Below are 70,217 nucleotides of genomic sequence, written 5' to 3' on the forward strand. Positions count from 1 at the left end.
CCTCTGTTTTCTTATTTATAAAATGCAAAGGAACCACCTCTCCTACAGGGTTGTTGTAAAGAGAAAATGGAATAATGAAGGCACTCAATAGGCAGTAGCTATTATTATTGTACCTGTTGAATCTATACCAGACTCAAGGGATGAGAACCACCACAGGGCAGTATGATTTTCTCGCCTTTCAATGCGGTGCCATTCTGTTTGGCACAAAGTTATAGACTGGTCATCTGAAGGATGAGCGGCTTTGTGTAACTGCCCACAGTGGTGGGCACTGTTTTACTGGTCCCTAAGACTGTTTAAGGAAAGGCATTATAGTCAACAGTGGAATGCATGCCAATTGCTTTATTTATGATGCCTATTTGGGTGACAAGGCTGGCCAGCACATGGCCCCCCGGGAGAAGCTTGTGGCCTCCTCCACGTCATTACTCCACAATGCGGCGGAAAGACTGCACAGCTGGGGAAGCTGCACCCCAATCGATGGGCTTCCGGTACTCCTTCTTGTCCAGGAGGTACTGCCTGCCGCGGTAGTTGGGTAGCTCGTAGAAAATCCAGACGCCATCCAGCACCTTACTGGAGTGCACCTCTCGCATGTGAAATTGCTCCATGATGGAAGGGCAATCTTCAGTGGTTTCGTACATCTGACCATTAAAATCTCCTTTCTCAAAGATCTGAATCTTATACTGGCCTCCACTAGACTGGAAAAACACAGAAGGAAATAAACTATGATGATTATGGAAATCACCAACACGTCAAGAACTCTGAGAACAGCATGGTTCGGAGCCCACCATCTTGAAAGCCAGGGGGTTTGATCTCCCATCCCGCTGCATACTGACTGAAACAGCTGACCTTCGGTGAGAAAAACTTGATGCCTTGAAGTACTTAGGAGGTAGAGAGAGTGTTCTGGAAATAATTCATGTACTCAGTCTTGTGATGAACTGACCCTAAGTTTTATGCAAGCCTCAGCAGCCAACAGAAGAAAACATGCCATTAAAGGGTAGGAAAATGTTAAGAAAATGCTTCCACATGAATGTTAAAAAGGAAAAAAAAAAAAAAAAAGGAAGGGGGGTAGCAGGAGTGAGAGAGACGGAAAGAGCTGCAGCAGGCGAGCCGGCGAGAGAGCAGGCGGGGTGGCGCGGGCCCCAAGCTCACCAGGTGAACAGCTCGGCAGGAGCTGAGGCGGTCGTTGAGGCCCATCCAGTGCTGGTACTCAGGGTACTCGCCCCGAGGCAGGATGTACATGTAGCCAGCGAAGTTGGGCCTTTCGTACACGGCCCAGGTGCCTCCCTCCACTCGAATGGAGTTGCAGCGACTCAGGTACATGTGGAAATCGGCACAGTCGCAGTCACAGTCATAGTGGCGGCCTTGAAAGTGCTTGTCCTCATAGAAAGTGATCTGAAGTGTGAGGCGAATAAAGAGAGGGACTGGGGAGTTGGGCGGCTTTATTCATAAAAAACTAAAGACCAAGAACATAGTCCCCACTTTGGAAATTCCTTTCTCTTTGATGTTGGGGAGGAAATACAGAGTTCTACCTCACCTCCCAACACCTACCTTCTGGCGGACGACTTTAGCTGTCAACAACAGGAAGGAGAACTTTCTGAAGGCTTAAAACGAAGCAAAATAAAAGAGTGCCCTAAGATAAGCCAGACCCAAGTTCATGGCTTCCCCCTAACTCACGGTACTCATCGCATAAGAAAATAAATTATCCACTTACATATCTCTCTCCCATCAGACTCTTACTAGGCTTTTCCCAGGGGCAAGGACCAAGCCTTATTTAAGCTATGGACCCCTGCACCCAGCACTGGACAAACCCTCAATCAATGTTGCATGAAGATGATAGAGTTCCAAATGCAGACATTCACTTTAGGTGATATGAAGATATACAGAGAAAAGTAAAACAGACCTTAGCTTTAGGGAGCTTATCTCAGATGGATATAGAGCATATGCATGACAATATTTTATGCTCTGTGTTATTAATTTATTGCCAACAGAGTAGTTACAAGGCAACAAAATGGCAAGTCAAGAATATTCTTTGCCTCAAACTCTTTCCCAAGTTTCCCCCACAACCTGTGGGATAAGCCTGAGACCTCTGACGGCACGGCAGTGTGCAGATCCGAGAACTGGGAAATTATAAACCTGGGCTCTTGAGCTGCATCTCTACAGTCAGACTCACCAGCTCAGGCAAGGTGCCTCTCTGGGCTCCTGCTTCCCACTTCTCAGATGAAGGACTACACTAGATTGAAGGCCTGGGTGTAAAAATAAAACGTTCCTGTTTGCAGCAGGAAATAGAGTTCCTAGGCACTCCTGGGGCTTCTTAACGCAGTTTCTGAAAACCACCAGGCCAAATGGACCGTAGAGTTTGCCCCTTCTTGTTCTACAGTTCCACAATCCAAGGTAAATGCTAGTTTACCATCGAAACGGAAAGAACAGGTGTCGAGTCAAGCAATAAATTTCCTAGCGTTATGCTGCCACCTTGTGGCTAATTGGCGTTACCGGGTTAGAAGAAGAAAACCAGGTCAAGCATTTCATAGGAAAGGAGTAGAGCCAGGTAGTCTTGAGAGGATCTTTGAGGTGAAGATTGAAAGATAAGGAGGGGGTTCCCGGGGGAAAAGAAAAAAGGATTGCCCGTTCAAGGAATAAAAGAACATGGCCCACCATAGGGACAAGTAGTTCAAGCTTGGCGCATATAGAGTTTGTGGTGAAGTATCCGGAAATAACGGATGCCATGCTGGAATCCCTTTGCTTGGTGTGCGTGGAAGCAGGTGGTTGCTGTGAGTGTGGTGAGAGGTGGTGCAGGCCAGCCAAATGGCAACTGCTAGCTGATGATACGGAGGGAACAAACAGTCAAATGGAACCGGGGATTTGGTGACTGATGAGATGTAAGGAATGATGGAGAGTCAGAAACCAAGAATGACTTTCAAAAGGCCATAAAACCTCAGTGTTTTCTACCCCAGGAGAGACTTTCTAGATCATAGCCTACTGTTGGGTATTGCCTGCCACCTTAATCTACCCTTCCTGTCTCTCTCCCCTCTTGTTTTCTGTTCCTTATGCGCTTCCCGACCCCTTCTCACCCCTAAATCATCGACTCCATTTCCTTTCGTCCTCTCCCAAATTTCTCTTCCACCTCCATTTCCAACTTCAGCATAGCAGACTTAGAGATACATGGCGTCCCAGTCTACAGATGAAAACAAAATTGCAGCACCCACTAGTCACTAGCTCTGTGACCTTGGATAGGCCACTGAACTACTCTCCAAAGCTCAGGCTCTTCATTTGTAAACCTGGATAACAATATGCACTCCAGAGGGCTGTTCTGAGGAGGGATAATACCAATAAAGCACTTAGTTTAATTGGGTTCATAATTGCCAATAGACTTCTGCTACTGTGGCTACAGATGAAGAAGTTAAATGACTCGCCTAAGGTCAATAGCTAGTTACAAGTTCGTTACAGGCAAGTGAGTGGACTGCTGTGCAAAAGTCCTGGTCAGTGACCTGTGATTCATTTTATCTTCTCTCCTTTTGCTGTCTCCCCCCCACCCCCCGAACCCTGCACAGCTAACTCTGTTTCACAAACACCATTTATTCTCCTAGTAATGGAATGAGATTGATTCTGAGTCTGGGAAGCTTTCCCCAAAGCCTGTGGAAAGATGTTTAGGAAAACTAAGGTAACTTCAGTAAGAATGAATAGATTCTAAACTCCTTAATTTAACCTTAATTTAATTTACTTTTGGTTTTTGGTCAATTAGTCACCAAAAAAAGAAGCTTTGCAAGGGATATGCTATAGGCAATAAAGTTAGTATCTTTTTTACTTGAATGTTTCCCACACTTAGTGCCCTATGCACATTTGCCTGGCTGACATCTGAATCTGAGAAGTGGAAATATACACAACGTTCTCTAAGGTCACCTTGCTGGCCACACTTTCAGCAGACTAGCCAACCATCCCAAGGTTGAAACAAAGTACTGTGTTGCCACGGAGATTGAGCTCCATGAATCAAACTCTCCTTTCAGTGGGAGACCTTCCAAATCTCAGAGCCCAGAGAATGTTGTACTTCTACTCAATTTCCATTTGCAGAAGGACCATGAAATCTACTCTATAGTGAGCTGAGATTCTTGGACAAAAAAATCCGTAGAGAAGGCTAAGAAATAGTCTGGAAATTGCCTAGAAATTATTACAAAATTCCTCTTATTTTCATTTAGTTTTTGAAAAAATAGCCCATTAATCCAATATAGCAGAAAGAAAAATGTTGAGTATTCCAGCCCATTAATCCAATATAGCAGAAAGAAAAATGTTGAGTATTCTGGGTAACAAAACCAAATTTAGTAAAATGCATTGTTTTTGCCAAGCCCATAACTCTGATTAGATTGCTAGTAAGATAGAGGGAAAGGGAGAAGCAATAGAGAAAGAGATTAACTTGCTCTTTTGGTCTAGCAAGCAAGTTAGCTAACCACCGTGAACAACGCAGCTGTAAGAAATAAGAAAGCACATTATTACTGCTCTGGAAATCTTTGAAAGCAGGGGTATTTTCATCTAAGAGGGTTTTCTTTTTTAAGATTTTATTATTTATTTGAGAGAAAGAAAAAGAGAAAGAGAGATCACATAAGCCGGGGCAGGGGGCGGGCAGAGGAAGAGGGACAGGGAGACTCCCCACTAAGCAGGGAGCCCACCATGGGGCTTGATCCCAGGACCCTGGAATCATGACTGGAGCCAAAGGCAGACACTTAACTGGCTGAGCCACCCAGGCGCCCCAAAGAGGGTTCTGTAACAGTCTCAAGGCACATGGATACTCATCTAAGGATTTACAATTCTTTTCAGTGGGATTTTCATGGCATACTTTCAAGAACCTCAGCACTATAGACACTGTCTCATTTTTCTCCTGAAATCTTTTAGATGACGAGTATCATTATTAGTTTTATTTTCCAAGTGGAAAAAAAAAATCAGGCACTACCGATTCTGGAAGAAGTTAACAGGTGCCTCCTGACATGATGTGATGGGAAATACTTGATATTGCCTATGTAACTTTCTGGCCAAAGATGGTTAGTCTGAATCTAAACATGAGGAAACAATCAGACAAATGCAGATTTCAGGACTTTCTACAAGACACCTGGTCTGGCCTTTGAAAAATGTTAATGTCTCAAACAACAACAACAAAAAGGTAGGACGACTGTTCCATATAAAGAGGCTAAAGGAAAAAATGGTTAAAGGAACATGGCAACCAAGGGTAATGCATGATCCTTGACTGGATCCTGTATCAGGGTGAAAGCCAGTCCAGAAGCACATTTGGGGAAGCAATTGGGGGAAATTTGAATATGGTCTGAATATTAGGTATTGTATTTATTGTAAATTTGGGGGACAAGATAATGATAGTATGTTTATTGGAGATACATGCCTAAATACAGCAAAAGAATTGTCTATTTACTGCCAAATGGTTTAGCACAGAGAGACAGAGACCCAATATATAGCAAAATGCTAACAACTGAAGAATATAAGTGAGGGTTATGGAAGTATTTAACATTTCTTTCTTATTAAGATTTAATGGGTTTGAAACTTTCCAAAGTAAAGAATTGGCGGGGGGTGGGGTTGAGGAAATCAGGCATAGATCCCTTCATTCCTAAAGCCCGTGTAAGAGATCAATTTCCAGTCCAACAACTATAAATCAAATATTTGAGAGGCAATTTTCCTAATGTAAGTAAGCACTTTATTTCAGGAAATTGGTAAGAGTAGCTGCTTGAATGAAGTGGATATGTAGGATTTAATTCACTTGATTGATTTTTTAGAACATTACTGGTTGAGGCTAACTTTTACAGAGTATTTTTTTTTTTTAAGATTTTAAGTAATCTCTACACCCAACATGGACCTCATTTAAAACTCTGAGATCAAGAGCTACATGCTCTACTGACTGAACCAACCAGACACCCCTTACAGAGCAGTTTTTAACTAAATACTAAAAGTTTTCTACTCCACATATTATTAGCATGTCCTATTTCTGGGGAAATTGGTTGCTGGAAGGCAGAAATCATCATGATATTTAACTGATATATACCTGCACAGTATTGAACATCGCCCCCCACCCCCAACACAAAGATAAACCCTTAATAAATTGTTGGGGAATTCTGTTAGAGTAAAAAATATAATGAGCATTTCTTCATCTTCTCTCCCCCAATTCCAGCATTCAAAACCACTATCATACTCACCTCCAGGCAAAGAAGCAAAAGCTTTTCTCCACATTCCTTTCAACGTATCTTTAGGTACATTGGAAAAGAGGAAATATTCCGAAAGAAAGGAAACACTGGAAAAGAAAGGTACAAAGGAAAAGAAAGTGGTAGGCTACAGAGTGTGACCGCTTACTTACCTTGGTTCCAGACTTAGACATTTTGGTGCATAGACTGGTTTCCCCAGTGCTGGAATCCGGAATAGCTACAGAGAGTTAGAGGCACAGAGACATTTATACTGGGCTGGTTTCAAATCAAACATTTGCTTAGTCATGAGAATAGGATCCAAAAATTGAGTCAGTCATTTAGAGGCTATTGATGGTTTCTAGAAAAACAATTGGGATTATGAAATAAAGGAAAGCTTCAGTACCCCTTCTAATGCTTACCAAGCCTTGCTGTATTGTAGACTTTGCTGAGTCAAGGCACCAAAACCCAGCCAAAGTTTTCAAAGTTAAAAACAAAAAAGTCCCCCTTACCTGGGCAATTTGGTTTTCTAGCAAGCCACCACCTTGAAATCCTGTGTCTTCTTTTTTCTTCAACAGAGCTTGTGGGAGAGTCAAAAGGCCACCCTCTAATTCTGAACAGAAGTAACATGTTCCAAAGCAACAAAATGTAATGACTACTAAACACAATGCATGATCTTATGTTTGGAAAATGTCACCACAAAGGACATTTCTGGGATGATTAGCAAAAATTTTAATCCAGACTGTATATGGTGCCATTGTGAGATTTCCTGAATTTAGTCAATTTGATAATTTGTACTACAACTACAGAAGAGAATGTCTTTATTTTTAGGAAATACTCTTTAGGAGTAAAGGTTTAAGATGTCTGCAACCTACTCTCAAATTGCTGAGCAAAAATACTACTACTATCCAGAGTGGTAAAGTGAATGTATGGCATGTTAGTAAGTGGTAAAGCTAGACGAGGCATATGTGGGGATTCAGATTCTTGCAACTGTTCTCTACGTTTGAAAAATTTTCAGGACACACACACAAGTTATGATCCACAAGAAAGGGCTCTACAGAATGTAGCCTGAGGGACAGAAAGCTACCGTGAGAATCACGGTCCTGCCAAGGTTGAGCTAAGCTGAGCTTGCCGCCTGGTTGGTGGCATTTTTCTGCCATGATATTCAATGGGAACCTGTTCAGAGGATGTTTCTTGGCACCTATTACATCTGACTTTTGGAATGAGATTACATTTTATGTAAATTTAAAAAAACAAGTCAATCCTCTATTTTCATTTTCCTGGTCAAGTACACTCTTCTTAAAAGTCCATCTTCCTCATGTTTTCACGAATAAAGCCATCCAACAAATGGGATTCTCCCAAGATAAATTATGGTCAATTCAAAAAATGGTAAATGTGTCTTGATAGGAAGATTATTGAGAAACAATGTTATATGCTTATCTTCCTGAATTTGGTAAACAGAAAAGAAAGTATTGAAGTGATACCATTAATTTCATTAACTAATAGCAATTTCCAAAACACACTTCTGTTACTCCAGTGTTTCTTTATTGAAGTCTCTCTTGAATTTCATCTTAAAATAAAAACTGAAAATCTCAATTAGAATTAACACACATTCTGAGAATTTTTCACTTTAGATCAAGCCCTTTTTTAATATAATTACTACTTCAATGACCACTGAGCATACAAAACAATGTTTATCAGCGGATTCATTTAATAATTTAATAATTATTAATAACTTAATAATTCCTTTTCCTTTATCTTAAAGAATACAGCTTTACCAATCAAATGTAAACTTTATTTTGCTATAACATCACGAAGTGACATTGGTAACCGAGAGGGAGAAAACATGACCCCAAAATGTGCTACTTTAGTATGTGAATTATTTTGAGTTAAAGGTGATGAAGACCCTGCAAATTCAAGAAAAACTTCCCTTAACTACCTAAAGTAATTCAGATAGGGGGCCTGGCCCAGAAGGAAAGCTATTACCACAGGGAAGTTTTAATCTGAATGAGCCATCTGTATGACAAGGCAAACATCTAGCTGCCACACATCTGCTCTTCTTAACATACTGTGAATTACTCTCCTCCCCTCTGAAGCCCCGGGCCTATATTCCATTACTTAGGTCAGGGTGGCATACAAGCCAACTGCCTGACTTGTTCCTGGGACTCATATTCTTATGAGGCACCCATAGATATCTAATTAAAATTGTTTGCCTCCTGTTAATCTGTCTTATGTCGATTTAATTAATAGACTAAAGCCTAAAGAACCTAGGATAGAGGAAAAATTCTTCCCTTGCCTCATAAAACCTTTTCTAAAATTAAATCTCTATCTTTTTATCAAAAGGAGAAAATTACGTTTTAGAGTTTGCTTATTGAAAATGTGAAGCAGAAAATGAAAAATAAAGAATTTACACAATTTCATTGCTTCATACTTTTAAGGACTAAAATATCTCTGTATAAAACTATTTCTGCTATATTTATACACCAACAAACTATACTTTCATTCCAATTATTTTTAAAAGGAGTAGCAATTTCCTTTTAAATAGTTTCAAAGAACTATAAAATTCTTATTTAACTATAGAAAGGATGAGACCCTTTCATCATATAAATTAAAATGTGAAATTTACTTGCAAATCTACAATCAGTTACTTCAATATTAACATACAACGAAACTGCCTTCATCAACTTCATTTTGGCAACACAAAGATGAGCTTTCTGATGTTCTATAAACAATGCGTTTGTTTATAGATAGATAGTCAGAAGTTCATCTAAAATTCAACCTAAGCAGTAATATATCAGTATGGAATGGAAATCAAGGAACAGTCTTAAATAGGAAGGAAAAAACTGCAATGTCTCTTAAGCAGCAAGAGCATCTTCCCAATTGAGTTTCAAGACATGTACCATCTTCCATTCACCCTCCTGTTTCCAGGGCCCTGAAAAAAGAGAAAAATATTAGTAACTTAATTTTATTTATTTATTTATTAAAAGATTTTATTTATTTATTTGACAGAGATCACAAGTAGGCAGAGAGGCAGGCAGAGAGAGAGGAGAAAGCAGGCTCTCCACGGAGCAGAGAGCCCGATGCGGGGCTCGATCCCAGGACCCCGGGATCACGACCCGAGCCGAAGGCAGAGGCTTTAACCCACTGAGCCACCCAGGCGCCCCAGTAACTTAATTTTCTATTGCCTTCATGCAAATAGTAAGAAAAAACTTATATTTACAAAATCATCTAAATCAAGGTCAGGTGAGAGTTTCAAGTGCTAAATACATAAGGTTTAAGATTAATTATATTCCTTCTTTCTGAAGGTCACTTTAGTTCATAATAGAAGAAAAGACATGAAAAAGTGGCAGGCTATTCAGGGTTGGCCTCAACTAAAATTTCACCTTCTTATAGTTTTCATTTCCTTTGTATTTTAATCCTCATCAGATTCCTGATTCTTAATCTCAGCATTTACTAAGTATTATGAACTTTTTTTGTGTGTAAAAAGTAATACACAATTTAAAATGCAAACAATCTATAAACAAGAATAAGTTTTTACAGTTTTGGAAAACAGTTCAGCATTTCCTCAAAAAGTTAAACCTATAAACTTGCAATTCTATTCCTAGGTATGTACCCAGAGAATTGAAAACATATGTCTACACAAAAACTTGTACACTAAAGTACATAACAACATTATTCACAATAAAAGTGAAAACAACTGGGGCGCCTGGGTGGCTCAGTCGTTAAGTGTTTGCCTCGGCTCGGGTCATGATCTCAGGGTCCTGGGATCGAGCCCCGCGTCGGGCGCTCTGCTCAGCGGGGAACCTGCTTCTCCCTCTCTCTCTGTGACTGCCTCTCTGCCTACTTGTGATCTCTCTCTCTGTCAAATAAATAAATAAAATCTTAATTAAAAAAAAACAAACCTGTTTAAAAAAAAAAAGTGAAAACAACTGAAAAGGGGAAACAACTCAAATCTCAGATCAACTGATGAATAGATAAAGTGTGATATATCCATACAATGGAATACTACCCAGCCATAAAAAGGAAGGACGTACTGACACATGCTACAACATAGATGACCCTAAGACCATGATGTTAAGCAAAAGAAGCCAGGCACAAAGGCCACATGTCCAAAGATTCCATTTATAGGAAATGTCCAGAGTTGACAAATCAAGAGACAAAAAGTCGATTAGTGGTTGCCAGGGACTAGAGAAAAGAGAAGATACTGGGGGTTGAGAAATGAAGAGTGACTGTCCATGCATATGGGCTTTGTTTTTAGGGTGATGAAAATATTCTGAATTTGTTAGTGGTGAAGGTTGTACAAACTTGTCACTATATTAATAGAAGCCTGAATTTCACAGTATGTAAATTCTGTATCAATAAAAATTAAGAATAAGTTTTCAAACACCCTAGACATCTAGTCTCCTTCCTCAAAGACAAACACTTTCAATGATTTATGTCCTTTTAGAAGTTTTTAAGGCATATAATTAGCATATAGCCATGTGTGATAACCCCTCTTTTTTTTTCAAACAAACAAGGCAGTATTTTACTCCTCCTCTTCTGCCTTCACCCCTCCAAACCCCCAGCTTAGAGATTTACTATCAGCACCTACAGATAGACCTCATTCTTTTTAAAGATGCATTCTTTAACATAGATGAACCAATGCATTAGGCACCAGCCATCTATTGGAAAGCACTTGGGTTGTTTCTAGTCTACAGCTATTTCAAACAATGCTGCAATGAACATATTTTTTAAACAGATCTTTACATACATGGGTGTATCTATAAGATAAATTCTAAGAAGTGAAATTGCTAAGTCAAAGAATGTATGCATTTACAATTTTTATTTTGTCAAACTATCCTCCAAAATGTTGTACAAATGTACACTTTTTCCAGTGGTAAACAAAATACCTTACCGGTGTTATATACCAGGTTTTGATCCTTGCCAATCTGATAGAAGAAAAATAGTATCTTACATTAATTGTAAGTAAAGATATCTTTGTGTTTGTATTTGTCTGTGAACTATTTGAAATCCTTTGTCTGTTTTCCTATTGTTAGTCTTTAAAAAGGCTTCAAAATAGAAAAGTAAACTAATTTCTGTATTAAAAAAGAGAATATTTTTTATTTGGATTAAAGGACTTCTAATGAATTTGTCTGTATCCATGCTCTCTTCTATTGGATCTGTGATCTTCTAGAGTTCAGTATTCAAATCTTCATTTGGATTAATTCTGGTAATTTATTAATGTTATGTGTAATTAACAAATATCAGTTAATTGATTTGTGTGTGGGTGATGGGAAAGATGAGAGATGTGTTAGAAAGGGGTAATACAACTGAAAGCTATGTATGGGGAAAGTGGTATCTTTGGACAGTACAATCTGTACTAGGTAAGAAGCAAAGAAGACAAAACTTGGCCGTTAATATTTGCCCATTATTCCACAAGCTCCACCTATGGAATAGTTTGGTTGGTCTTCACTATAAGATGTGGTAAAAATGGGTATGTAAAAGTCTGTATATGCTAGTGGGCCTGGCAGAGAAAAAGAGGCAGTGGCCAGTAATATCATATTCTGCAGCATGCTTGTAAGATTTTCCCAAGATAATTTGTTCTAAGTGATCTACATTATAAATGCCCACCAGTGTTTCCACGTAGGAGTCTTATCCTGCTGCTTGTTTGGAGCCGGCAGCAGGGGGTACAAGACTGTCCAGCTGTTGGCGATGTCCCGTGTTAATCAACCACTCATAAAACTTATTCTCCACAAGTACCTGGAACTGCTTCCTTTGATCCCTAAAAGTGCCATCAAGAGCAAAAAGAATGTAAGAACACTAATTCATGTTCATTTTACTCCAGGTGATTATAAAGTACTTTAATGGGATAGACATTAAAATTATTTCTAGATCTCCATTTATTCCCTCAAGATAACTGCTCTGTTCAGTTCTTGACATTGTAACACTGCCACCCCTCCCACCCCGAAGGAAAAAAAAGATTGGTCAGATGCACCATAAAAGTATTCTGTCCAGTCCTCAGCTCCTATCCAAACACTGCTAATTCTTCCAGGTCCAATACAAATTCTACTTCCTCTATAAATCATCCCTGACCACCCACACTGATGTTTTCTGAACCTCTATTAACCATATAGCATGTCCCTGGGTTCTAGAGTTCAAAGACCAGTACCCTTGAGATAAAATATTATGGTGAATGTAATAAACCACAACCATCTACTTTCATAAGCATGTAATCTAGAAATAAGATATTTTAGCACCCCAAGTTTAGGAAGGATATGATTTCAGAATAAAAAACAACATTTTAAGCGGACTAAATTTAGCTTTGTTTTACAACACTATACTTATTTTTCACATTTTACCAGGGATTAGGGAAAACTTGGACAAGAACTAGCATTAGTCCATGGAGCAGCATTAGGAATCCGCCCTCGGAGAGTCTGTCTGTGGTATGGAGGAGTCAGGAAATCTGTATTTTGAACAAGCCTCTGGGAAGACTGATGCACAACCGAAGTTGAGAACCAATGATACAGGTTAGAGAATTAAAAACTAAAACCAATTCATGTAAGTATCGGATCATGTGGCATGTTCTATATATGATCTTTCATACATGTAAGTTATCTATCAACTAAAGCTTCCAAAAAGAAGGGAGTCTAATTCTTGAATATCTACTTGCTCCCATCCCCCAACCAAACAGCCTGGAATACTGACCTTAACAAAAGACACATTACATCTTTTTTATTACTTTAGTATAGCTGTACACATGTACAGATTAATTTGTTTTCTCATGGAGTTTTACATATGACAAATTCTTCTCTAGAAAACACTCACTTTGTCAAACGAGCCTCCTTCACAGTTTTCTGCCAGATTTGTATCTTCTGTTCTCTTTGACCCAGTGCTTTCTGATATGCAGATGGAAGACCCCCAGGTATCTCTGTTGTGTCCCCTTCCATTTCAAAGGGGATAATAAATACATAGAATTCACAAGGTGGTAAGAGTCGGAAGACACTTGTGTCGCAGTGCTCTCTGCACACAATCATTGGATTATCCCAATAGTTAGGCACCGTAGCGAGGCCAGTCCTGGCCATGTGATCCTCCAGCATTGGATAATGGGTATGAAAAGGGGCAAAAGTTACTGCCTGGTTTCCAGAGAGAATAAGGGGGTGTGTAGGCGTCAGAATGTGAAAGATGCAGCCTGTTGTAGAAGAGATGGACAAACGATGGCAAACAGCAATGACTTTAACGTTGTCACAGCTGTGGAGGTGAAGAGCAGTCTGTACAGGGCCCAAGACGAAGGTGCTATTCCTGCATTTCTCGATGGTCACAGATCTGAAAAATGAAAAAATGAGGTAAATTCCTCTGAATGAGAGTAAGATTAAAAGAACAGCTGACTACAAAATTATTCTCTGATGGCAAAAAAGGATCAATCCCAGTTCAAAGAAAAGATCAAAATATCAGAACCATGCTTACCGTAAGGGAGAGAGCAGATATATAAAAGATTCGTTGCAACGATGAATTTTCACATGTGCCCCCACCAGAGTATCTGAGCTCTTGGCCAAGGTCTGCTTGTAAACCTGGCTCATCACCACCATGCGGTGCATCCGAGGGGCCACGTGTGTATTACAAGCAATCTTAGCTCTTTTGGTCGTCCCTTCAACTATTTAAGAAAAATAGAAATAAATGAAGTAAGTTTCAAGCCAAGAGAAATGAACAACCATATGAGATTACATATGCCTATGTGTGTTAAGTGTCTAAAATCAGACACAAGTAAGCTTTGGAAAAATGTTCGATCTGGACATTGGGTAAAGAGGTATTTGCTATACTGTTCTCTGTGTTTTCCTGTATGTTTGCAATATTTCATAATTTTTTGTGATAAAAATTGTTTAAAACTTCTAGCCCATTAAGATTGCCTATAGATCTAAGGTTTTTTTTTTCATGTGTATCTTTCAAGTAATGTGCCTAAGGTCATGTGGCTAGAGCTGGCCCAACTCAACAACTCAAGTATCTTCTCCAAGTTGCTTTAATTTATCATACCAATCCATAAATAATCTCTTTAAATCACCACAATACTAATTTCAACCCCCTCCTAAGCTACTTACCACATCATTCCATGAATTCTATTTGGATTCAGGCCTTTGATCCCTACATCATTAGTAACTGAGAGCACATACTCCTTTCATACACAGTGCCTTGCACAAACTGACACTCAAAAACTCTGTGCAGGGGTTGCCCTCCGTTATGTGATTGGCTTTTCAGACAGTACCTCTCTGAAAGCCAGCAGGACACCCCATAAAGAATACTAGTCAAATATGAAGAGGTCACATAAGTATGCTATTACTGTAAAAAAAAAATAACCAATTCTTAATGCTTCCTTTTATTAAATAAGTAATACATGGCTTTTGTAAATAATTTTTAAATACTAGTGGTAAAAGAAGATACAAATTATTTGTGATCTTATTATCTACATCTGCTAACATTTTGGTATAATCCTAAAAGGTTAGATATCCTCTTCTTACTATTAAGGACTACTGTAACAACATTTAAAAACTTGCCTGAGCCTATATTCTTTTGTCACCATCAAGAATTATGTAGTATCCTATATATTTATGGGACCCTTAGATATCTGGAAGTCTGTGACCTCATACTCAAGCAATAGGTTGTTTGGATATAGAATTCTTGGATCACAATCTTTTTGCTTTAGAGTCTGTAGACATTGTTCAATCATTTTGTTTTTTAGCATTATAAAAATTTGATACAAAACTGATTTTTGTAAATTACATGGAACATATTTTTTTCTTTATCCCTGAAATTCAGAGATTGTGGAACTATAGTTCATGTTTTTTTCCTTTTTTCATTAATTTTGCCTGGCATTTGTCTCAGTGTAGGCATCTACTCCTCTTTAAACTTATACCTGGGCCCCCAGAAGTCATACAGCCCCTGAACCTATTCTGTTAGCCATCGCCGGACTGTCAGGAATAGTTATCTGATGCAACCAAGGCCAGATTTTCTCTACTTTAACTTGACATTTCCAATTTAGAAAAGTCTCATCTGTTTGTGTCTGTTTACCTTAAAAGGACCCCATTTTTACAACAACTCTCTGAGGTTTTAACTGTGGAATGGTCAAATTCAGCTGTGGTGTGGAGAAAACAGGAAGGCCCTCAACAAAGGAGCACATGAGAAGGCGAGGGAGAAAGGATCAAAATAGAGCAAAGCAGAGCAAAGAGACAAATGACTGAAGCTGGAGTTCCGTTAACTGTGACCAGAATGACCCGGACTCTGAAATCAACTCTCTCAGACTTCTGCTGCCTTGACAAAAAAAGTCATAGACAAAACAGAGCAGTTTCCTTTTTCTCTCTTATAATAGCAATATTTTGTAGGTCTATAGAAGATGTATGATTATTAATACACCAGAGAATATTAGGTTCCTTAACTTGTCATTCAATTTAATATATATTAAAATACTAAAAAAATACCTTGGTGAGCCCAAGCCAATTTCTTTCCAGACTTAAGGCAAGCAGATGTACCAAATGGATTCCCAGTCAAACAGGCTCTCAACCAGGCTTCCAGCTTGTAGAAAGAAAAGGTCTTAGAGATCCGTGAGAAGCCGCTTTCTGCATGCAGTGGTTGCCACAGAGCAAGTTCGTGAAGTGGGTATATCTTCCTGGCTCTACTCACTGTACCTTCAATAAGAAAGCTGAGGGCCACAACAGCTTCACGAGAGACTAGACTATTATGGGTTGAATGAAATGATGCAGTGAGTTGTTCTGGATCTAAAAGTAGCTCAAGGAGATCTGACAGATGATCACAGACAAATGCTTGGTGACTGTAATCATTCCAGTTCTAAAAAATATCAAAATAAAGCACTCTTAACAGAACAGATTTTATAAGACCTGAAAATTGTATATTTTAGTTATTTTGTATTTCTACTTTGCCTCATCTCCTAAAAAAGCATTTAAGGCAACAATATAAAACTTATAATGATTTTTTGATATTATGTGATAGGCATAAACAGAATCTCTCCCTTCCTTAGCTAGTTCAAAAGTAATATTATAGCTAAACCTTAGTGTGTGCCAACCACAAAGTGTTGTACAAACTTCAACATATTTAATAATCCTAGCAACCATCCTGCAATAGATGCCGTTACCATGCCCATTTTACAAATGAGGAAGTGGAGATACAGAAAGGTTAAGAAACCTGCCCAAGGTCACATGGCTAGTAAATAAGTTACAGATCTAACATAAAAATAGCCACCTTGGACATTCATTCGATGAAACACGGGCTTTATTTACCTTTTCTTATTATAGGAGGAGTTTCAAATTCCACTGGTTGAAACAATGCAACTACCCTTACAGTAGCTAGATTTAAGAGAAGTTACCACTTTTGGAATAAGCTTTGAGTTGGCAGATGTCTCAGTGACTTGGCTCATTCATTTGACATGTATTTCTTGAATATCTCTTATGTGGTATGAGCAGTGTTAAGTGATAAATTATGCAAACTGAATAGGACATAGTTCTTGTCCTCAAGAACTCAGAGCCTATGTGGTGAAAAGACAATACAAGCAACTATTATACAATGAGATAAGAATTACAGCAGAGATCTATAAAGACATGCTATGAGCCTGAGAGGAATAAAGAACCCCTCTTGGGGAAAAAAATCATCACAGAGTGCTGTTTGGACAGATTCTTGATTAATGCTGGTAGTTATGCCAACAGACAAGGAAAAAAGGCATTCTAGGCCTAAGGAATAGCATATGCAAAGATCCACAGCAGTAACATTACCTGCTGTGTTCAGAAAATTGGTAGTAGGGACCAATCATGAAAGGCCTATCTAAAACACTAAAGCATCTGGGCTTTATCTTGTGTGCCAGGGACTTTAAAACTGTTTTCTAAATAGCTAACCCTATTTCTTTTTAATACACTCTCATTGGGACACCACAGAACATGTCAAAGCAAAGTGGCCACTCTTCACCTGTCTTACTGCATGCCTCTCACCTACAGCAGGCTCTGAGGTGGCTCCGTGGAGCACGGGATGAAAACAACAGTGACAATGATAATTACTGATGGGAGTTTTGACAAAAACCAACAGAATCCTTTTGCATTTAGAAAGTCCTGTGTAGTAGGTGGAGGGTAGACTAAAAGCTGGGTAACCAGGTAGGACCTAATTATAGAAATCAAGGCCTCCCCCAAATGTCAGTATGACCTATATAAGAGGAAGAAAAGAGACAGAACTTATTTTTAAAGATTTTATTTTTAAAGTAAACTCTACACCCAATGTGGGGCTTGAACTCACAACCCTGAGCTCAAGAGTTGCACACATCCCTCCCACTGAGCCAGCCACCCAAAGAGGGGCAGATTTTTAAATCAGAGTTATTTTGAGGCAGAATAAGAAAGACTTGACAGAAAACTAGGTATGCGTGCTAAGAGAATGAGCATTGGTAGCTGGAGGTAACTTTCTCTGGCTTCAGGAATATAAGTCAATTCGAGTAAAGGGAGATTTTACTGTAGGGACACACAGTCATCTCCCAAACTGAAGTATAGGTAGGTCTCATCAGAAGTGCAACTGGAAGGCCATCGTGAGCCTCCTGGTTCTCTCTCGCCAGCATCTCTACATGTCTGTTTCACTCTTGTCTTTTTCTCTGACTACCTCAGAGTTTCTAATCCCTCATAATTCCAGGTCACCCGTGAATATGGTGGCTATTCTGGTACCAATGCTACCTGTGCTCCCAGCTCAAGCACCCAGCACAAACTGGTAATTTCTTCAGTTTCTGGGGGCACTGATTGGGCCAGGTCATCCATTCAAAGCAGACCAATTTCAAATACATACCTATGAATGTGTCCATATCTGGTCTAAATCAGTTGTTCGGAGAGGTCATGCTATAGCACAAACTAAGAGTCACCATTTGCTGATGCTTACTGTGCAACAAGTCTCACGCTAATGTATTCTAGATTCCCACAACCACTCAGAATTAGGCATTACCATCCCCATTTACAAAAGAGAAGCCAAGGCCTAGGAAAGTGAACCAACTTGCCTAAAATCATGTGATATTGAATGTAAGAGCCAATTTGAATGCAGACTACCTCAGTTCAAAACCCCATCTCTACATGGTGCCCATTCATGTGGAAAGACAGACAATGACTGGCCTCGCTAATACACCTGGACTTGAACACTCTTAATTTCAGGTATAGACAGAACACCTACATGAGGAGGGAAATCTAGGATGAAGACAAACTCAGGAGTCATTGAGATATGTGAAGTCATGAGAAGAGAAGAATTATGTTTAAAGAATATGTCTAGCGAGAAGATAAAATTGCCCCAGGCAGAATCCTGGGGGAATAGTGACCTGTAGGGGCCAGTGGCGAGCTCATGAAGAAGAGTGAGAAGGAAAAATGAGAAGCACAACCAGAAGGAATCTTATCATGCAACATACAGGTGGACAGGTTTAGTTGACAAAGGAGATTATAAAAGTACCAAATATCAGAAAAGTTTTTGTTGTTGCTGTTTGCCTCAGAACATTTTTAAAGAACTTGTGCATGGCAGTCATACCGAGATCTATGTTTTGCTTAAGGTTTTTTAGAATACTCTGACATAAACAGGTAAAAACATTTTAGTTTTCTTTAGAAAAAGAGAAAAGAAATGACACAATTTCTAAAACTCACAATGTGAGGCAGTTAAGTTTAACTTCTAGGTTGTCACATCATATGACATAAATATGTCATCATATGACACAAGCATGCTGAGCTTAAGTATATGAAAGCACATCACTTAAACATATAAGAAGGTATTTTTGTAGAAATTTTTTCAGTAGATTTCAACAGACTTTGTAAATACTACATCTTCTCATTTATCCTAACTTAGTCAAATCAGTAGATTCAAATTCATTAACATTTGCAAAAATGAGAATGCTAATGAGAGTACAGTGAATAATCTGTCCCCAAATCATGTGATTTTTGTGTCACTGAAGGAATGAATGGAAAGTACTTCTCTACTTGGACGAAGATTGCAAATGTTTATTTTGTTTTATAATAGGCAAAAGAAACGAAAAAGCCAAACAAAATACACCAACAAAGGACTGGCTTACATAAGTAATGCCAACATGATTTTTAATGAAGGCAAATCATCTCCTTCATAAATTATCCCTTTCAAAGAAGACCAAGATTTAAACAGTACCTTATTATGGCAACTGGATTTTTCAGTCAAGTCAGGAGACTGAGATCTGTTTCTGGGACTAGGCCACTCTTCCCCAATCAAAGATGTCCTCAGGGAGACCTTGTTTAACTGTTGTATGTATAAGAAGAGCAGAAACTGTAGGGTGTTCACTGAAAGCTGGCCAAAAAGAAAAGAGATGATGAATACATGTCCTAAACCATATCAGTTCCTAGTCTACAACTAACTAAATACAGGAAAACAAATTCACAACAGTTTGCAAATCCTAAAAAGAAAACTGTAGGAAGTGGCTGGCATTTGATATGTACGTTTCTGATACCCAGATATAGGAGTTTCAAAAATGAATTAAACTAGAGTCACTTACCTTCTCGGAAAGCTATGCAGCTTCTATGGCCATAGTTATTCTTTCCCCAGAATCGATGAAGAGGAGAGGATGAAGTACATATTTTTTTAAAAGTACAGTATTTCAGAAGTTTAAAATTACAGTTAAAAAAAAAAAAAGACAAACTTTAGTCATCTGAATAAATAAATGGAAGAAGGGAAGAAGGAAATTTCGAAAAAATATGCAGTTTAGTCTAACCTAAGACTCACAGACTTTTCAAAAAAGTTTAGGATATTAATGCAAGATCTCAAATTGTATGTAATCTTTGAAATTATGAATTACAAATTATGAAATTGCATTTTGTGGGGGAGGAGGACTCAGGTTTGCATCAAGTTTTTTTTTTTTTTTTGAAAATTTTATTTATTTGACAGAGAGAGAGATCACAAGTAGGCAGAGAGGCCGGCAGAGAGAGAGGGGGAAGCAGGCTCCCTGCTGAGCAGAGAGCCTGATGTGGGACTCGATCCCAGGACCCAGAGATCATGACCTGAGCCGAAAGCAGAGGCTTAACCCACTGAGCCACCCAGGTGCCCCTTGCATCAAGTTCTTAAGAGTGTTTGACTTAAAAAAAAATACTATTGGTATGAGAGGTGTTTATAAGTCATTTCTTATTTGAAGAAAGGCATTGAAGCTCAGGATTTGAAGCTCATGATTACCCTCATATATCCATTCCCATACACATACAGGAGACACAAAAAATGCAATACATCTGATACTATAGCTCTATTCATTCTGCTTCCCAATCTGGCTAAAACCCACTATAACTAAGGAATTGAAAAACACGAATTCTCAGGACCACCTAGACCTGTTTGATCAACTGTCAATCAGAACCCCATAAATCTACATATTTTTTAAAATGCTACTTTCTTAATTAAATTTTTTGAGATAATTGTAGATTCACACGCAGTTGTAAGAACTAATAGAGAAATCCCATGTACACTGTATCCAGTTTCCCATCTTGCAAAGTTATAATACAGTAGCACAATCAGGGTGTTGACATTGATGCAGCCAAGTTACAGAACATTTCCATCTACACAAGGATCTCTCATGTTGCCCTTTTATAGCCACACCTACTTCCTACTTCCCTCCCACCCTCACTCCTTCCTTAATCCCTGACAATCACTTACCCGTTCTCTAGCTCTATAATTTTGTCATTTCAAGAGTGTTATATAAATGGAATTATACAGTATGTAACCTTCTGGAATTGGCTTTTTTTCACTCAGTAAAATTCCTTGATTTTATACCTACTTCCATTTAACAACTATGTTATATTATCATTATTCATATACTTTCCTCTTCATGAGACTTTAAGATTCTCATCTTTTTCACTTTTACATTCCTAGTACACAGCATAGAATCTAGCAAATAATAAGCACTCAAAAAATCTGTGGAGCTTCTTGAAGGTTTGATTAATCTCTGAATCCAGCATCTAGTACTGTACCTCACACATAGCAGGCACTCAACATTGAATTAATGAATAACTATAATGTCCTTCCTCTCGTGGCAAACTTTTCCATTTCCAAACCTTATTTAGATACTACCCCATGTGGCAGAAAGTGGCTAGATAATAACGAAATACCTTTTTTTTCTTCCTGGGCCCATATTTAGATGGCATTTCTCAGCCTCCCTTGAAGTTAGACATGGTATAACTGGGCTACAGTCAATGGAATGTGGGCGGATTAACAAACGCCACTTTCAAGTCTCCCAAAAATGCTCCACGAAGAAATGGAAGTGAAGAACTCTGAGGCCCTAGTGGGCACGGCTGGGGAAAACTGTATTATAATTATTATAATTATGCAATTATTCACTTTCACATCCTCTAGAAGGCTTATACAGCCTGATCCATGGCCATGGGATTTCCCTACCTCCTGTGAAGTAGTTTAGCTGCCCATCTTCCTGATTTTAGACACAGACTTTAGCCAATGGAATGAAACTAGTTATAGTTTATGTCCCATCAGAGAAAAAGTTTTAAGAGGAATCATGAGTCTTCTGCTCTGCTGCTCTTCTCTTCTGTCACAGAATAGGCATTAACTATACAGAATATGTTTCTTCAGCCTGGGTTCCCAAATGAGTAGACACACAAAGCCGAGCCATAACCATTAGCCCTAGCTAAAGTGCAGGCTGCGTGTAAAATAAGCAAGAAACAAACCTTTGTTACTGTAGGCCATTAGAATGTCATTTTTGTTTGTTTTTAACTGCAGCAAAGCTAATAACATTGTGGCTCCAGAAGATAGAAGATGACTAGATCCCTGAGTCATTGCTTGGACAACAGCAGCCTAGAGACTCATCCAACCAGATGCCCTGTGTTACACTGCTGCATGAATGAGAAAAAACTGTTACTGTGCTAAGCCACTGAAATGGCAGGATTGCCTGTTACTATAATGAGCCTACTCTGATTAATATACTTTCTCTGTGAAGTCTTTCCCCATCACCAGAACTAACCATTCTCCTCCTTATCCTATTTCTGTACTCTATGGACACTCTGACTATTACACACTCCACACTATCAAATAACACTTTGTTTACACACCAGCTTCCCCTACTAGTCTAAGAGCTTGATGAGGGCAGAGATGCTGTTCCAGTCATCTTTGAATCCCAGCACATAGGAGATGCTCACTGAAAATTAGTCAGGTTCTCTAACGGTGACATATCAATGATTCATAGCCACTCACTCACCTTAAAATATTTTTAAAGTCAGTGAAAGGATTTCCCTCAATTACAGGGTTTTTGTAACATTAGTGCTTTGGAAGTAGGTGAGTAGTGATTGCTAAAGGCTAATTCACTAAATACTGCCCAACTGAAACAGTTAAAAAAAAAAATGGCACTTTGGGATCACAATAGCCATTAACCTAAAACCACACACTGCACAGCTAGTACAAAAATTAAAGATAGTTTACTTCTCAAAATAATTAAACACACATACACATACATATAAATCCATACCTTATTTCTTTGTTTTTCAGTTTCATCCTCAGACATACAGTTGGACAGAATCTCAGACCATTCCAGGCGCTCCTCTGGTGTCTTTACTGCAAGACTATCAAATATTTCGAAGTAAAGCCAGGCCAAATCCTTAGCCAACTGCAGCTTCCCACATGCAATGTGCCTCCATGTGGACCAGTATAGGCGTGGGTAAGCTCCTTCTGTGGCCCGGGTTCGCACATAGGTGGATATCTTCCTGAGATAGTGAAGACTGAATTTGGATGGAGGGGGAACCTGCAAGGCACCCACTATAAAGGGTTCTGCTTTCACCCACAGGTGAACTCCGGACTGATCCATATTATCTCGAAGGACATCTGTGTGATAAGGCTTCTTGGCATACCTAGGAAACAAAAGTTTTTCACACACTGATTTGAAACAAAACTCATTTATACATTTTCTTTTTGTTGTTGTTGTTTTTTCCACATACACATTTTCTTTAAAATGATCCCCTTCCTTCACTGTTTAAAGATGCATTTGTCAATTTAAAAAGATCTGGGGGATCTGGGTGGCTCAGAGTGTTAAGCCTTTGCTTTCAGCTCAGGTCATGATCTCAAGGTTCTGGGATCGAGCCCCGCATTGGACTCTCTGGTCAGCAGGGAGACTGTTCCCTCCTCTCTCTCTGCCTGCCTGCTTGTGATCTCTCTCTCTCTCTCTGTCAAATAAATAAATAAAATCTTTACCAAAAAAAAGAAGAAGAAGAAGTTTCAGTTTATCAACCAAGTGCAGAATAAATTTTTGGACAGATGTTACTACAACCGATTTGAGTAAGAAAACTCCTGTGATAAAACAAACTTATCTCACTTGAATGGTTTGAAGTGGTTGTTTTAGGGAGAGTGTAAAAATGCATGAAGTAGGAGTTGGAATCCTGCTCAGGAAAGGAAGAAAAGAAGAAATGGGAGAGTCATCTCTTCACAGGAAATCTTTGCCTACCCTGAGGGGCAATGCTAGTCAAAATAAGGGGAATAAAATTTCAGAGTCAAATCACTTACACATAGAAGATGGTGGGTTAAAGATGTGGACCTGTTAGCTGACATATAGTTCAATATGAAGCACTAACATGATGTGGCAGATGAATGCTCCCACAAACGCCAGCTGCATAAAGAGATATCTTTATTCTCTGTAACAGTGAAGCTGCTCTGGCATATTCATTGTGCTTAGTTCAGGTGCAGTGCTTTCAGATTTTGTTTGTTGTTTCTTTGTTATAACAACAATACATAATTTTTATGGAATACTTATGATAATTATATCTAAAAACAGAAGGGGGGAAATCATCCACTGTTCCGCCATCAAAGGGAAACTAGTTAATATTCTGTTGTACTTCCTTTCCATCTCTTTTTCTACACAAATTGGATGTTAGTTTTTGAATTTTCAAACTCGTGATAATAGCATATATACAATTCTGTTATTTTAAAAGCTTCACAGCACTCTACATAAAGGTACCCTAGTTTATTCACTTGTTCTCCTATTTTTGGACACTAAGTAGGTTTAAAACAAGATAGGCAAGATACTAATCATTGTTGAAGTGGGGTAATGAGCACATGGTGGCTTTCTACTTCCATATATGTTAAAATTTTCCACTGTAGAAAATTTAAATGTAGGTGAAGGGTGATGAGGATTAAGAAGTATAAAATTCCAGTTATAAAACAATTAAGTCACAGGGAAGAAAACTTCAGTATAGCGAATATAGCCAATAATATTGTAGTAATTTTGTATGCTAACAGATGGCAACTACACTTACTGTGTGTGTTGTTTTGTTTGGTTTAAGTAGGCTCCACACCCAGTGTGAAGCCCAACAAAGAGCCTGAACTCACAACTGAGATCAAGACCTGAACTGAGGGGCGCCTGGGTGGCTCAGTGGGTTAAGCTGCTGCCTTCGGCTCGGGTCATGATCCCAGAGTCCTGGAATTGAGTCTCGCATCGGGCTCTCTGCTCAGCGGGGAGCCTGCTTCTCCCCCTCTCCCTCTCTCTCTGCCTGCCTCTCTGCCTACTTGTGATCTCTATCTGTCAAATAAATAAATAAATAAAATCTTAAAAAAAAAAAAAAAAAAGAAAAAAGACCTGAACTGAGTCGGAGTCCAAGGCTTAACCAACTGCTCCACCCAGGTGCCCCAGTGGTATTTTGTAATGTATGTAATTGTCAAATTACTATGTTATATAACTGAAACTAATATAATGTATATCAACTATACTTCAATTTAAATAATAAAACAAAATTTAAATGCTTCACAATTATAAATAATGCTATAATTACCATCTTTCTGCAAATTTTCTGCCCTATGATTATTTCCAAGAAAATTTTCAGATATGCATTGGTTAAATGAAGTAAGTTACATTTCTAAAGTTCTTGGCATATTTCTATTGCTTTCCAAGATGACTGTATCAAACTGCACCATCACTTGACCAAGGTACCATCAAGTACCACTTGACCACTGAGCACTCCTCGGCATTAAGTAACATCACTTTAAAAACCTTCTTTATATGACTGATGGAAAGTGCTTTATTGTTATTATTATACTTTCCATTTCATTCCAAGAACGTCATGCTTCTTTGGGAATTACCTGGTCAAAAAATAACTGACATCAACTGGATGCTTACTATGTTCAAGGTAGCACGCTAAATACTTTTCGTCCTTCCCCTCCTTTTGCCCTCTCAACCACCTAGAGATAATATGATTGTCCCCACTTCCAGATAAGCACACTGGGGCTTGAAGAAGTTAAGGGACTTACCCGAAGTCACATACTTAGGTTGGCACCACCCTGGATTAGAACTCGTCTGTCTGACTTGAGAACCGTGTTACTTACAAACGTACTTTAGGAACCCAGTTTTGGAAAAATCTCCAGAAAATGGGAATGGATCCAGAAGAAGATTACCAGAACGAGTGGCTTTGGAACTGAGGCCACATAGGGCCACATCGGTAAAAGAACGTGAGGGCATGAAACGCAAAAGAAGGGTGTGAGAGGGTAAACGGTAACTGTCCCCGCACACGGGAATGGCTTAGCGCTGCTCTGAGAAAAAGAGATGAAAGTTACGTGAGGAAGATCTTAGTTCGCCCAAAATAAAAGAGGCTGCGAGATTCTGAACTCCTGTTCCTGAAGTGCGCAGCCCAAAGCCAGATCCTGGGGAATGAATTCTGAAACTCGAGAGGGCTAAATTCCTAAACATGGGCTCTTTCCCTCTCAAAAGCAGCCCCTGGGAGCGCTGGGGTGGGGTTTTTCAGGCGGTGAGATGGGCGTCAGACCCACAGCCGTCCTCCCGGGGCTTCGCCGCCACCTCCGACGCTGTCCCGCTCCGGGCCCCGCGAGCTGCCCGGCCGGACTCTGGGAACCGGGAAGCCCCAGCCGGCAAACTCCGTAGCGAACCCGAGACCTGACGATCCAAAGGGTAGCCTCCCCGGCCCGCCCTCCGTCCCAGGTGCCGGCCCGCGCGCGGTTACCTGCGAAGGCAGGGCCGCTCCGCCGCACCCTCCGCGCGCCGCCGGCCCCGCTGGCCCCGCCCGCCCCTCGCCAGCCGTCTCCCCTACTGCGCAAGCGCCAGGCCAAGCACCACCGAGAACTGGAGGCTGACGTTGCTAGAGCGGCCTCCCGCGTCTCCGGGGGGCTGAGAACTAGCTCTGCTGAGGCCAAGAGTCCTCGGTGCTGGGACCTGGAGCCGGACCCGGCCGCTTCTGGTATCGCGCCTTTCAGTCCAGAGAAGTAGGAAGTTTTCTATTGCTCTGCGCATCTATGGTCAGCCAATAGCTGCTGGTAAGGTCGGCACGCTTTGATCAGTAATGTAATGACAATGACAGTTTACATTTATAGTGTTCACCGCGGGCCGGCCCTGTGTAAAGCACTTTTATTTGTATTACCTCAGTCTTCCCAAGAGCCCTTTAAGTTGAGTACGTTTGTTTTACCGACAGCTAAACTAGGGCGTAGAGAGGTGGAAGTAACACACCCCTAAGGTCACAACGAGAGAGCAGCCAGGATAGAAACCCCGGGCGTTCTGAAGCGAGAGCCCCGGACATTATCAGCTCCTTAACAAAAGAGCCCGCAGGCTAGCTTTCTTAGCTCTCCCGCTACATTACAGCTGTCAGGAAACCTTTTTGGATTCCACCCTGCAGAAGACACCACTCCTTTCTCGAAGCCTCCACTTAATGAATTTTAGCCATTTCCTGGTTTCTTAGTTCGTTTATGGCTTGTATAGGTGTGGGAGGTGCAAAGGTAAATATGACTATAAAACGCAAATTAGTTCCTCTTTTATGTGGCCTCTCTCCTCCGGTAGGCATCTTCCTGAAAGCTGTAGCCTTGTCGTCCCCCTTACCTCTGTATGAGCCAAGGGTAGATAGAGGCTTTGGATTCAAACAGATCTGGGTGAGAATTCAAGCTGCACCACTAAATAGTTCAGTGACCTTGAACAGATTCTGTCCCCTCTCTATGCCTTTGTTTTTTGCAACAGGAATTATTATTGAGCACAACTGTGGGTCTGGCACAGTGCTAGCCACTAGGGTCACAGCAGTGAATAAAACAGATAAGATCCTTGCTTTCTTGGAGTGCATATTTAAAAGGGGGAATAGATAATACATATTAAGGAAAAACTGGACAGTTTCGTAATTTAATAAACGCTATAAGTTTGGGAGGGGGAGGAGGGGACCAAAGCCAAGTTTGATCTGAGGACTGAAGTATAAGAAGCCAGCATAGGAAGATCACAGTTGAAACAACTTTTACTCTGTGGCAGGCTCCGTTCTAAGATACTGTCCTATTCAGGTGTGAACAGTTTAGATTATGCTCTCTTGAAACTGGCATACAGTTGTGTGAGTGTGGGCGGTAGGGATGGAAACAATAGGATAGTGTAAGAATAAGGGACTCAGCAGGGGCCATTTTTCATTGGTCAGGGAAGTCTTCTCTGAAGTAGTGACATTTCAACTGATCTGAGTGTAAAAAGGAGTCACTCATGTTAGAAACTAAGGGAAGAGTGCTTCAGGCAGAGAGAACAGCTAGAACAAAGGCCCTAGGAACGAGTTTGGTGTATTCAAAAAAGAAAAAGAAAACTAGTCTTGCTGGAACATGGTAAGGAGTATACTAGGTGAGGGCACAGATCATAGTGGGCTTTAAATTTTTTTTCCCCCAGCTTTATTAAGACACAGAGTTTTATAAGCCTGCATAAAGAGTTGGGGTGTTAAGTGCAATGAAAAGCCATTCGAGAGTTTTGAGCAGGGGAATGACATGATCTGACATGCTTGCAAAAAATCACGGGGTTGGGGATCAGGAGTTAGTAAGAGATAGTAAAATATTAAGAACGGAAGCAGGGGATCACTTAGGATGTCTTGCTAGGATCATGTGACTTGGCGCAGAGATGTAGTGGAGATGAACAGTAGTGGACAGATTCAGGATATAGTTTAAAGGCAAAGATTTGGATAGAGAATACAGGGGCGGAATCAAAGGAGACACCTAGAAATTTGTCATGAACAAGGAGGTGGGGAGAATCAAAGTGTTCTCCTAAGTGTGATAATAGTTATTCATTGCGGGCTTAGTGTGCCAGACGCTATGCTAGACAGTTTACAGCTTTCCTCCCATTAAAATTTCACAACACTGCCAGTAAAATGTTTCGCTTCAGGTTTGTAAATAAAGCTTAGGCTAGAGTCGGGGGCAAGGGAAGGGGGATGTTCTCACCGCTAAGTGATGGAAGCTGAATCCGAATCCAAACCTGTCTGCGTCCACGGTCTCTTCTCAGTGAAACCGAGGTAATTTTCTTCCCGGCTTGTTCCAAGAGGGTAAAATAAGATCTCAAGCAACGCGTTTGCCCTCACGGTTGTCTTAGAGTAATTGTCTCCGCCCATTTCTCCTGTGTCCCTCCGCTCCCGCATCCAGTGTAAAGTTCAATATGAATGAAATTCCCAGACTTGCAACAAGATAAATCGTCCCTCCCGTAATAGGTCGGTACTGGAAGCGGGGCCTTGTGATTGGTGGAGAGTCCGAGGTGGAGGGCGGGGGGAATTCATGTACCTCGGGTGCCCTGTCTTGGTCCCGGTTCCCCCCTACCGCCTTTTTACGTAATTTTCTACGACTCGCGGCTACCCAGGCGGAGCGGATCCCTGCGGCGGCGCGACTCTCTGACGTTTCCTCCTCTAATTGGCCCAGAACTGCGGCTGCAATTCTGAGGCCTAACTGGCCGCCCGCGCCGCCTCGGAGGTGAAGTGTACTGCGCCGATTGGCTGCGAGGCGCCGGCCGCGTGTGATGTCCCGAGCAGCGATTGGCTCTCGCCTGCTGGGGGCTTCTCTCACGGGGACTCGGGACTCCCGGGAAGTGGACTGGCAGAGGAGGGGGCGAGCTAGCTGTCGCTGCGGACCGAGGAGGAGATCCCGGTGGGAGGCGGCCTCTCAGCGCCGGGTGGGCTGGTGAGCCGACGCGGCGGCGGCGGAGGCTGTGAGGAGCGCGTGGGCTAGGGACCGGCACAGAGGCCGGCACCGAGAAACCATGGCCCCGCAGAACCTGGGCACCTTCTGCCTGTTGCTGCTCTACCTCCTCGGGGCCGTGATCGCCGGGTGAGGAACAGGCACCCGCGGGCACGGGGCCCGTGAGTCTGTCAGTCTTGGCTGGGGATGAGGGAGCATTGCCAGACTGAGGGAGTGGAGAGGGGCGTTGCTGAGGTGAGGCGGTGGGGGCAGAAGAATGGGTCCTGTGGGCCAGGCTCGCGGGGGGTGGAGAGGAGTGCAGTGGGTGGCACGAGTGAGAGGGCCTTAGGTCCAGAGGCCCTTGGAGCTAGATTTGCCCCAAAGAGTGGGATTTGGATGCACAGCCAGACACACCGTGGGGGTGGGGTTGCTGCTGAGCTGTAGAAGAGGGCCCTACAATGTATAGCCTGCAGCCAGCCACTGAGGGGGCTGACATTAAAGTGGGTGGGTTATGATGGGAGGCTGAGTGAGGAAGTAGGAACAGAAAGAGAAACCATGCTGGGACTGAAGGAAATTGGATTGAGGGAGCAAGACAGACTCTTTGGAGAGTTCTTGTACTTTCCCGTTTCTTGAGATAATTCAGCCTAAGCTGTCATCATGCTTCACTGTCTCTTTCTGTGGTATCTTCTTGAGAAGCTTTATGATCTTAGGACGGGGAAAAGCATTTCACCAACAGGTAGTGACCACACATCCCCAACCCACTTATGAATTCTCTGCTTCTTAAGAAACCACCTAAAGTCTTATCTGTAGCATAAAGATAATAAGGTGTCCCCGTATGAAGGGAGTAGGACCACCTGAACTCTTAAGGATCCTTCCAACCCTTTAGATCCATGGTATTAAAGCCTGGTGACCAAGGATACGATATGCCAGGCTCATGTTTTAGAATGTGGGAAATCTTAGCTTCTAACAGTTCGTAAGTTTCTCTAACTGGAGGAGATGCTGGTTAGCAAAACTTTAAACTTTGAAGTGCTTGTTATTTCTTAAAAGTTTTTTTCCGCTGTACATATATACTTACATTCATTGTCATTTTTTTTCTTGTAAAGCATTTTAAATTGCTAAAAAAAATTAGTTTCTTCTAGGTAATGCTCTTTTGTTTTTCTTAGTATGTTTTTGTTAGTACTTCACTTAAAGCAACGCATATCCTAAGACGTTTAAACAAAATGTCAGTATGAATTTGCTAATTCTGTAGCTTTAAATGCCAACCTTTTTTGGGGGTGGGGCGGGGAAGAAGTCTTTTGGAAACTATAATATTGATGTTGAACTATGCCAGCCATCTTCTCCCTGATTTTTCTGGGCTGTTACTTAGCCATTTTTATATTAAGCATCTTCTAAGTAAGCCTCATTCTTTAAAAAGCTCTTTTGTTATTAATTTTAGTGAACCTTTTTATTTATTTAGTGCTTGTCTCAAGAGATCTCTGGGGCGTTTGCAGATTTTTGGGGGGAGGATAAAGCATCTAATTAATTTTCATGGAATCCCTTGGGGGGTGATAATTTTTCAGACTTGTACCTGAAATGATTAAATTACTTTCCAAAATGGGACTAAGAGCTTATGAAATAATTTGTTCAATGTTCTGTCTTGTATCTCCTAGCACCCCAGTGCATTTTATCCCCATTGCGTTTTAAAATCACCATCACTACTACATTAGCATGTCCATTGTGAACAACTTTCCCATCCCCTGTGTTGAGAAATGCATTTTCAGAATAAATTTTGATGTCTAAAGTGACTCTGGCAAAAGGAGTAGGTTTCTGTGATCATGCTTAATTATTCATTTCATTCAACGATTATTTTTTGGGGCGTCTTCTATGGGCTGTAGTCCCTGCTCTGAAAATTTATTATAGTCCGTTCCATCCATTGGCCCTTCTTGCAAAGATTCCTTTTATAATTAATTTGGTTCCAGCATAGTCCCTTGCCAGGAGGTCAGTGAATCTGTACTTTATCTCCCAGCTCATGCCATATGTATATTTGTAGCTGCTGAGACTTTAGGCTCCTGCATATGGGCTTCAGCAGCTGTCTGTAATTAAGACTTGACCAAGACAAACCAGTATAACCACTAGCAATGACTGCGAGATTGATATTTTCTCTCACTTTTAGCAAAATAACACCACAATTCATATATCCAAATGGATATTATTCTTTCTTCAGGGTTCTTACTGGATTTTGGCTTAACCTCTATGGTAACCTCTCAAGTTAATTTCAGTCACTTCATGTTTAACATTCCAAACAAAGCTACTATTAGAACATTTATGTGATGGAATCTTTTTGAATAAAGAAAATCATCTTTTGGTTTTTATTTGACCTATGGAAACAGCCAGAAGTCATTTAAGTCACTAATAGAGGGAAGGGAAGAGGAGAATGTTAATTTGATTATGTGGTTTTTGGTTGAAAAGAACTTGTGGCCATAAGTAAAATAGTTTTCTTGCCTGAAGATAGTTCTAAGAGAAGTGTACGACAGATGTTTTGAATAATTCTAGCCAAGTTCAAAAAGTGCATAGCCTCTGATTATGACTATTTCAATATATAAGACTCATCACAAATTCTGATGTGTTCTCTTTTTAGTCCTGCTTTTTTGTGTGTCACATGTATACCTTCATTTTCATACCTCTTTGTTCATATACAAACCTAAATGTAAAGGAAAAAATTTGACTTTTAAAAATGTAATGTATAACTCTTTAATGATGTACCCTCTCCCCCTCCCTATTCCCCAGGCGAGATTTCTATAAGATCTTAGGGGTACCTCGAAGTGCCTCTATAAAAGACATTAAAAAGGCCTACAGGAAACTAGCCCTACAGCTTCATCCTGACCGGAACCCTGATGATCCTCGAGCTCAGGAGAAATTCCAGGATCTAGGTGCTGCTTATGAGGTGAGTCAGGAAAAAGGATGAAGTATGAATAAAATCTACGGATAGAGAAAAGTCAGCGTAACACAGAGTAACACTCCTTTCTTTCAGGTCACTTCTTTTTAAAAAGAGACAATAGATAAAAATAAAAGTAGTGCTTACTGCTATATTGTATATTAAGGTTAGTATATGCTATTCCCTATTTTTTTTCATACTAGTTTTTGTTTGATTAAGGAGATTCAGGTGAAAAAGATGAAAAAGAAAGAAAGAAAGATTGGTAGGTTAATGAGTAGATTGATCATCATTCAATCAGTTTGGGAGCTAGAGCCAGAAATAGAAACAAAATTTAAATAAGGTTTGTAAATCCACATGTGTACATGGAGCAGACGCATGACATGCAGGGCAGTTATAAGGTAAAACGTGACAGTGGATATTCTGCCTCCATGTTTGGAATCAACAGGGATTGTTGAGTTCTGTGACAAACTGAAGGCTTCTTGCCCATTTTGACAGCTGTTACTCAAACCTAGCCAGTTTTTGCCATGTACAAATGGAAACAGCGTTGCCAGATCATGTAATTTTTTAAGAGAAGTGGAAATCCAGATTTTTCTGTAATTCTTTTGATTGGAAAATGTTGGTAACTGATTCAATTTTAAAATTTCTTTTTTGTGCAGATCAAACAAAACAGCTACAGTTTATAATTTGCAGCCTCTAATCAGGAGATGTAGATGCTTTTATCAGTATCATCTCATTTAATCTGCACTAGGATACCATGAAATATAGCAGAGCTGGGCATATTCTTATTCCCATTTTTTATTCCATTGTTAATTACACCAAGAAATATTTTTTTTGAATGCTTAGTAAGTTACTTATTATTTGGAAAACTGTTGTACACAGATTCTTTCAACACTACGGTGAAAAAATTTTACAAATAAGTTCTAATAATCTTTCATCTATTAGGAGGAAGCTATTTTTCATATGTTGCAATTCACTTTTCCTCTAGAAATAGAATAAGAGATCCGGGTGGGGGAGGGGTTTCAGCCTTATTGAGATATAATTGACAAATAAAATGATAACATGTTTAATGATTTGATATATGTGTACATTGTGAAAGGACTCTTCCCATGTAATTAACTAACACATCCAGCACCTCACTTATTTGTTTCTTTTTATGGTGAGAACATTTAAACTCTGCTTTCTTAGCAGATTTCAGTTTTTACATTACAGTGTTATCACTTTAGTGAGAACACGCCTATTTTCTAAAAGGGCACAGGAAAAAATAATTTAACTCTGAAAGTTATGGAGCTAAAACTTCTGAATTCAAGTTAAATCCCTGGATAGTGAGAAGGCTGGAACAAAATCTGAAAAATATTTTAGTAGTGGGAAAAACCCCAAAGGTAAGGGGTCCCAAAGCCTAGATTAAAGAATCCACTGAACTAAAACAGTGATTTATACCCAGGAGAAACCTAAAGCTAATGGGGCCCCCCTTTCTTTTATTGACACCTTCAGGGCTCCTATAGGACTGGAATTCCTAACCTAGGTCCCACAAATAAATTTGAGAGCGTTGGTGGACTCTCTTAAATTATATGTAACATTTTGGTTCTTGTTGATAATATGGATTCCATATTTTGCACTATTTTCCCATAAATATTTCCCTTTTTTGCTAGGAACCCAGTAATCCAAAATATTTTTTAGGGAAGCTGTTGCTAAGAATTTGTCATGTTCTTTAAAGAGGCTACCATGTTGGGGCATCTGGGTGGCTTAGTTGGTTGAGCATCCGGCTCTTGATTTCAGCTCAGGTCATGATTTCAGGGTCATGGGATCGAGACCTGCATCAGGCTTCGTGCTGAGTGTGGAGCCTGCTTGGGATTCTCTCTCTCCCTCACCCTCTGCCTTTCACCCACCACTCTCATGTTCACTCATTCTCTCTGTGTGTCTCTTAAAAAAACAAAAACCTTAGAGTCCACCATGTTCTTAAGCGACAACCTAAGCAGGCTATATATAAATCATTTATGAGATTGCAGTTTATTTAACTCTAAGAACCTTTCTAGTCACTAGTTCAAATTTTCTTTTTTCTTTGTATCACTCACTTCATTGCCTTTGGTCCTAAGATAAATTAGTGTTCACAAATCAAAATCCCGGTTAAGTTGAAGAGTCTTCAGTGAATACAAATCTGTCTTCTCTACTGAACTGGGATTACTGCTGGCATCTTAATTAGTTGAGACTCTGGGTTGATTGGCCAATCATCTAAGAACCTTTATTTTCTCTTGAAAATAAAATAGTTTCCAAGACCATGGAATAAAATCACTTTCCTTGGGCAGAAAAAAACTGAGGAGGAAGTGAATTATAATAGATAGCTTTAAGGATAGTTTTGTTGGGGGGGGCAGTTACTCCAGAAGTCTCTGCTGTTCATAAAAAGACTGACTCTAAAATAGTCTTTGGGGGTTTTGTTTTTGTGTGTGTGGCTTTTTTTTTTTTTTTAAGATTTTATTTATTTGTCAGAGAGAGAGCATAAGCAGGGGGAACAGCAGAGGCAGAGGGAGAAGCAGGCTCCCTGCTGAGCAAGGAGGCTGATGTGGGACTCAATCCCAGGACTCTGGGATCATGAACCGAAGACAGACGCTTAACCGACTGAGCCATCCAGATGTCCCTGTTCGGGGGTTTTGAAGTGGTATTTCTTATAGACCCAAATGTGGGGTTCATTTCTTTGTTGAGATAAAACCACAGGAGACTTGAAAGTAAAAATATTGGAAGTCCAGATCACATGATAATAAGTTGTCTTTTTTGTTTGTTTGTTTTTTAAGTTTGCCCATTTCTACTTCCCCGAAATAGCTAATTTTTTTAAGGATATTTACTAAAACATTCCTTTCATGTGAACTGTCATAGTACCTTTAGTCAAGTACTCTGGTCACTTCTGAACTAACCCATTTGTCTCTGCTTTGAAGAATGTTTTCTCTTGGGGTGCCTGGTTGGCTTAGTCAGTTAACCGGCTTCCTTCAGCTCAGTTCATGATTGGGATCGAGCCCCGAGTCGGGCTCCCTGATCAGCAGATAACCTGCTTCTACCTCTCCCTCTGCCTGCAACTCCTGCCTACTCATGCTCTCTATCTCTCTGTCAAATAAATAAAATCTTAAAAAAAAAAAAAATGCTCTCTCTCTCAGGATGCCTGGGTGGCTCAGTCAGTTAAGCGTCTGCCTCTGGCTCAGGGCATGATCCCAGGGTCCTGGGATTGAGTCCCATGTTGGGCTCCTTGCTTCGCGAGGAGCCTGCTTCTCTCTCTGCCTGCCGCTCCCCCTGCTTGTGCGCGCTTGTTCTCTCTCTCTCTGACAAATAAATAAATAAAATCTTAAAAAAAAAAAAAAAAGAATGTTCTCTCTCATACACTCAATTTCTTGTAACATGTCAGATAAATTTAGAAAAAGAAAATTTTTGCAGTGGCTTCTTACACATCACTTAGCCCGTAGCCAAAAGTGTGTCCTGTTTATATATGCCAGGCAGGTCTTCCGTTTCTTTTGCTGAGTCAACAAGCCCCATCTACTTCAAGCCTCTCTTTCCCTGAGACAGTGCAAGTATGGGTTTGAAATAACTTTCCCCTTCAATCTGCTGCCTAAATATTTCGGTTCAAAATAACAAAGGAGGTATAAAATTATTTAGTTGTCAAAATTATATGTTTGGGTATACTTCAGATTTCTCTACATAGGTGGGAAGCTTTTACTTTTTTTGGCAAGTTGAAAGCAGATTTTAAAGAGTATGGAAGCTTACTTTGTTTTTATATTCTTCAATATTATAAATGGAATGGGCCCAATCTTTTCAAGCTGTGAAATAATCCTTGAGCAGTCTTCATAGAGCAGTGGTTTCTTTGTTTGTTGTTTTACTCTGTAATTCAGACTCAGAAGTTTACAAACTTAAACATATATGTGGCAGACAGCATTCTTCTACAAAAGGATTTCTACATAACCCCCAAATGGAAAAGGAATAATGGAAATATAGTAGTATAGACCTTTCTGAAGGGCCTATCATTTGATTCCCTTGACCTGTCGGTCTTCTAGTGTGTATGGGGGGGGAGGCACATATATGGTGTGGACATGTAGGCCTGGACAGATTTTAAGGCTGTCCCATTTTGCTGCTGCTATCACTAATGACAATCTGTCATAGTCCTATCCTAATCTATGGTTCAGAGATCTACTGTGTCATAGAGGTGAACAGCACAACCACAGGAATCAAACTGCATGGGAAATAAACCTGAGGAATTCATCTCACCTCTTTTCTGTTGTTGCCCTCCCCTTCACCCCCACATTGCTAATCTCGGATATGATTTTTATGTGACTAGGCCAATTTTGGTAAAGACATGAATTGAGCACTGTGAAGTTCCAAAATGAACAGTGCATCAAAGAATTTAGTCTGCTGAAGAAAATATATACTTGCCTTAATACCATATCGAATGAAAACTGCATTCCACAAAAATCATAGAGACAGTATCAGCCTAAAAATATAGCATAAATACGAATGTACCTTAATCGCATATAACCAACTCATGATCTTTTCCTCCGCTGGCTTTTGTCCCCAGGTTCTGTCAGATAGTGAGAAACGGAAACAATATGATACTTACGGTGAAGAGGGATTAAAAGATGGTCATCAGAGCTCCCATGGAGACATTTTTTCACAGTAAGTAATTTAATTTGCCTATCTGCAAAGTTAGTATCTGAGAGTGGATCACTGGATGATTATTAAAGATTTATCCTTGCTCCCTTGTTCAGAAGCTTTTGATGAAGAATAAAATTCAACTGATTCTTGACCAAGAGGTCAGTCATCCTCCTCCCTGTGGGAATGCACTCTACTATTTTCATAAAACTCCAAAAAAAGTAGCCCCGAAAGTGCTGTCCATCCAGCTCACTGTGTCAATCACATTGACCCTGACAATGTCGGAGGCCCTGTATGTTGGAAACCAGTATGTGTTGTTTCTTCTCTTAGAATCTGCAAACTGTTAATGCACAAAGTTATTCTCATAAGCAGAAAGAGTGAGGGAAATTCCTACTCCCATACCCAGAACTGCCTCTTTTTCATTCTGTCAACAAGAGAGGGGTATCTATGGTAATCAGCATTGGTGGAAGGAATTAGGATAGAGGCTCTTTATCTCCTTTTGCACATCACTTTCTGGGAGTGCTAAATGGCTGGAATAATCCACGCCTTTCTCTCACTCTCTTTGAACCCCTCTTTATTGAATTTCTATATGCCCTGATGATGCCATGTAAGATCTTAATCTGGGGTTTCAAATCAAGTTATAAACAAAAAAAAAGTTTGAGTATGCATTCCTATGGGGAGAGAGTTTATTGCTTTCTTCTTAAAAGGGTTTTGTGAACCCTTTTCCAAAGAAAGTTAAGAATCACTCTTGCATACAGTAGTTTACCCCATTTAGTATTTGAGGGTAACTGTAGATTTTTCAGGACTTGTGAAGGTATGTGAGTGGTATGATTAGGAAATCCTTCTCTTCCCCAGGATTGATTTGGTTGTGTTAGCCTACTAGGAAAGTGTCCTGTTCCCCTTGGCTATTAGAAGTGATACCAGAAAGAGAAAGCTCCCATCTGCGGCAACCACCTCCTCTCCCCAGACCCTGCAAATCCTCCCTGTCTGTTTTTGTTTAAGATTCAGGGAATCTATTCACCAAGATTAGTTGGTGGGTGGGAGCGAGTTACCTAGCTATCATTACTTGCTAATATCTGAGGCTTCTTAACATCAAAAATTAATGTTAAGATTAGAACACCTGTACATTTGAAGGTCATTGTTTGTATTAATTCAAAGCGATGTTTTTGTTACTTAGAAAAATTGATTTAGGTTTTGTAGAGAACAGAACTTCCTTTTTCTTAAGGTCCAGCATTCTACTAAGGCTGATGCTTTTTTAGCTTATTTAATTATGTACCCAAGAGTTTTATATAGAACAATAGCTTCTTTAACTAGAGCTAGTTTCTAAATATACAAAGTGAATGCTAAAAATGTTCAAAATTACCATTAGAGTCAGCATCATCTGAGTTTATAAATACTGTGCCCTTTTTCAGTAAGTCCATTATATCCTGATATTCCTCCATATTAAAACAAATTATTATTTTCGTGATTAACCCAACTTTGAATTCATTGGCACACTGTATTTATGCACTATGCTATATGTCTGGACAATATTTATTAAAAGGAAAATTTTTTTGTGGCAGGGCAATGTAGTTGATATTGTATAAATTAAAAATTGTGTATGATGTATGACTCCAATGTATTAAAAATGTCCGGTTTTATACAATATGTTGGTAGGAGACAATATTGTATCCATGTGAAGAAAAGTAAATAATTGCAGATATGAGCTCTGCTTTCTTTTCCTGATGATTTTACACTTATCCACAGCTTCTTTGGAGATTTTGGTTTCATGTTTGGAGGAACCCCTCGTCAGCAAGACCGAAATATTCCAAGAGGCAGTGATATCATTGTAGATCTAGAAGTCACTTTGGAAGAAGTATATGCAGGAAATTTTGTGGAAGTAAGTTTAAACAATACAGCTATTCATACTAACTCCCAGAACTTGTTCTTTTGACCAAAACCAAGGAATTTCTGAGTACCTTCTCTGTCTTCTGGGAGTTGGGGGAGTGACCAGATGTACCGAGTTGAGTTAATCATAATCGTCGGTTCATGATGCACAGCTCTTGTTTCATGAACTCATCGCCCAGCCCAAGAACTAACTACAAGAAGACCACCACTCATATCTGCCCCGTGCTACCTCCCGCTTCCATCCCTCCGCCTCCCTTTAGAGCTAGCTGCCCTCCTGAGTTTGGTCTTTATCGTTCCCTTGTTACTCTTGTCTGTTTGTTGTATTACATGTGTACGAATACCTGAATAATATGTCATTGTGTTTTCATTGTTTTTGACCTTGTAAAAATGGTATCACACCATACCTTACCTCCTGGGACTGGCTTCTTTCACTGTTATGTTACCAAGGTTGGTGCCTGTTGCTGTCACTGTAATTTTGCTGAACAGAATCTTATTGTGAATTTTATTGTATCAGTAAGCATGTAGGTTATTCCCAGGGTGGTTTTTTTTTTCCACTTCCTGACAGTGCTGTTATGAACTTGTACGTACATCTAAGTACATGTGAGCAAGAATTTCTCTTGGGTGTATATATGGAAGAGTGAAATTGCTGGGGAATCTGAACTAGTGTGATGTGTACAAGATGATTCTGGTTTTTTTTCCTCCATTGATGACTACCAGCACTTCCACCAGCAGTTCATGAGATCCTGTAGATCTTCTGCCCCTCTAAAACGGAATTATTAGACTTTTCAGTTTTTGCCCATCAAGTGGGCAGAGATGTTATATCATTGTTGTCTTGATTTGTATTTTCTTAGTTCATAATTAGGATAAACATCTTCATATGTTAAGTGGCCATATTTGTTTCCTCTCTTGTGAAATGTCTGTTCATATTTTACCCATATTTTTTTTTGCCCTTTTCTTATTGATTTCTAAGAATAGTTTATTCTTACTATTAACCTTTGTTGGCTAGAGGTAGCCAATCAGTTTGTAACTTGTGTTTCCATTATATTGAAGATTTATTTAAAATGAACAGAAGTAATTAATTTTAACTTGGCCAAATTTATCAGTCTTTACTTTTATGGTTAGTTTTTATATCTTGTTTAAGAAATTCTTTCTGGGGGATGCCTGGGTGGCTTAGTTGGTTAAGCAACTGCCTTTGGTTCAGGTCATGATCCTGGAGTCCTGGGATCAAGTCCCAAATCAGGCTCCCTGCTTGGCAGGGAGTCTGCTTCTCCCTCTGGCCCTCCCCCCTCACATGCTCTCTCTCTCTCTCACCCTCATTCTCTCTCTCTCAAATAAATAAATAAAATCTTAAAAAAAAAAAAGAAAGAAATTCTTTTCTGCCCTAAAATCAGAAAACAGGTCACTTATGTTTTCTACTAAAACTTTGGGATCTTTTCATTTGAGGTTGTTCATCCCTTTTTAGTTCTGGAAAATTTATCTCTGTTATTTTTTCAAATACATAATCCTCTTTGTTGGCATTTCTCCTTCTATCTGCTCTTAACTTTCTTTTAAATATAAAAACAAACAAACAAAAAACCCATTCTAGTTCTTTAGCCTTCTCTGCTTCCTTCTAGGAGAGTGCCTTATTTTGGACTTCTGCCTCACTATAGTCTTCAACTATGTCTATCCTAATAATATCCCATTGGCTGTTTTTTTATTTCAGTTCACGTTTTTATACATAACAACTGTACTGAATCCTTACATTATCGCTAATGTCTTTCCTTATCTCCTTAAATACTACCGTGCTTATTGTAAATTCTTGGCCTGTCTTCTCTAATACATTTGCTTAAAATATATGTTTTATCCAGTTTGTTGTCTTTTCTGCAGGTGGGGGGTATATAGTTGGACTCCTCAAGTGTCTAGATTTTTTTTGGCCTTTGAGCTTGCATTTCCCCCATGGGTGTCAGCAAGTCTCTTTCCCTGGTAGAGCATCTTGGGGCAAACCTTTTCGTAGTGGTTTTAACTGTGTTTTATTTGTCTATGTTCTTGAAGGTTTTTTTGGTTTTTTTTGTTTGTTTGTTTTCTTTGGTGTCTGGGGTCTGTTGTTTTGGAAGAGGGGGGCCAAACAGTGCTTGTCCCAAGGCAGTTCAAGAGAGAGATGAGAGCAGAACTTCAACTACTTTTCTCTAGCATCTCCGCAGTGGCCCCCACTGGCTGCTGCCCCAAGCTGTAGCCGCTACACTGTACACATGCCAGTTCCAAACAGCCTTCCATCTCTGGAATTTTCTAAACAATTGTGTGTTATAATTGTTTCCTGAAATCCATGTTTTCTTTTAGTTTTTAGAGGATTTTGGAGGAGATAGCCAGTAGCCCATGCTTACGTACCAGCTTGACAGGAAGCATTCTAATTAGTTGTGCTTTTGCTCTGAGTAGTTGAAAGAAGACTGGATAGTTACAGAGGGTGCACGGGCTTCCAATACAGTGATTCGGTCTGAAAGCAGGGGGAGGGGCACTGAGTATTTGGGACATCTCTCCTTCAAAAGAAAGATAGGTTGTTGAGGTGGGAGAAGGTGGTGAGCCTAATGAGCTCCCTTGTTCCCTCCAGACATGTTGTCTGCAGTTATTACTAATACCCTGTGTATATCACTCTTTGCAGTTAGTGCATCCCTCACAAAAATCCAGTTGTTGTAAAGGATGTCTGTGACCTTGCCATTTAAATGACCCATGGAAAATTCTTTTTCAAGGAAAAATGACCTTGAAGAAAGCATAGTAATTAAAAGCACAGACTTCAGAGCTAGACTGCCTGATTTCAAATACTGGTTCTGCCATATATTAGTTACGTGACCTTGGTCATGTTCCTGAACCTTTCTGTGCCTTCATTACTTCCCTTATACAACGGAGACCATATCAGTATCTACTTCATGAGGTTGATGCAAGGATCAAGTGAGTTCATGTATGTAAAAGTGATCAGAGCATTGTTTGGCACAGAGTAAGTGTCATAGAGTGTCCACTCTAATTACTGTTGTCATTTATTCCACTGACCTAGGTTGTCATGTATTTGTGGGCTGTAAGGGGCTTTCCTCCCGAGCGTCTGTGTCATTCTGCTGTGTGAACATGTGCCTTATGATTAGGTGTCTGACTGATGAAACAGGCAAAACCCGGAATACAGTTCTTCATGGGTTCCCACGTACCTTGAGGGAGCAGTGTGTCTGGTTGCAGGCGGCGACAAAGAGATGATCATTGTGTCCCTCACATGTTCAGTATCTGACGTGAGATAGTAGTGGGCAACCGTCCGAAATTGAGTTGCCTGAAACAAGGAAGTGTTTTCATTAGATTTATCATAGCTAATGTTATGGTGGCAGCCATACTTTTCAAGGCCATGGTTGTTCTCCAGGGGTTGTGCTTTGCACGGCTCAGATTTCTTAAAAGATAGCAATTCTGTGAATGGCTTCAACTCAGTGGTGTTTAGTTGTGCCTTAGAAATGCCGATATCATCCACCTCATTTTTAGGTTCTCTTCTTTCTTAATCCCCTCTCTCTCCTCCAGCTTCAGACGTGGAGTCGTTTAAGTATCCGTTTGCTTCATTCCTGCATGGGATGGGGGCTGATTTGTAACTCTACAAAGGCTTCTGTCAGCATTAGGTCTCCCTGGGGGATAGCTTGCCAGAGAAGGGAACATTCCAGCCCCAGCGCCTGTGCAGCCCGATCAGCTGAGGAAACCAGAGGCTCTTTTATAGGGAGAGAAGCTGATGTTGTTTATGTACTTATTAGGTAGTTCGAAACAAACCTGTGGCAAGGCAGGCTCCGGGCAAACGAAAATGCAACTGCCGGCAAGAGATGCGGACTACCCAGCTGGGCCCAGGGCGTTTCCAGATGACCCAGGAGGTGGTCTGTGATGAGTGCCCTAATGTCAAGTAAGTAAGCACGTCAAGTAAGGTCAAGTGAGCACCTTCTCTGTTCCACCAAGAGACACTCATCCTCTCACTTGTCTCATAAAATGCTCGTGGTCCATACTGAGATTTTTTCCCCCTATCTCCCGACCCCTCCTTTCTCTCTCTTTCTCACGTTCCACCAGAGGATAGAGCAAAGACATGTACATTTTTATTTTTCCCAAAAGTATGTCTCCTCTATCTCCTTCTGTGTTTCTGAATAAGCTGTGCCCTTTATCTCTGAATATACTTAGCAAATGTTAATGTTACATTTTTCCTACTTGGAATAGTAGAGCAGTCATATATATCCAGCTAACACTGCAGATGAGAGAAGTACTGTTTGCTGATTATGTCATAAACATAACTATTTAATTGACTGTATATTATATATATATCAAAACTAGATCAGGTCTTTGTGGGATCAGGAAAAATATCAGATAGGATAAACTTTGCTTCTGATTCCTGTCCTTCCAGATGGAAATTTATGTAAGAGTGAGTAGTTTTCTCTGTTATTGATCACTCAGCTTAAAGTAATCAGTCTACTGCAGGCTTCTTTGGAGGCAACAGCCACAAGATTGTATAGTAAATAGTAGTTTTGCCAAGGCTTTTGGCATGTAGGAGATGTAAATAGATCTCAGATGACTGTGTCAACTAGAGGCATGGAGTAGTCTTTCAAGAAACAACTCTGATAGAACAGAAAAAATTAATTATGTGTATGTGGAGTTTGGTTTGTATTTTCATTTTTTTCTTTTTAAATTCTATTTCAGACTAGTGAATGAAGAACGAACACTGGAGGTAGAAATAGAACCTGGGGTGAGAGATGGCATGGAGTACCCCTTTATTGGAGAAGGTGAAACGCTGATATTGATGTTTTACTGTCATAATTCTGTGTTCTCTGTGTGCTTGTGAATACCAGCCACCCCCATCTCACATCATATCCTAATGGCCACGTAGTAAATGCATGTATCATTTCCAACACTCTCCAGTCAGTTTTAGGGCGCAGAAAGCCTTTCATGGCCTTCCTGGATGTTCACCTTAAACCATAGCACTATAGATTATCTTTAGAATACCACGGCCAAAAATTAACTACCTAGTAACTTTTTATCTAGTAGTCTAAGTTATTTCAAAATTTAGGGCGTTCAGACCCTAATGGATTAATTTTAACTCAGCAGTAAAAGAAGATACGTAGCTCTGGTTGGCATTAATCAAAGGCTCTCAGACCTCCCCTTTGAGGTTTCTGAAAGAAAAGAAGCTTTAAGACTTTAGGTTCAAGAAATCAATGAATCTTTCTTTGTTTAGGAAACAGGTAAAGTTATTTATTGCTGTGCCTGAGATACAGGTGATCTTCATAATAATCCGAAACTTGATATAACCAGTTAGAGACACTGCTCTCACAGATAGACTTGATAGACCACACCTAAGGTAGTGGCTTTAAAAAATTCTCCTAAACTGCAGATTTGCAGCATGCATAATGTGCGACTTAAAAGTGCCATCATCTCTTCGAACTAGGTGAGCCTCACGTGGATGGAGAGCCAGGGGACCTGCGGTTCCGAATCAAAGTTGTGAAGTAAGTAATCGGATTTTGGAGACCTTCTTTTTAGCCCCTGGTTTTCAGATGAGTTGAATTAGGATAGAGACAAATGGGTAGCCACCAGGACACTGTTAGAGTTTACTCTCTGTCCATGCCCTTCATACCCTAAACGATCGTTTGTAACTCTACAACGGTACTGAAAATTTGGGGTTGTGGCTGAGGATTGAGCTGTTAACATATTTACTCAGGACCTACAAAACCAAAAGATGTTGGAAAAACTGTTAAGACAAGTAAGGAGTTGTAAAAGAGAGGCAAACACAAATGGGACTCAAGGAGACCTGAGATTTCAGCTGAGGAAGCATGGCACCATACAAGGATGGAAGACTTGAGATAGAAAGTACCTTCTATTACATAATCTACTGCTTCTCTTTAGCGTGAAGTGCTGCTTATATAAGAATTTTGCCCGGGACTCAAGCTTTCCGGTTTTTTATTTTTCTCCTGTTACCACCTTGAGAAGCAGTGATACCTCTGCTTCTAAGGACTCATTGAAACAAGTTTCCCACGTAAATATGGAGAAATGGGCCCTCACTGCCTAGGACTTTCCCCAGCTTCCTTACCTACTTTATCTTTCTCACATCTTCCCAGAGAAACTTGAACATATGCTATTCCCTGAATAAATATGGTACAAATAAATAATAAAAAAATAAAAATAAATGTGGTACCTTCTTAGGTCCTGGTCTTTGCCAGAATTCCCTCGTACCCCAACTCCCCCACGCCCCTCCCCCATTTCTACCATATCTGCGTCTCTAGAGCTGACCTGGCCTTGAGCCCAGCTCTGGAGACCTTCCCAAACCCATTCCTGATGCCCATCGCCCAGTCCTCACTGCCAGAAGTTGTCTTTCTCTTTTCTATAATCTAATTACTCCTATTTTTACTTATGTGCTCTGCCTTCTCCTGATTTATAAGCTTCTTAAGTTTAGGATTTAATAAATCTTACAGAACTTCATAGTTTCGATTAATACTATACACAAAGGAATATCTAATAAATGTTTATTGTTTGAAAGAGTGGTATTCATCCTTTCCACAAGATTTTTCTGAAACATTTTTTAACGCTTTCCAAAGAAAGATGGAAAGTTTTGATTTTTACCTTGTTCTGTTTTTAGACACCCGATATTCGAAAGGAGAGGAGACGATTTATACACAAATGTGACGATCTCACTAGTGGAGTCTCTGGTGGGCTTTGATATGGATATTACTCACTTGGATGGCCACAAGGTAAACACACCAATTTTCCTGCTTCCTGTCCTTTTAAAACCTTCATATGGGTGGTTTGGGGATTAAATGTTTGATTTCTCTTTTTACTTTGAAAACATAGTTCTTTGGCTTGCAGTGTCCTAGTGATGCTTCCCTTGTCCCTTCATCTTTGATGCTGTGCTGAACTGTGACAGGAGCTCTGGACACCAGTGCTCACTAGAAGCCATGTGTTGTATTTCAAGAGTCCTAGTCCAGTCCCATACCCTTTTGCTTTCTTTCTTTCTTTCTTTTTTAATATTTTATTTATTTATTTGACAGACAGGGATCACAAGTAGGCAGAGAGGCAGGCAGAGTGAGAAGAGGGAAGCAGGCTCACCGCTGAGCAGAGAGGCCGATGTGGGGCTCGATCCCAGGAACCTGGGATTATGACCTGAGCTGAAGGCAGAGGCTTTAACCCACTGAGTCACCCAGGCGCCCCATTTTTTTTTTTTAAATAAAGATTGTATTTATTTATTTGAGAGAGAGGCATAGATTGCGAGAGAGGGCATGAGTGGGGAGGAGAGAGAGAAGCAGGCCTCCTGCTGAGCAGGGAGCCCGACGTGGGAATCCCAGGACCCTGAGATCATGACCTGAGTTGAAGGCAGACGCTCTACAAACTGAGCCACTCAGGTGCCCCCTACCCTTTTGCTTTCTAGGTACATATTTCCCGGGATAAGATCACCAGACCAGGAGCCAAGCTATGGAAGAAAGGAGAAGGGCTCCCCAACTTTGACAACAACAACATCAAGGGCTCTTTGATAATCACTTTTGATGTGGATTTTCCAAAAGAACAGTTAACAGAGGAAGCAAGAGAAGGTGAGCAGTCTAATGAGAGAGAGAACATGTGTGCGCATGTGTATATGTCTGTGGTATGTGACTATGAGAACAGTGGTTAAAGAGGACGGGTAACAAAAACAAAACCCTCCAGAGACATCAGACAGCAAACACAGGACCAGAAAATGAACTTGACTTCCTGTAAAGGAGATATTCAGAATTCTTCTGTCACTATTTTACAAAGAGCTGTATGAGCTGATCTTTGAAACCGAGGACATTGAGTGTGAATGCACGTGAATTGGAGTCATATAAAACAAATTAGCTGGACCAAACCATAAAGGGAAGTATCAGGTAGACATTAGCAGGGCTAGAGGCTCAGAGGGGTGGCGTCAGCAAGGGCTGCTTGAGGCAAGGGGCCTGTTGGTGCATCCTTATTAGGAAGAGGGAGGTGAAAGAGGTCAAAACTGAAAAGAGGACAAGGAAGAAGGAACGGAAGATAACTGAAGAGCTTTACTTTCTTTTTGATGGCCTCTTCTCATTTCTCATTGGATAGGGTTTTGTGGGATATGTGTGTGGTCTGTGTGCCTGAGAGACAGAAAGAGACAAGGGGCAGTCTTGGACATACATGTGCCTGTTGGGGGTTGAGGGGATCCACATACAATAGACTTGAACATGGGTAGTTATTTGTTTAATTCGGATCCACAGTTGTCGTACAGCCTTTTGTGAGCCTTCCCATGAAACCTGCTCTTTAAACTCTACAGAAATCACCTTTTATTGATGGAATCACTTGTTCCCTTTTTTTTCAGGTATCAAACAGCTACTGAACCAAGGATCAGTGCAGAAGGTATACAATGGACTGCAAGGGTATTAAGAGTGAATAAAATTGGACTTTGTTTAAAATAAGTGAATCAGCGATATTTATTATCTACAGGGGGGTTTTTTTGTGTGTGTTTTTGTTCTTATTTTCAATATGCAAGTTTGGCTTAATTTTTTTTTCCTAATGATCGTCATGAGATGAATAAGAGGGCTTAAGAATTTGTCCATTTGTGTTCAGAAAAGGCTGGCCAGCAAAAGGTTTAATAATACCTCTCCCTTTGGGGATTTAATGTCTGGTGCTGCTGCCTGAGTTTCAAGAATTAAAGCCGCAAGAGGACTCCACGAGCAAAAGAAACACAATATAAAGGGTTGGGGTTCATTGTTAGCTATTTCATTCAAAATGATAACTGGAGAAGTCTGTTTTTAAATACATTTTGTTGCTATTTTCTTCTTGACTCGTTTCTTGTTGGTTTAGCTGCCCTGTTGTCCTTCCATCTCCATCTGGTCACTTTCCCTTGATCTGCCAGCGTCCCCCTGGCTTCCTGTGGCTAGTTGAGTTGTCCTCCCATCCAGCAAGATGGACACACAAGTCTGCAAAAGGGTGGTAATGATCCAATCCCCATGCCCAAGTAAACACACACGGTATCTTCTAGAAAGGAACTTGAAGGAACTGAGTAGATTAGAGATTGGGATACTGAGTCAAGATTACACAAAGATCTAACTGTCCCTGAGAAAGTACATTTCCTCTTATTTAATCCGGGAATAATTTAATACAGATGCTTTACTATTCAGAAAGCACTTTTCATATATACAATCTCAGTTGACCTCATGATTAAAAATACTTTGGTTTGTGTTAGGAACTGCAGTACCACTGGTTCTAGAAAATGAATGTGAGGTAGACCTGCAGAATCCTTTTGGCTCCCTGAGTGGCCCCTGATTCAGAAGGCATGTGACTTGAGTCTATCTGACTTTTGAACCTCCTTCACTCTTCTACAGGCCCATCACACTATTCTTCGTATACTTTCGGGCTTCTCACCTTAGCTAGTGAGCAGTGCAATAGTATTGAACAATTTCTGTTGCTGGGTGTGTGCAGCTGCCTTCCTGCCATCTGTGGAGTTCCAGCAGCATTCCCATATCCGTCTGTTCAGGTAGCCAATGCTACTATTTGCCTTTTTATCGCATTTTGCCCCTGATTTACAAAAATGAGTGGAATGGGGGAACAAAAGAAAATTTCATCAATTTAGAACAGTTAAGAGGAAAAGCAGTGGCACACTTTTAACCTCAGTCAGATACTATTTGGACTTGAGTACAGCTGTGTGTTCCCCTACGAAGGAAAGAACATAATTAAAAGGCTTATTTGAAATGCTGGAAATCTATTTTGTACATACTTATTTAGTGGACTTGTATGTTTGATGTTCATTATGTACAGAGTTACCTACTTGAACATTTCTTAGAAATAATTTCCCGTCCATTTCTTAGCCCAAGAGAACTGTTGGTCATTACCTGCCCTTGCTTGTCCCTCACTTTCTAAGATTTTTCCAAGAGTCAGTCACATCCTAAGAGCTAGTGTTACTAGTCTTGGCTAGAATGATCCCATAGAGATAGTGTTTTTGCTATAATAAGAATGTTAAAGGGGCTTTGTCACTCCAGTTAATCCATGGTGCAGACAGCCATGATTTGAGATGTTAAAAAAATATTCTTTTATCATTTGACAGCTTCAGTTCACTTTAAGCTTTATCTGAAGCACATAGTAGCATGGAAAGATTTGTATCAAAATTCCGTAGATTCTTCTCATTATTAAACCACTGGGGCAGAATAGTGGTGGTGGGAAATGATGGGAAGATCTTAAAACCAGGATCCAGAGCCCAAGCTTTTTGCACTGTGGTACACTTGTTTTTCAGAACTTCGTGCCATCCACAATTGGAGTGCTGGTCCTTGGGACAGCTAACTCCCTACCAAGTAGACTAAAGATAAACATCTATCTGGGAACGTGCAGAAAGGGTTCTTGGGCATGGGAGATTGTAGCCATCAGGTGTATGTTCTTTTCAACCAGAAGCTTCTACGTTGTCAAGTGAGGAACCGTGAAAAGTTGCCCTCTTTCTGAGTTGAGTGCTTACTATAGGCCAGGTTGTGTGCAAGTACTTTATATGGATGAGCTCATTTATGTGGAAGGGAAGCTGTTACCCTCAGTGTGAGGCTGAGGAAATTGTTTCATGTCACAGCCTACAGGTGGTGGGAACAGCATTTGAACCCAAGCAGTCTGCTCCAGTATGCAGAGAATTTGATCAAAGGGGATACAAACCCAAACTGTCACAGAATACCACACTGTGGGTTTTTCATTTCTTCGGTGGCCTTTGAAGCACAAACCTTCGGGTGATTCTGAGGCTTCAAGCTTATCGCCATGGCTCACTTTCAAGAGGAACTGGCCAAGCTGAGAAGTAGCTATGGGCTAGTAGCCATGGGTATGTTGTCCCTGGAATTTTGGGGACAGTATATGAATCCAGAATGACCATGGAATTTCAGATGATCTGGCCAAACTCTGGGTACTTCCTAGAGTACACAGATATCTTTTCTTTAACTCTCATTATAGAACCTGAGAGCCCCCTCAGTTATCTGAACACAGGTCCAGGAAGAAGACACCCTGACTGATATGCCCCACCATTACCCGGAAAGCAGTCTGAATCTGCAGGGTTCTCAGCAGTTAGCTCAAATGAGACCCTGCTTAGCCCTACATCTGAGGTTCTTCTTCTTTTTTTTTTTTTTAAGATTTTATTTATTAATTTGAGACAGATAGAAAACACAAGCAGGCAGAGTGGCAGAGGGAGAGGGAGAAGCAGACACCCCGCTGATCTGGGAACCTGAGGTGGGGCTCAATCCCAAGACCCCAGGATCATGACCTGAGCTGAAGGCAGATGCTTAACTGAACGAGACACCCAGATGCCCCCAAGTCTGCAGTTCTGAATCCATGTGTTGAGTGTGTGGTGAGACTGTCTGGATTCAAATTCTGGCTCTGCCAATTAACAGCTCTGTGACCCTGGATAAATATCTTAACCTCTCTGAGCTTCCGTCTCCTCCCCTATCTCATATTCTGACCATTAAACAACACAATGTATTTGAAACTTATCACAGTACCTGATGTATAGCAAGCACTCTTTATTTTTTGAGAGAGAGAGAGGGTAAGCAAGGGGGAGGGAGAGAGGGAGAGAGAATTTTAAGCAGGCTCCATGATCAGATTGGAGCCCAATGTGGGGCTTGATCTCGAGACCCTGAGATCATGACCTCAGCTGAAATCAATCACTTAACTGACTGAGCCACCCAGGAGCCCCACAAATACTCTTTAAATATTAGTCATTGCTATGGACTGAGTGTGCCCCCCTCCAAAACTTCATTGGTTGAAGAGCTAATCCCTAGTATGATGGTATCAGAGGTGTATTTAGAGGGCCCCAGGGAGGTCCTCAGGTCATGAAGGTGGAGATCTCATGAATGGGATTAGTGTCCAGATAAGAAGAGACCTGAGAGAGAGAGATGATCCCTCCACCATGTGAGGACACAACGGGAAGACGGCCATCTTCAAATGAGGAACTGAGCCCTCACCAGCCATGGGACCTCCAGCACCTTGATCTTGGTCTTCCCAACCTCTAAAACTGTGAGAAATAAACGTTCGTTGTTTAAAGTGTCAGTCATGGTAATTTGTTGTAACAGCTTGAGGTAAGAGTTATTATTGTTGTGGGGCACCTGGGTGGCTCAGTGGGTTAAAGCCTCTGCCTTCGGCTCAGGTCATGATCTCAGGGTCCTGGGATCGAGCCCCACATGGGGCTCTCTGCTCCGTGGGGAGCCTGCTTCCTCCTCTCTCTCTGCCTGCCTCTCTGCCTACTTGTGCTGTCTGTCAAATAAATAAATAAAATCTTTAAAAAAAGAGTTATTATTGCTGTTCTATAATAAATGTGACTCAACTATTTTTGAAGCTATTTGCATTTCTGGTAAAGTATCATCTTTTTGAAACACTAACAGGTTGTCTATCCCCACGGTCAAATACTACAAAATACACCTTGACCTGCACGTGTGTGGATTTCTGACTTTGTGACAACCCCCCACCAGCCACACACATAGACACACACACACTTGCTTTGGAAAACAGGTGCATCTGCTGAAGGGTTTCTGCAGAGAACCAATGGAAATTGGCACTACATTCTCAGTCTGCTCCAGGCACAGAAAGAGAAATGTACTAGGAGAGACATAGGCTAAGTAGTGAAAGGTGGAAAAAGGAAGGAACCCCAGAGCCTCACAAGAAATAAAAGCAGCTGTCTCCAGAGCCCACCTGTGACATGTACACATCAGAAGGCCTCAGATTTCATGGGCCTTTGCTCCCACAGCTGTGACAGGAAGACTCACAGTGCATGGTGTGACTCCCATCAGCACGCGGTGTGGGGGTTGCTGGTGGGACCAACTCCTCCCTATTTGCCTGGGACTTGTTTCAGGTTTGGGAGCCGTAAGTCCCCCATCCCAGAAACCACTTAGTCTCAGGCAAACCAGGAGGGTCTGTCACTGAAGGGGCAGCTTGCCCAGAAACCCGTGGAGTTCATGTCATTTATGTCATGGGCCAGCGGAGAGGGACAGCCGATGGGACCGGAGGGGTTAGAGCCTGGCTGAGTCCTAGAATGCTCGCTGGAGGAGGATGCCATGAGACATGTGCACGGAGGCCCAGAGAAGCAGGGCCCAGGGCAGCTAGTACAGGGTGAGTGTGCCCAGGCAGGCCAGTGCCCAAGTGCCACTCCCAGGCCTGTTCAAAGATTGACATGCCTTGAAAACAACATTCCACTTAGGGGACAGGGAGAACGTGACTTCTTTGGAAAAAGATATACATTCACCTGATTTAATACGCTGAAGAAAAAGGAATTATTGCATATACTGACTATATGATTAAATTGTGAACTTCATTATCTTTCATTTCCTAGATTTCCATTTATTTTAATGAAAAACTTTATCCATTTATGCCAGGAATATAGACCTCTTACATGGTGTTAGGCTTAAAGTTCTCTGAAAACATCTTTGAAATTATTTTTTCTGATTGTAAGTTGGTGCAGTTCTCCCACTTTGACTTGTTTTATTCTCGTTTGTCTGTCTGTTCTTTGTTGCGTATGATTATTTGTTTTTTGAGTCTTGAGCCAGGAATCTGCTTAAGACATGCATTAAGGGTTATAATTTTACATAATAAAATACATTAACCGTTTCTGTGAACAGTGGTATTGTGCTTAGAACAGCAAGCACCTGCCGGCTGCCTGGTCTCAGAGGCCCTGTGACAGCCCGAGCTTAGACACAGAGGTTACAAAAACCCTCCCGAGGGGAAAGCCCAGCACCCGCAAGTTTTCCTTATTCCCACTGGAGGGCACTGTCTACCGTGGAGGGGATGGGGCCGTGGTACAGCGGAGGACTACGGAGCCCCGCCCGGAATTTTGGACAGACTGGCTGCCAGGTTTCCAGTGTGTTCTCCGGTCGTTTTAGCTCACCCGTCCCGCCCCGGATGACCCAGGCAGGGGCTCTGTGCGCTCTCGTCAAGCCTGAGACAAGCCCAGTGGTGTCTGGTGGAGAGAAGGAGTGAGCAAAATTACATCTAAGGGGAGAGAGACCTGGACTGTGGAAGACTTCACAGACTTCATTTGGTATAAAACCAAGGAGGACAATTGCAGACTGTGTCCAAAGGAAACAGGAGAGGAAAACAATACTGATTCATTACACAGTTATTAAGCAGCCGCTATATGCATGACGACCTTTGGAGGCCTTGAGGCGCAGGAATGGCTGGGGGCCCACCCCTGGAGGAGGAGCCCAGCCAGTCCAGTGTGGGGGTGCAGGCTCGTTCCCTCTGCAACCTGCCCACTGACCCCTCAGCTCAGACGCCCTGCCAACACAGAGCTTGGGGCGAGCATTGTGTGCCAGTCCACGAGGCCATGGGCACACAAGGAGGCACCTTGGGCCATCCTTGGGCTAGTGTTTGCTGAAGAAGGTTCTGGTTCTGGGGAGGACGGTTCCTAATGACACGCTGAGTCTGCTCCTAGACCATGGCCTTGGTCACCCACTCTCTCCTTCACACGCCTTCTTTGAAAATGGTATCATGTGCCTCTCCTTTGCGTGGCTCAGAGCTAGACCCTGCCACTGCCTGTCAGGGCACAAAAACTCCTACCTGGGGGTTAAGGCTGTTTTCTGCACCCCAGTGGGGAACCGGGTCCCAGGGTGTTGGTGACACCGTCGGTGGGGCAGAGTGGAGGCGGGACGGAGACTCTCAGGCACAGCGGGGTTACACTGCTACTCAGCTATGGGGTTCAAGGTGGCCTGACTGGGACGAGAGGGAAGGCAGCTGACATGTCCTGAAGTGACACTCACATCGCATTTAATGTGCTACGGAGGAAAGAGCAGTCAGGCATAGCAAAGGAAGGGGAGTGCTGATGGAGGTCGGAGCTATGCCCCCCACGGGCTCAAGCCCACCCTGTCTCAGGTTCTCTAGTCAGTAACTCCCTGGCTCCTGTCTTTGAGCTCATGGACAGAAGACATATGAATAACAAACTGACTTTCGACCTACATTTTATTACATCAGAAAGTAAATCAACCTTGAACTGTTAGTCTTGGATTTTATACAAAGAGATAATGCTGCCACCCGCTCTCTGTTGGTTTAAACTGTCCTGAGTAACCATTTCCTATTCCTTTTCCAATGTGATACTCCCACATGTCTTTCGTTAAATGTCCTATTTTCTGTTCACTTCTCAAAACATACTGTTAGTGATCTGGAGTGAGTAGACATTGTTTTCTAACAGTGATCCAATGACACAGGCTGTATGAGCGCAATGCTCTTCTGCAGGGCACCTCTGCCTGTCCCCAGGCTCCTCTGCATGCCACCCCCGACCCCGCCGCCCTGCACCTCCGCCTGCCCCCAGGCCCTGCTGGCCCCTTGTCTGGGCACCCTGACTGCTAGGCACTACCCTCTGCCTGAGCTCTGTTCCTGGAGCATCCAGGCCCCCAGTGAGTTCTGGGGAGACAGTGCAGGGAGTTCTCTTTGCTCTTCTGTGTAACAGGCTGTCAACAGGCATCAAAACAGAAATGCTTGAACTTCCTGAGGTCTTCTGGGGACAGCCCCTCTTCAGTTCCTCCTCATAATAGGGCTCAGATAATGAGTTCAAAGCAGGGCCAGTGACAGACAATATTTTGTTGTTCCCTTTGACCAGGGAGGAGGATTCAGTACCAGGCAGGCCTTTCAGTCCTGGCTCTGTTCCAGGGAGGTGGGCTCCCCCCGGAAGGCCCCTTCTGCAGATGGTGTCCTGGTGTCTGGCTCACCAGTCTTCAGATGTGTGGCAACACAGCCTGGGACGAGACTGAGGCTCTGGGGCCACACAGAACCTGCTAGCTATCTATGGAACTTGGTCCATATTGAATTTAAGAGAGGAAGCTCCAACTTTTAGAAACCATGACATGTTTATATTGGAAAAGAAAAAATAATCAATCAGTCAATCATTCAATAAAAGAAAAATCAAACATGTTGATCCAGTGGCAAACTTTAGTCCATATGCAAATCACACTGGAATACAGCAAAATGTATATTGGCATGTCATTCATGATCTATGTGTTAAAAGAAATAAAATCTGAAATGACAATTTTAGGACAATAAGGTAGAGGAAGAGACAGATGTTTAAAAGAAAATGATGTTTTCCCGTTCGCGTTGTCCCTTATCCATGTCGCCAGCTGCACAAATGCCGACACCTGCATTGTTTCCTGGACCACTCCAGACTTCTGGTTGGGGCAACCTAGTGCTATGGAAGGAAATGGGGGCCGTGGCCATGTGCAGTAGTGGGAAGAGGACAAGACATGCACCCTGGTCCGAATTCCACCTCCACCGTTAGCCTGCTGGGCAAATGTCTGCACAGAATTTGCATTATAAAAGAGAGAGGACAAGTCAGACAATGGGGATTCCAGATTGAATTTTCTCTGGGTGTGTATTTGAGCTATTATTTTCCTTGTTTCAGTATTTTATTTTTTTTCCCAATAGCCATACTTTTCAATTAAGAATTTTTTTTTCAATTAAGAATTTCTATTCGATTATTTGTTATATCTGCCTCTCCCCATCCCTGCCCTTCCCTTGTTTCTGGTTCTTATGAATAACATGGCTAGATTTCATTTACTAGTTGGGCAGCCATCTAGCAGAATGGCATTTGGAGGAAAGACGAAGAAAGACCTTGGGGAAAGGGCTGGCCCCTGAAAGGCCAGCTAAGCATGGCACTGACCCTCAGGGACAGGCACTTGGGTTTACAAGGGGTCCTACCATTCCCTAAACACAGTCCTTCCCTCTCTACCTCCTGACTTGGTCAATATACTTCTTCCAATCAGACAACCATACTCTCATTTCTACCTGTTGGAAACCTGTCCACCCTTCAGGGTCAGACTCAAATGTGTCCTCATCCATGACTTGTTCTTTCTTCTCCCCTGCCCACCCTCAGCTGGGAACGAGACTCCCCTTCTCCTGTGAATGCTGATAGCACTGCGTTTCCCTTACATCCCACTTACCGTTCATAGGACTGACTATGTGATTTCATGGCTCGACGTGAAATGAAGGCACGGGTCCTCTTGTTCAAAACTTACTAAAACTTTTCAGGATGGCTACAGCAGAGCATTATACCAAGGGCAGGGCCCTTTGAAGTGTGAGTCACACAACACTGTGTAGGATACTTGCCCTGCTAGCTGGCTGGATGATGACTGGGACACCCCAGGGGAACTTGTGAGGTCCAGGGGACAAACGTGATCACTTAAATGCCTATTCAAATTCCCTCCTACGGAGCCTCCTGAGCTTCCAGCCTTCCTGAACCCAGTTAGGCACCCCAGCACCCACATGCCTGGCTCTTAGCTAAGGGTGCTGTTCCCTGAGCCCCCCAGCCACGCTGCCCTATGCCCACTGTCCCTTGTCCTTAGGTCCTGCCACACTGATGTCCTGGGTTGGCCACTAGCACCAGGAATGGGGAAGAATCCATTGGTTATTTTCCACAATACCACTACATCTTCCTTTCTCTTTTTGTTGCTTCCTTTGCCAGAAGTTGCCAACACACAATTCTCCCTGCCAGCATGCTGGTGCAAAAACTCGGTCGCACTCTCCTACCCGTTCTATTTCTTTCCTTTTTTTTTTTTTTTTTTAAGATTTTTTCAAAGATTTTATTTATTTATTTGGCAGAAAGATAGAGAGAGAGCTCAAGTAGGCAGAGTGGCAGGCAGAAGGAGAGGGAGAAACAGGCTCTCTGCTGAGCAGGGAGCCCAATGTGAGGCCCAATCCCAGGACCCTGGAATCATGACCTGAGCCGAAGGCGGCTGCTTAACCAACTGAGCCACCCAGGCGCCCCGTTTTTGTTTTTGTTTTTTTCTAAAGATTTTTAAAACATTTGTTAAGATTCATTTGAGAGAGAGTGAGAGTACAAGGAAAAGAGGGTCAGAGGTAGAGGGAGAAGCAGACTTTCCACTGAGCAGGGAGCCCCATGCGGGGCTCGATCCTGGAACCGAAGGCAGACACTTAACTGACAGCCACCCGGGTGCCCCCCACCTGTTCTTTTTAATCTAAGTGGTAACATAGATACTCAGCTGATGCAGGAATGTGAAGTGTACTATCTCATTTAATGCTCTTAATCCTTTGAAGTATGTGCTGCTATTATTATGCCTTTTATAGATGAGTAAACCAACTCAGAGAGGTTAAGCAATTTGCCCAAGATGATAACGTTAAGGTGTGCTTACTCTTACCCACTGGGCTGTGTTGCCTGTCTATAGGCTAATTGAAGGCAAAGACCATATCTTGGTCTCTCTTCCCCATGGTACCACTTTTTTGCGTTCGGTCTTCATGTGCTATTGGGGTTATTAAGAGCTCCCATTTATTGACAGTTCACCGTGGACTACCCTAGGCTGAGAATCTGCGAATGTTCTCATTAAATCCTTAGCACATCTCTACTAGCCGGATTTCACTGTCCGTGTTTCACAGATGAAGAAGCTAAGGCTTAGCAAGATGAAATCTCCCGTAAGGTCACGTAGTTAGTAGATCCTGGCCCCGGGGTTGGTCCTGACTCTAACGGCAGGGCTCCTAATCAAGCTGAGCTGCTCCCACGTCTTCTCCTTCCTGCGTCCGCGTCCTCTCCCACCCCCAATCTGGCCCCCTCCATTTTATTGAGCCTTACCTTCCTGCTAGTCTCCATCCTCACACTGCCTCAGCCTCCACTAGAATGGGAGTCCTGGAGGCTCAACTGTTACTTAACCGGCCGAATGCTTAGGCTGCCTGTTGCGCAATGCCGGCACAGAAAGGGAAAGTTGCCCCCATTATCTGCCCTGGCCGTATGATTGGCACCTTCTCTATTTCAATTCTTGGCCTCCTAATGTCCTAACAGGAACACCAGAAGCAATGACGTTCTGTATCCCCACACGACTTCTAGAGATCGGAGAGCAAGCAGTGAAGACATGTCACCAGCTGAGAGCTTTGTCAGATTCACAATGAATGGAAACTTGTTCCCCTCTTAGAGGTCTTCCACTAACCTCACACGTTGTCCCCTCTCAACTTTCAAGAAGTCTGATCAAGGCAATCCGTGGAGAAGAATGGCCTCTCTGTTTCTTGGTCTCATGGTAACTCTTTCTGAGAGTCCAGATAAGTCCCTGAAAACCAGGAGAAATTCTCCAGTCCTATGAGTGGCAAGTGGCCTCTCTCCTCGCCTACTAATTGCTGAATTGTCTTTCACCTGTGCACACAGGTGCATTTCCCCAAGTCTGCCCCCCCCAGAGCTCTATGAAGTTCATTGGACTCCTAATCACAGGATCATTCACCCTGTTTTTAACCACTGGTGCCAGACTTGCCTATTCAATTAGATGATGAGGTTGTCTCAAAACGAAGTCACCTGAGAAGGACGTGCAGAAAGAGATGATGGAGGTCAGAGAAGGGTAGCGGGATAAAACATGGAAGTCTCTAAATCCCTAAAGCCCACCATATAGACCAGAGAGTTGACCTAGTCCATGCAGATCCTGAGGGGAGAATCTGGGCCCACTGGTGAGGTTACAAGTAGACAGGTGTTGACTTAATACGAAGAAAAGTTTTCCCGAGAACTGGAGCAATTTTGCAATAGAACGGACTACCGGCAGGGTGGAGAGATTCCTGTATCTAAAAGTCCTCAAACAGAGGATGGTGGGTTCCTCTGAGCTGAGTGGGAAGCTGCCCTAGTGCCTCTCGGTCACAGTCATGGGGGCCCAATCTGCGCTGGGCAGGAGGCAGGTGCTGGGGATACGAGATTAAAAATGACATAGACACCGTTGTTCTGTGAGAACTCTTCCATCTCTGGGATTGTGTTCCTCGGGATTTAATGCAGGCTGAGGGCAGGAACAGCTTACACTTCTCTTGTGTGTTCATCATAACCAACATCGTGCTGTAGAGCCAGACCCACTGGTGACCATCTGAAGACAAGGGATGTATCTCTCATCTGTGCCTCCTGAGCACCTCGTACAATGTAAATATCCGAGAAATCCCTTTGAAGTTAATGAATGCGTTTCCAGAGAATACTGAATCCCAGGCAATAAATGGATCTACAGAATCTAAAATATTCACTCACTGTCGAAGGGACCCGTTCCAAACCCAGTAATCTACATGATAGATAAAGAAGTGCCTCGATTTTCTAAGGTGGGATGAGTTACTTGACTTCAGTGGCCTCACTATAACCACCGGACCCTCCAATGGTAAAGCAGCTCTTCTGAGCATCTCTATGTCCAAGAGCCCCACAAAGCCCATCATAGGGCCCATTAGAAGATGACCATTTCACCTCTCATCTTCCTTCTTGTCTGAAAGTACCACTCACCTTGTTTTGAAGATATCAAAAGTTGATGACAGAAACCAGCAGAACAGATGGATACAATTTTCCCATTCCCCTGGAAAACATTTAACCAGAAATAATGTAATAACTTACCTTCTATTTACCTTCTAAATCTGAAGTCAAGATAATTTCAACACCAGCTGAGTCATCACTTTAGTCAATAGGTCAGAGTCTCTTCTGCAAAATTGATTTCCAGATATTTCCACTGACTGAAATTATGGGAATAAGCTAATTTATTTATTCTTTTCATTGTTAACCAAACTCAGTACATTTTTCTGGGTTTTTTTTTCCCCACCTTTCTTCAACTATGGCACACAGCCGCATCTTCTACAATTAAGAATAAGGATTTGCTCACTCATAGGCAATGCACAGCTGTCAACTTTCTCAGCTCTCTTTGGATCATTTATTCTTTTCGTTTGGGGTTAATAGAGAAAAAAATGATTGGGCTAAATCCAGGCTTCATCGCTGTGTGATGTGGTCAAGTTGCAGAACCTCTCTGAGCCCCCGTTTCTTCCTGTAAAGGAGGAAAGATGAGAGCTCCCAGGGAGTTATGATGATTAAAGCACAATGCTTTCCACAGAGTAAGGAGTTGCTAACATTAGCAAGGATGATGACATTTTCTTGAGGAGGAGCTATTCCATCCTCAGATAGCCCAATCTCCCTATCCTTTCTTTAACCCTACAGTGGTTAACCCTGTGTTTTGTTCAGGAGGTTTGCATGGGTGTCAAGGCCACGGTGAATAGTAAGAATAGTAGGAATTCTTCCTCCAAACTGGGACTGGGACTAAAGTGTGACACAGGAGAGGCCTAGGGTGTAAGATTTAAGGAGATGCAAACCTGAGGATGAACACCTCCTTAAATTGTACCCCTTCACCCTCTCCCTTGCCCCACCCTAGTCCAGGCCCTACTGTTCCCCCCACTGATTCACTCAAATGCAGTTTCTTTTCAGGGTTTAGATCTGCAGAGCCTGGTCGTGGTTATGAGTGCAGGATTGGGGGAGAGCTTGTAGAACCCCCTCTCACCCAAAGAAAGGGAATAATTAATCACCGCTGGTCACTGTGATTTAATAATTTTTGCCATGCTGTAGTCGGGCCCACATCTCCCAATTTTGGTGTGTTGGCACCGACTACAAAGGGCTTTTCCAAAATATCTCCCAGGGCAACTGGTGCTAAGTTACCTTCATAAAAAACCTGATGGGTCCTTGGGCAGGGGTAATTTGCATTCCATTGACCGACGTTTTACATTGCAGAAATAAATTCCAGTCTGTCTCCACAAGACAAATGTTACGATAATTTTGTATAATAATTTATAGTTCTTGGCTGATCAGACGTTGCTGGGCCACATGAATCCAGGTGAGCTCCTTTAGGGCAGATGGTGTCTTCTTGTCACTGCGTCCAGGCATCTGGCATCACAGGTAGTGGGTGTTCGATAAACATTTGTTCAATGCCCATATAAATGAAGAAACACCAGGCTTATCAGAAATTAATGCTTGGCCTCTCCAGGCCTAGGCCCTTTTTGTACCAAAAAGGGCAGAGTCAGAAATTCATCCCAGCGATTAAAGCACCAACCACTATGACTTCCTCCCTGTGAAAACCAATCGTCCCTCTGGCCTCTGCTGACGTCCACTTACCATGTTCTGTTTTGTCAGAGGCTGGGTTTCTAGCTTTCACCTCCATTCTCAAAGTTTGACTTGGTATTTATTGCAGCTCCTCCTAGCTCTACCCTACCCCCTAGCTCTACCTGTGTCTGCCTGAAGGACCCCCAACACAAACGCCCCAGCAGCTCTGACCCCAGCTTGCCACGATCCTTCTTGTCTTCGCTTCTGATTGGTAATTATAAACACAGAGTCAGCCTCGGAAGAGTTCAAATGCATCGCTGCCCTAGGGGAGAGCCCTACTTCCGACTTCAGAGAACCTGGTTCCATCCTCAGCCGCCATCTTGAAAACCCCGCCACCAGCTGCACGGGGTCTCCAGCCAGCAAGCTCTGCCCAGCGCCCTGCTGCCATGTCCTGCAGGTTGTTGACCCTCTTATGGCCCTCAGGCCCTTGGGTCTGGTCTCCTCAACCAGCTTGAACAAACCTCTGATACCCTCAGTAAACTCAGATATAGGGTCAACAGAAAGATCATTGTTTTAGTGCAGTGATGTGGGTCTCGCAGTTAAATGCACAGAAAGGTAATTAAAATAATGAGACCAACGAGCAGAAAATGGAGTAAATGCCTATCTCCTGCTGACACGCAAAGAAGTTGGAGCCAGGTGGATGAAACCAGCCCAGGATCAATCGTAAGTGCATGCATTTGGCTTGTGAAAATCTTCCCACGTTTGAAATTGGTGCCATCAGGCACAGCGAGTACCCACAGCTTCCCTTGGACACCCTTTGCTGCAAGTGCCTTGGAAAACACACCAAAATATCATCTCTGTTCTTTTTCATTGTCAGTAACTAAATGGCAACATTTTTATCTAAGGAAACTGAAAAAAAAATTAAGGGAACATTTTATTCAGCTTCACTCTACAGGCATTTCAGTTCCTAAGTATTAGACATGTGGAATAATTGACATATAACCAAAGATACTCATAAAATACATTTAAAAAGAGTTCTGATTATTTTCCCACATCTGATTCCCACAAAAGTCAGCATGGAAACAGTAGCAGAGGCAAAGAGGCAATACCCAATGTGACTTAAACCAGCTGAATGTTAGAGACATAAATCGGCACAGTCTTTCCAATCACAGGTAGTGATCTGGCCAGAAAAACTGACAGCTTTAAAAATGTCCAAATTATTTGAATCTATGATTCCACTAGTAAGAATCCACCTTGGAAAAAGAACTAGCTAACCAAAGATTCCTAAACACAAAAGTTCATTGCAGCTGGTACATGATAATGATCAGCTGATAACAAACTAAATGCTGGGACACCTAGGTGGCTCAGTTGGTTAAGCAGCTGCCTTCGGCTCAGGTCATGATCCCAGCGTCCTGGAATCGAGTCCCACATCGGGCTCCTTGCCCCGCAGGGAGCCTGCTTCTCCCTCTGCCACTCTGGCTGTGCTCGCTCGCTCGTTCTCTCTCTCTCTGACAAATAAATAAATAAAATCTTTAAAAAAAAAACAAACAAACAAACTAAATGCTCAGCAATAAGCAAGTGGTTACATACATTATGACCCACATGAGAGACTCATAGGCAGTCATCACGTTTTCTAAGTCTGTTTAATGACGTGGGAATATATTCAAGTTACAGTGTTAAGTGAAAAAAAAAGAAGACAAAGTTGTATGTGCCATATGATCTAAATTGTATATAAAATAATTCTTTGCATAGAAAAAAAAGACAAGATGGAAAAAAAAGACTATATGATAGACCAGTGACTCTGTTAAAAAAAGAAGGAAAGAAAAAGAAACCTGGACACTGTTGACCTCTAGATGATGAGATTGTGGATGAGGGCTGTTTATATCTGTTAGGGTGACAGGGGGGCTACCTATTACTCTTTACTACAGGCTTTGTTTTTCTAGCATCAGTGAAACAAAACAATAACTCGCACTTTAGAAATTGTCACCCATGGAAGATCTAAGAACAAAGATACCCAAAGAAAAAATGATCAGAAAGAATGATCAAAGGGAACTTTTTTCTCCCCTCTCCCTACCCTCAGGTTGGGGGTGACTGTGGAACCACATCAGACCAGAGTGGGAGTCCCAAGGCAGAGGAGACCTGAACCTCGCTTCAGAGGTGGGAGGCAGAGGAGGGATATATGGGTAGCATGGGGAGACGTCACATCATGGGGAGAGGTCCCTTGTGTGGTGGGATGGCACCAGAGCAGGGGGAGGGTCGGCATAACTGCAGTGTCGGGGCGGATGGGCTTGAGTACAGCTTTGTGAAGCCCCCATGCGTGGGGTGGGCATAAGAGCTAAATTTTCCCAAGGTTAAAGAAGGGGGTGGTACTTAGCTGACAAAAGGCCTTTTTTCTAGAAAGGGTCCCAGGGCTGAGATAAAGCAACTCCCGATCAGAGGATGCAGGACGGATGTCTTGCTATGGACAAGATGGGGGCAAGTAGGACATTAGCTTGCGGGGGGCGGGGGGGGATGTCAGGTGGATACCTGAGCACCAGTGCCAATGGTTACCTGGTGGAAGGGGCCAGGGTGGACCCCAATCCCACAGGCAAAGGCAGACGGCTCTCTCTGCCTTACTAAATACATTAAAGTGTTATTTGCATAAGTCTCCCCCTCACCACTCAGGCTTCCTTCTAACCCCAGGGGGCAGAAGAAGCATAAGGGGCCAACCTAGATGGGCCTGGATGGCAACCAAGCATACTTCCCCCTTGCTTACCTTTCATCTCCCAGCAGATCAATAGGATTACGCTTCCTTGCAGAAAGCTTCCCTCTTTTTTTTTTTCAAGATGAAACATTCTCAATATCAGAGAACAGAACAAATCCATCCATGCTCAATGGCGACCTCTAAACATTTGAAGAACATGTGGGTCTTCACGTTAGGGCTTCTTTGCTCCAGGCTAAACCAAGCCAGGTCCTTCCGTGATTTTTTCCCAAGCCTCTCACTCTCCTGCCCATCCTCCTGTAGGCCACACCTGAGATTGTCAAGGGCCACTTACAAGCAGTGCCTGAACCAACACTCTGGCCCTGTGCTCTGGCCATAAAAACTCACTTTAATTCTGCTACGGCTGCAGAGGGCATTGCAGAGTGATCTGGATTCTTAGGGGCCTCCAGAGCATCTCAGCCTGCAGTGAAGGATTGGAACCCAGAGCTTTGCCATGGGAGTAGCTGTTGGACCAGGGCCCCCCTCTGCTGCACTGGCGGGGGGCACTGATCACATACAGCCACCCAGGAGACCCAGGTCAGTACCCCTCTGTGCAGGGGCCTGGCCGTGTGGTCCGAGGGAGCAGAGCAGCCCACCCAGCCCTGCCGCGGGAAACTCCTCCTCTTACCCCTGTTCCACACTTCAGGCAGAAATCTCTCCCTTCCTTCCTTCTTTTCTCCGAGACTCTTACCCAGGATCTTAGCATCTCCCAGAGCTCTTCCTGCTTGCTCTAGGCCATCTGTATCTTTGCTACATCTGCGGGCCTTTTTTTCTCTCCAGAAGATCATTCTGACATTAGAGGATTTTATCAAATTGCTACCTATCCCCACTTTCCCCTCCCAGACCCCATGGCATGCTCTGCTCCCAGAAGGGGGCGCTCCCTAAGGGCTGGCTGTGCCCCTCCTTGCCTTGGTGCACACTTCATCCCCTCCATGTTCCAAGACTTTGGAGCATCTCCACAACCCCTCCCCTTCCGCCTGCCCCCAGCCGCATTGACTTTGGCAGATTTCTGGGGGACCAGTGATGTCCTAACCTGTTTGCTTTTCCAGAGCTGATGTTTGCAGGGGTTTACTTGGAACCAGAACAGAAATCATCCCACGTCCTTATGCAACTCCTCCAGCAGGCTCCGACAGATAAATAAAGCCCTCAGTGCTCCCCCGGCCTACTTTTTGGAGCAGAGCACCTAGGTTGGTTCCTGGAGCTTCCAGCTGTTAGGGCCTCTCCAGAGCAGCCATGAGGACCCTCACCCTGCTCCTTTGCCTTGCTCAGCTCTGGGGCTGCCGCTCTGTCCCCGTTGGGACAGCTCTGGCTTACAGAGAACCCAACTGTGATGACCCAGAAACAGAGCAAGCAGCCCTGGCGGCTGTGGACTATATCAACAACCGCGTGCTTCGAGGCTATAAGCACACCTTGAACCAGATTGACAAAGTCAGAGTGTGGCCTCGGGTAAGTGATCATGTGCAGAGCTCTGCTGGGTGCCTCCAAGGTCCCATCTCCCAGCACAAGGAGCCTGCAGAGGGGCAAACTCTGGTTTCTTCCCAGGAGTGAGGGAGGGAGCAAGGGGATGGGGGAACAGAGAGGAGGCCTTCTGGGCTGCAGTCATGGGTCTCAGGATAGTGCTAGACAGGGGTGAGGAGATGTGTGAGACAAGAAAAGGCTTCAAATGATATTTTGAACACCACAGGTAGAAAGCGTGTCTTGATAGAAAAACCGTATGCACAAGATACAGGGTTCTAGCTGACAGGAACTCACTTCTCTTTCTTTGCTTCCATTTCTCTGGATGAAGACTGAGAGGAAACGGAACTAACGTTTGACAATCAACTGCTCCGTGCCAGCTCCCCCACCCGCCACACTATCTCCTGGACCCCTCCCATCCCCCAGTCCTGTGTTGTATGTACTGTCCTTGTCTGACATGAGAGGAAACTGAGCCTCTGACATACTAGGGCGTTTGGTTGTTGTTCTAGATCTATACTTTGGAGGCATCGGGCTGGGATTTGATTCTAGATCCATGTTTCTTCCTCTACACAAGTTAACCTCTCAAAGAAAGGGACCCTCATCCCACAAAGAAATGTCAGCCTGAATGGGGTTTACCTCTTCACACACTACACAAGTAACCACTACAGTCTGAAGCCAGTGATGATAAAGATTAAGCTGGAAAATATGCCTTGGAGGTCAGTTGAGAGATTTGGGGCAGTGAAGAAAAGGTGGATGTCTTCTGCCTATTTTGAGATTCAATTTTATATCCCATGAGGGGTAATTCTTTCAGCAAACATTGATTACAAGCCTTCCATGGGTAAGAACTGTGGCAGGTGCCGTGAGAAATATTAAGTGAACCATATGAAATTACTATTTTTGTGTTTTCAAAGCAGTTAAATATTGCCATTTTAATGGTTCAACCTAATACAAAAGAGAGAAAGACATAGCACCCACAAGAAATTTATAATCCAGAGGGGAGAATCAGGTAAACATCAGGATGTTTAGACTAACACATGATCTCACAATGGGACAAAATATTTGAAATCAGGATGGATTTTAGAAGTGCTGTAACCATGCTGTAAGGCAGGGGGGTTTGGAGGAAACACCTATTAATTCAGTGGGGGAGGGGCACACAACATGCATATTCGAGGGAAAGTCATGAACGGACATTGCCATTTTCACTCATGACAGAGCTTGAAAGGTACACTTCTTGTGGCTCCTAGTCACTGCAGCTGTGTGTGTTTTCAGGGTTTAACTTGGGCAGTTCTGTGCAGACATAAAACACAGCTTCCTCCCAGAGAGGAGGTTTAGGTAGTACTGACGCAGGCAGAACCTAAATGAGAGGCAAGCAGAGCTGAACTAAAAGGAAAAAAAAAAAAAAGCATACTTGTACTTCTGCATTTTCCAGGCTTTGGAGAAAAGAGACAGAAACAGATTAAATGGCAAAAACAACTCCAAGGATTTACCAAACTCCCCTAATTCTGCCTTCCTGCTACTCCTACCAACTAGTGACTTCAGTTTCAGCGCCATGTCCCTCCTCCCCAGCAGGGGGCAGTAGAGAGCAGCAACTTTGCATCCAGGCATCTACAAGCCCAAAGACAAAAGGCCAAGGAAAACTTTTCCCATAGGAAGGAAAAGAAAATGGGGAAGGAGGGAAAGTAGATGATGAGAAGGAAGGCAGAAAGAAGTAGAGGGAGGAGGAAGAAGAAGAGACACTAAGATATTATCCTATGGCACCCTACTTTGCCACTTGAATGAAAAAAAATCCAAAGCTGATTTTTGCAAAGCACTACTTGAAGGGTGAAATCTTAAAAATTAAGTAAGTATCAACACTCATTTTTAGCTTCCAAATAGAGCTCAGAGTGATGACCTGCCCAAGACCATGGCCCTTTCTTCCTTGCAAACAACCATTGAAAAGCTTACCCAGCAAACAGGAGAAGACGAGAAAAGCCCTGGCCATCGCCCTGTCCACGGGCCAGGGCAGAGCTGGGGGAGGTGCCTACTAACAGGAATGACTTTCCCCTCACCTCTCCAACAGGGCTAACTTCAAGCCCAAGGGCTCACACTTTGGCCCACTCTGCGGGATCCGAGGAATAGGCTGCTCACTGCTTTATTCTGTGTCTCCACAGCGGCCAATGGGAGAGGTGTTTGAGCTTGAAATAGACACGCTGGAAACCACCTGCCACGTCCTGGACCCCACCCCCCTGGCCAACTGCACCGTGAGGCAGCTGATGCAGCACGTGAGTGCCCCTCCTCGGGTGACCGCAGGTGGTGCCGAGCCGGTTCCCTGCTGGTTCAGCAAAGCACAGGCCCATTTAACCCAGCTTGCCAGGCTCCCTTCATGGCTAGCTGGTGTGCGAGGCTAAAATTGCCATTAGATGCTGCCTCCCTGGGGCGGATTTTTACAACAGTTCAACTTTCTTATAGCCCTTTCTGAAACCAGAGAGCATCACCTTTCAATATCACTCGGTCAAGGTGATTTCATGAGGCTCATCTCTGACAATATGCCTGAGGGACCACCCCACCCCCGGACTCCCCGAAAGAAATGAAAGGCCAGTCCCCCTGTCTCCCCCGCCCCCCAGCCCTCACTGTGGGTTTATTTCTCCAGGCCGTGGAAGGGGACTGTGATTTACGGGTGCTGAAACAGGACGGCCAGTTTTCCGTGTTGTTTGCAAAATGCGATTCCAGTCCAGGTAGAGATGATTATGATGATTCTTACTTTTACCTTGCGGAGAGAGTGAGGAAGGGACCTGAATTGTTTTTCAGCGTAAGCGGTTTTAGCCGCTTTGTTGGTGAGGAAAAGAAGGAGCCCAATTTCCCGGGACCTGCAACTGTAAAACGGTTTTTTTAAGGAGCTGTCCTCCTCGGAGGTGAAATTCCCCTTGATGAGAGGGGGTCCTGCAGAAATGTCGGCAGGACCGGAGCAGAGAAAGCAGCTGAAGCCACCTGGGGCATGTCCTAGGCCTTTCAAAATAAGCAGAGCCGGGGTGAAGGCCGCGGAGAGTTACAGCCCACCCTCGTTTCTTCCCGGTGCGCAGACTCCGCCGAGGACGTGCTCAGGCTGTGCCCAGACTGCCCCCTGCTGGCCCCGCTTAACGACACCCAGGTAGTGCACGCCGTGGACGTGGCGCTGACCGCCTTCAACGCTCAGAGTAATGGCTCCTATTTTCAGCTTGTGGAAATCTCCCGGGCTCAATTTGTGGTAAGACTGAGACCCCTGGACAGACCTTTGGGCAGTTTGGTGGCACTGCAGGAATGTAGGTGGTAGGACAATTGTGGGGGACAGAGCAGGTGCAGGGGCAGCGACAGGAAGGCAGGGCGGGTGGTGGGAGAAAAAGGAAAGATAGGGTCCTTAGCGGTATGAGCGGTGTGAGGACACCGAGTGTCCTAAGGATCCGCAGAGAGCCCTCAGCACCTCACCCATGCGGAGTCACCCTAACATAAAACAGTCAGCTGCTGCCTGTCCCGGGATCCTCAGCTCTGGGTACCACCGGGGCTTGCTGTGCGGCACGTGGGAGTTCGGCACTATCCAGAAGCACGCGCTGTGAACTCACGGGTTTGCGCGAGGTTTTCCCGCATCACCACTGACCGTGAGCACTCTCAAAATTGGTAATTACGAAGGCATGAGCCTGCTTACACAGATGGGCGTGTGGTGGCAGGATCCGAAAGTGCCTTTTGAATCACTGGGGGATAAGTCCAGTTGTAGAGTGGATTATTTAGCACATTGATTGCAACAGAATTCTGGTATTTAAGAGAACGGGTCTCCTGGGTACCAGCCACGGCATGCTTGGAAATGCATTCCAGGTATAAGTGATGATTCTGATGAACCAGAATACGTGATTCTCAGAAACCCCCCACCCAGACGATGCCAAATAACAGATATTTTATTGTTGTAAGCATCCGGATACTACAAGAAAGGAAAGCACAAGCTTCTTCTCCACTTTTCTTTAGATTTTTTGTTTGATCCCGCTGTCGATGATAGGATAGGTGGGAGAGGTGTTAATCTCTTCACCTGCCCACCACCATCTTGGAGTAACCTGAACCTTAGGACTCAAACTGCAGCCCCAAGAGGGAAGGCCATGAATCACTAGACTGTACACCTGAAACTAATATTACACTGTATGTTAAATAGCTGAAAAAATTTTTTAAATTTTTTAAAAAGTGGAAAGTTCCGGGGAGAGGAGGGCCCTGGGTTCCCACTCAGGTCAGTTAATGTGGGCGCTCTTGAAACTCGTTTCTGCCCTGAATGATGGGCAGCGATACCTTTACCTCCTTCCCTTCTGTATACAAGCACTTCAGAACACAGAGCCCCAATGACTGACCTGTGGCGGCCACTGGCACCATGTTTCCTGGCCACTCGGTGTGTTCCAAGAGAATGGGGTTCCGTGGAGTGAGCAACCCCAGTGCCTTTGCTCCTCCCCTCCAGCCTCTCCTGCCCTGCCTTTCCAGATGAAGTCATGTTGCATCATGAGCATTTTCTTTTATCCTCCTCAGCCTCTTCCACAGTCTGTATATGTGGAGTTTGCTGTGGCTGCCACGGACTGTGCTGCTAAAGACGTCACGGATCCAGCCAAGTGCAACCTGCTGGCAGAGAAGGTGAGTAGGCCAGGCCGTGGGGATGGCAAAACTGGCCATAGAACAGAGGGCCCTTACGGCAATTTAGTATCCTGGGGCTTCAGAGGAGAGAGAACAGTGAAAAATACCACTCCCCGTGGGGCTGGGTTATGCAAGACCTTCCTCTGTGGTGTCACCTCCCCACTTAAGAGCTGTCACCAAGTCATCTCCCCACTGGAGGCCCTTGGAGTTCGGAGAAAGACAGAGGCTATTTCCTAATTAGGCCAAGTCATACACGGTTGCCAGGAGTGTGTTGTAGATTTTCTAGACACACTTCTAAGATGAAATCTTTGAAATCCTTGATACCATAATGTCTACTTCTAGAAATCTAGTCTAAAGAGATAATCAGAGATGTTCGACAGAAATATATCTAATGAGATGATTCATCGTGGATTCAAAATGACCCAAAAAAGAGGTCATTGAGCTAAAATATGGTACATCAATAAACAGAAAATCATACAGACCCTAAAAATTATGTTTTGAAAGAATAATGAATGATCTAAGAAAATGTTATCATATTACAGTGAGTGAAAAACACAGGGTATGAAATGATATAGTCACAATGATCCCAATTTTTAAATAATTTGTAATATGTTTAAAAATAAAAAAATACATGTTAACAAGTTTTCCTGGGTCACCACAATTTCTGGGATGAATGACAATCTTTTTTAATTAATTAATTATTTTTTTCAATCTGTCTCTTTTTTTAAAGATTTATTTATTTATTTTTAGAGAGAGGGAGAGAGCATGAACAGGAAGGGCTGGGGGAAGAAAAGGGAGAGAATCTCAAGCAGACTCTGCACTCAGCTTGGAGCCCGATGAGGGGCTCGATTGCATGACTCTGAGATCACAACCTGAGCCAAAAGCAGGAGTCAGCCACTTACCCAACTGCGCTACCCAGGCACCCCTTATGGGTGATCTTTTACAGTCTCAAAGCATACCTGTAATTTCTGCCTTCTATTTAGAATTGCATATTGTATATCTTCTATAAGCAGAAACTAGAAACTTTAGGAGAAAATTTTTTTAAGGAAATAAGAATTGAAGTTTTTCCCCTTGGACGTGGAGTATCAGTGAAACTGGGGGAGAAAATCCACTCTTTAAACCAGTTCAGATAACTCTTCTCTTTCTGTGGGCAGCAATATGGGTTCTGTAAGGCGACACTCACGGAGAAGGTTGGTGGGGAAGATGTGG

The 70,217-nt window shown here is 42.5% G+C and overlaps 4 protein-coding genes and 1 long non-coding RNA gene across 8 annotated transcripts in view; 2 read left to right on the forward strand and 3 right to left on the reverse strand.

Moving 5' to 3' along the window:
- Window positions 1-320: 320 nt before the first annotated feature.
- Window positions 321-6,638, reverse strand: CRYGS (crystallin gamma S). 2 transcript variants are annotated; one of them, XM_080797209.1, is made up of 3 exons: window positions 6,183-6,638; window positions 1,147-1,389; window positions 321-692 (listed from the first exon to the last, which is right to left on the reverse strand). In XM_080797209.1, the coding sequence occupies exons 2-3, from the start codon at window positions 1,315-1,317 to the stop codon at window positions 420-422; spliced, it is 444 nt and encodes a 147-aa protein (XP_080653335.1). In that variant the 5' UTR covers window positions 1,318-1,389; window positions 6,183-6,638; the 3' UTR covers window positions 321-419. The 2 variants fall into 2 exon arrangements, with proteins under 2 accessions (XP_080653335.1, XP_080653334.1); XM_080797208.1 differs by having other exon boundaries at window positions 326-692; window positions 6,341-6,385.
- Window positions 6,639-7,689: 1,051 nt separating this feature from the next.
- TBCCD1 (TBCC domain containing 1) lies at window positions 7,690-26,185 on the reverse strand. The gene is made up of 8 exons (XM_080816244.1): window positions 26,096-26,185; window positions 22,624-23,002; window positions 19,305-19,460; window positions 15,611-15,977; window positions 13,608-13,794; window positions 12,969-13,466; window positions 11,775-11,925; window positions 7,690-9,096 (listed from the first exon to the last, which is right to left on the reverse strand). Exons 2-7 carry the CDS (start codon window positions 22,957-22,959, stop codon window positions 11,796-11,798), a joined length of 1,674 nt encoding a protein of 557 aa, XP_080672370.1. The 5' UTR covers window positions 22,960-23,002; window positions 26,096-26,185; the 3' UTR covers window positions 7,690-9,096; window positions 11,775-11,795.
- A 2,589-nt stretch (window positions 26,186-28,774) lies between these two features.
- Window positions 28,775-47,232, forward strand: DNAJB11 (DnaJ heat shock protein family (Hsp40) member B11). The gene is made up of 10 exons (XM_080821622.1): window positions 28,775-29,183; window positions 31,800-31,956; window positions 36,497-36,594; window positions 38,317-38,449; window positions 42,207-42,349; window positions 43,132-43,214; window positions 43,874-43,931; window positions 45,059-45,170; window positions 45,845-46,004; window positions 46,769-47,232. Exons 1-10 carry the CDS (start codon window positions 29,116-29,118, stop codon window positions 46,831-46,833), a joined length of 1,077 nt encoding a protein of 358 aa, XP_080677748.1. The 5' UTR covers window positions 28,775-29,115; the 3' UTR covers window positions 46,834-47,232.
- Window positions 47,233-53,337: 6,105 nt separating this feature from the next.
- LOC308344358 lies at window positions 53,338-60,107 on the reverse strand. 2 transcript variants are annotated; one of them, XR_013966980.1, is made up of 3 exons: window positions 59,816-60,107; window positions 58,625-58,694; window positions 53,338-57,676 (listed from the first exon to the last, which is right to left on the reverse strand). It is a non-coding gene; the product is annotated as an uncharacterized lncRNA (long non-coding RNA). The 2 variants fall into 2 exon arrangements; XR_013966981.1 differs by having other exon boundaries at window positions 58,625-58,848.
- Window positions 60,108-64,011: 3,904 nt separating this feature from the next.
- AHSG (alpha 2-HS glycoprotein) overlaps window positions 64,012-70,217 on the forward strand; it is a 7,521-nt gene continuing 1,315 nt past the window's right edge. The window contains exons 1-6 of one of the 2 annotated variants that reach the window (XM_080805906.1): window positions 64,012-64,382; window positions 66,542-66,652; window positions 67,021-67,105; window positions 67,451-67,614; window positions 68,907-69,008; window positions 70,163-70,217. The exon at window positions 70,163-70,217 is cut by the window's right edge and continues 29 nt beyond it. In XM_080805906.1, the coding sequence (XP_080662032.1) occupies window positions 64,170-64,382; window positions 66,542-66,652; window positions 67,021-67,105; window positions 67,451-67,614; window positions 68,907-69,008; window positions 70,163-70,217 (730 nt within the window). In that variant the 5' untranslated portion in view covers window positions 64,012-64,169. The remainder of the gene's footprint in view (window positions 64,383-66,541; window positions 66,653-67,020; window positions 67,106-67,450; window positions 67,615-68,906; window positions 69,009-70,162) is intronic. The other variant, XM_080805907.1, reaches the window with a different exon arrangement.

The sequence above is a fragment of the Martes martes genome, assembly GCF_963455335.1.
Source record: "Martes martes genome assembly, chromosome: 1".
In the NCBI taxonomy this organism is placed as follows: Eukaryota; Metazoa; Chordata; class Mammalia; order Carnivora; family Mustelidae; genus Martes; species Martes martes.

Coding starts and splice junctions, on each gene's coding strand:
- CRYGS (XM_080797208.1), bottom strand. CDS start 6,361: ATGTCTAAGTCTGGAACCAAG. Junction 1,390..6,340: donor TGTCTAAGTCTGGAACCAAG/GTAAGTAAGCGG, acceptor CTCACACTTCAG/ATCACTTTCTATGAGGACAA. Junction 693..1,146: donor CCTGCCGAGCTGTTCACCTG/GTGAGCTTGGGG, acceptor GTGTTTTTCCAG/TCTAGTGGAGGCCAGTATAA.
- TBCCD1 (XM_080816244.1), bottom strand. CDS start 22,959: ATGGATCAGTCCGGAGTTCACCTGTGGGTGAAAGCAGAACCCTTTATA. Junction 19,461..22,623: donor CTGAAAAACAAAGAAATAAG/GTATGGATTTAT, acceptor CTTTTTGGCCAG/CTTTCAGTGAACACCCTACA. Junction 13,795..15,610: donor ATTGGCTTGGGCTCACCAAG/GTATTTTTTTAG, acceptor TTTCTTAAATAG/TTGAAGGGACGACCAAAAGA.
- DNAJB11 (XM_080821622.1), top strand. CDS start 29,116: ATGGCCCCGCAGAACCTGGGCACCTTCTGCCTGTTGCTGCTCTACCTC. Junction 31,957..36,496: donor ATCTAGGTGCTGCTTATGAG/GTGAGTCAGGAA, acceptor TTTTGTCCCCAG/GTTCTGTCAGATAGTGAGAA. Junction 43,932..45,058: donor TTCCGAATCAAAGTTGTGAA/GTAAGTAATCGG, acceptor TTCTGTTTTTAG/ACACCCGATATTCGAAAGGA.